The sequence below is a fragment of the Chelon labrosus genome, assembly GCF_963514085.1.
Source record: "Chelon labrosus genome assembly, chromosome: 19".
NCBI lineage: Eukaryota > Metazoa > Chordata > Actinopteri > Mugiliformes > Mugilidae > Chelon > Chelon labrosus.
In genome coordinates this window covers 17,659,663-17,721,482 of record NC_140352.1, presented here as the reverse complement: position 1 = coordinate 17,721,482, position 61,820 = coordinate 17,659,663, and the positions used below count along the sequence as shown (strand labels likewise).

Sequence of the window (61,820 nt, the reverse complement as noted above, 5' to 3'; positions counted from 1 at the left end):
GATTTAAACTATAGATATTTTAATTCACACTTTGCTGCAGTTACAGTGTAATGTTTATGTGCATGTTCCACCAGTTCCTTTGCATAAGCTAATTCAGTAAACCCAAAAGAAACTGCTCCACTACATTATTATTATTATTGCAACCTGTTTACATTACTTGAATTTTTTCCTGCAACACTTAAGAATTGAATTGAAGAAATAGTCTTTATTTGAATTCAGAAGACAAAATGTCTACTGGAAAAGGCAGTATTTTACATTTTTTAAGTATTATACTCCCGCTCCATGTCAGAGGGAAACACAACATTTATACTACATTTATTTGACAGCCAATTAGTTAGATTTAACACAGTAGTTACTATAACAATGCTTCCAACCTTATAAACCTTCTGACATCTTACGAACAAAAGCAAGTGTGGTAGTGTCATGTCTCAGTTGTCTTCCAGTTATAAACAGCTGCACCAAGTAGTGATGGTTAAATAGTCCAGAAAGTGAAAACAGAACTGAATTTTGGTGTTTCTTCTGTTCTCTTCCATTGATCATCCCACTTTATCTTCTCTCATTGCGTATGATACTGCATAGAAAGGAGTTCAAACTAGCTCCACCTGCAGCTATACAACAGTAAATACTGCTCACACACTGATGCTTCAGCATTAATAATACAATCGTGTCATATATGATAATACACTATATTGCCAAAAGTATTCGCTCATCTGCCTTTACATATATGAACTTAAGTGACATCCCATTCTTAATCCATAGGGTTTAATATGACGTCAGCCCATCCTTTGCAGCTATAACAGCTTCAACTCTTCTGGGAAGGCTTTCCACAAGGTTTAGAGGTGTGTTTATCGGAATTTTTGACCTTTCTTCCAGAAGCGCATGTGTGAGGTCAGACACTGATGTTGGACGACAAGGCCTGGCTCACAGTCTTCGCCCCAATTCATCCCAAAGGTGTTCTATCAGGTTGAGGTCAGGACTCTGTGCAGTCCAGTCAAGTTCTTCCACACCAAACTCGCTCATCCATGTCTTTATGGACCTTGCTTTGTGCACTGGTCATGTTGGAACAGGAAGGGGCCATCCCCAAACTGTTCCCACAAAGTTGGGAGCATAGAATTTTCCAAAATCTCTTGGTATGCTGAAGCGTTCAGAGTTCCTTTCACTAGAACTAAGGGGCCAAGCCCACCTCCTGAAAAACAACCCCACACCATATAATCCCCCCCTCCACCAAATTTCACACTTGGCACAATGCAGTCAGACAAGTAGCACTCTCCTGGCAACCGCCAAACCCAGATTCGTCCATCAGATTGCTAGATGGAGAAGCGTGATTCGTCATTCCGGAGAACACTTCTGTTCTCTTCCAGTGGCGGCATGCTTTACACCACTGCATCCGACGCTTTGCATTGCACTTGGTGATCGGCTTGGATACAGCTGCTCAGCCATGGAAACCATTCCATAAAGCTCTCTACACACTGTTCTTGAGCTAATCTGAAGGCCACATGAAGTTTAGAGGTCTGTAGCGATTGGTGGCCTCTGCGCATTATGTGCCTCAGGATCCGCTGACCCCGCTCTGTCATTTTATGTGGCCTGCCACTTAGTGGCTGAGTTGCTGTCGTTCACAATCGTTTCCACTTTGTTATAATACCACTGACAGTTGACTGCGGAATATTTAGTAGCGAGGAAATTTCACAACTGGACTTGTTGCACAGGTGGCATCCTATCACAGTAACACGCAGGAATTCACTGAGCTCCTGAGAGCGACCCATTCAGTCACAAAGGTTTGTAGAAGCAGTCTGCATGCCTAGGTGCTTGATTTTATACACTTGTGGACATGGAAGTGATTGGAACAATTCAATTATTTGGATGGGTGAGTGAATACTTTGGCAATATAGTGTATATAAGTCAAAGGGATCAAACAAGTACCTTTAATACTTTAACTGCATTCTGCTGCTAATACTTATGTGTATGCTTTTACTTAAGTTGGGTTTTGTATTGCAGGTCTACTTGTAATAAAGTAATTTTTTTATTTTTAAAAGGTTCTTGCTGGTGTTTTTTTATAAAATTACTTTTAGATCTGTAAATGTTGTAGGCCAAAAGGCCCCTGAGATCTGAGATCCATAAATTAGAACAATTCAGTCAGAAAAACTTTGGTGACTAACTGATTACAGTCCAGTCTCTCCACGATACTCTTAATGGATTCTCATGCAGTGACTTGAGTTTTGTTCCTTTAAATTATTTCTTTACACTTCAGAACTCCATTCCTGGTAGCAAAATTCGATAAAAATAAAACAAATTTATGTTGGAGGAATTGCAAAAAAATTGGAGATCACACACACATTTTCTGGGACTGCCCGAAATTGAAACCATACTGGGAGGGGATTCGTACAGAAATACTTTCCATTTTGAATGTTGATTTACCATTAGATCCGCTGTACTATGTTTTAGGAGCAATTCCAGAGGGAAGTATGGATAGGGAAAAGGTATACCTGCTGAACATCCTCCTGTTGGTGGCAAAGAAAATGATAACTTTGTCCTGGCTTAAACCACACCCACCTACCCTACATCAATGGAAAGATAGACTAATGACAGTGTACTTGATGGAAAGAATAACAGCAAAACTCCAGGTGAAAATGGACTTATTCTTAAACCGTTGGGCCCCTGTAATTGCTTATTTTAGACTATCAGTGTGAGATAGCCCAAAACTGACTTTATGGTGAAAATGGCTAAAACTAACACTTGTCATCTGAAGTATTTTCCCTTTTGATTTGTTTATTCATTTTATTTTATTCTTACTGGGTGATTCCTCTCTACCAGATGCCATGGATTATTATAAAAAAAAAAAAAAAAAAAAGTTTTTTTTTTTTTTTTTTTTAACATGCTTGCCGAATTGTAAATATTTCCCCTTTGATAAAGGGTACTGTGTACTGCTTTGTTTTGATGTTTGTTTGAATGGCCTTATGAGGCAGTTGTGTACAATTTGAACATGCATAAGTATAAATAAAAACACTTTGTTCAAAAAAAAAATTATTTCTTTACTGGGAGTTGGACTTCCAGTAATGTTGGTATCGTTAGTCGCAGCACCAACACTTTGGTTGGATTAACCCAGCAGAGGGCCCCAGGGTGAAAATCTACTCTGCCTTTACCTTTGCTGGTGATCAACATTATCTATTTATAGAATAAACATACTAAATAGTATAATGCCCAAAAATTTGTGAGTTGCTCATACAGTCCTTATTAAGGCCCCTAATGCTGTAATGTCAGAAAGAATTGTTAAAAACTGTAGCCATGTGGTGCAGAAACAAACAGGGTCAAGACAATCAATAGCACAAATACAAAAAGTGAAACCTTAACTAAATCTTGACTAGGCATCTTCTAAAATGCAAAACAATACAACTAGACCAGAAGCCCAAACATTTGAATAGCCTTAATACAGCATAAATTAAGAGGTGCTTCCAAGTACAGTATATAAAGTGTTCAGATCCAAAACAAATGTGCATTTAATAAAATTTACAATAAATCAGCAGACACACTGGGGCCTTTAAAGTCCTATAGCAGTTGTCCATGATCCATACTTAAAATAAGAATCATGTATATCAATTGTATTGTATTTATTGACATTATTATATGTCCCCTTCACCCAAAGAGTGAATGTGTCGAACTTCTTAAAGACATTGAGAAGGTGTTATCCTGCCTGTGTGTGTCGTTATGATATTATGAAACCATAACAGAATAGAGTCCAAGTAGTAACTAAAACCTGCTATCTCGGGCTCTAGTTATCAAATGACTTGTTCATACCAAGGTTAGCCAACCATACGTCCTCTGCACTGTTCGTTTTACTCACATATGTTATTGGTTGTTCAGCACTTAACAGATCCTGTTACAAATCGAAGTAAATCTAATTATATGCACAGTGTATTACCTCTGCATGCGTAGTATGTTTGTGCTTAAAGTGTTCATGCTTATGTTGACCTTTAGCGGTATGAACTGTGTCTGGCTGTTATATAGCAGTCCTGCATAGGTGATAATGTAAAATATGCTCAATCTTGTGACATGGTTTGTAAAATTCAATTGATGATATGGAAGCATAATCTGTATAGTGTATGTTTTGATTCACTGGAAGATCAAATAAAAGTAGAGGTGAACTTTTGGAAACACTTCATGTTTCAGTGGACCTGTGTGTCGAACCAATGTGACTCTATTGGTTGTCTTCTCAGTGTATAATCACTTGTAGCTGCAAATTGTTTTGTTTTCATTTGCAGATGGTGTTTCTACAGAAGTTTAAAATGTACAAACAAAAACCCTGTCTCCTGAAACAGCAGCCACTTAGTGGTTCCCTTACAAGCTTGGAAAGGGAGTGGCATTCAGATGCTGCGGCACCTTTACTGCTAGATTTTACTGAAATCCCTCACAGTGGTCCTTTAAGCTGCCGGCCTGTGTGTTCAAGCTTTGCTAATGCCATGGCTTTAGGGATAGCAGTGATAGTTTGTCAGTCAGCCCTGGCCCAGACTACTACTGTCGTTATTCTTTCTGACAAACCCCTGACTATTCATTCCCTTTCACCAGCTGGTTGACATTTGTAGTTCACATGCATTGACAGCATAGTATACAGCCTTCGGATCAATTTCTGTGATGCTGGTGATATGCTGCATCGTCACATCCAAATTTGAATTTGTCCATTGATTTGAGCTCAGCATTTAAGCTGAAATACCTGAAAAAATATGGCATTCCAAATCTCATGACATTGCCATTAGCAGATCTTAGCAAGATAACACCCTTGAATTCCCCAATTTTCTAAATTAAACGAATGGACATTCATTTCAGATTCATGTGTTGGTGCTTCATAGTAGCCAAGAGCTAAGGGTTTGAATGCAACTGGATAGGTGTATGAATCCAACTTAATATATGATATATTTAATATCTCTCTGCCTTCAGTTTGGCGTCTAGCGAGTGAAATCCTCATGATTTTTGCAGCAGTCTGATGATTTTAGCTTCATTAGCCATATCACTTTGTTCCAGAACCATATGTGTAGTTTCAGTGTCTTGTGGGGTTGTTGATGGTTGTCAAGGCTGAGGTCATACTGTTGATCACAGTAATATTAAACATGAAATTAGCCGAAAATTCGTGAACAAGGGTCACGCAATACCAACTGTGTGGGACACAACACGAAAACAAGGTCCAGAGACGTTCACCAGTGGTCAGACTTTGTCCGTTGGCCAACTGTTGGCCTGGTGTGTCACAGCTCTAAGTGTGGAATACAATCTGGACTACGTAGTTTCACAGAGTTTTGAAAAATCCCCCTTTATTAATATTACTCATGTTTAAGCTGTAGCCCATGACTTACGTAAGTATAGATGGAAGCCTGTTACATTTAAGTCCTTGTCCACTGAGTTCTTGCAGTGCTGACTCAGAACCAATCTTTCTGTATACCAGCTTCTGCGGCGTGCTGGTGTCACACAGCAATGAGGGGTTTGCCAGATCCAGGATACAAGAACAACTTTCAGAGTAGCAGCAAAATAGCAGTACGGTGGAGCCTATTGCAGAATGGCACAAATGGTACAAATTTGAAAGGCTTACAGTCTAAAAATGAAAGTGACCAATGGCAAGGACAAACATTGATTGCAAGGGGCTGATTGGAAGGGTGGAGGGTTGATGTTCCACATTGTAGCTTTAACACACAATATTAGATTGTTGTTAGTATTGGAGAACTCAGACCAGAACCAGATTCTTCTTTGTTTTAAAGTTGACACAAAAGTCAACAAGACCAAAATTAAAAGCCCCCAAAACATACAATTATTGTTTCAGTGCTAGTTAAATGCTACAGTATGTAAGAACTGCGCAAAACAAAGTCCAGATGATTGTGCTCTTACTTTTTATTCTAGTTATGAGGCCAAAGGTCGGTCCTGAGGATTGCTGGGGGAAAAGTCTTGGGGTCATTAAAATCCAAAGGGTTCTTGTTTTGGCGAGTGTAAACATACTGAGTAAAGTGTTTTTCTTATCTACAAGTGGAAATGTTGGCATTCTGTCGGAGTCATCTCCTGTGAAAAACATTTTCAAGTGAATATAAATGCTGCCATTACATTTAGGGAGTCTTAGGCATGGCAAGAATAGACAAATGCTGGGTAAATGCTGATGTCATAATGGTGCAAAAGTAAAGTTCACAGGGTCATCTTAATCACAGTGAAAAGAATCACAACCACTCTATACAAGATGCAATTTCATCTTTAGCTGCCAAATATCTTATTCCACCTGTGATTGCAGACACTTATTTCAGTCCTATGACAAGATTATTCTAAACTTACATAAATAACAGAACATTGCACATTTAATATTGATTGTAATGTCATTATTACATCAGATTGCTGTAACCACTGTTGAATGGCAGTAAATACTTGTATTTTAGACTTTTGTGGACTTGAATTATTCAAAGAAGCCACTACCTGCTTTAATAACAGCTTTGTGCACTCTTCACTCTCTCAACCAGCTTAATGGAGTTCTCACCTGGAGTTTTTCCATATGTGCTGAAGGAGTAGCCACATTTACTCATTTGCCTCTTTTCCCTCCTCTGCAGCCCAGCTTTTTACAAACCATTTCCTGTGGGTTTAGGTTGGGTGATTGTGGAGACCAGGTAAACTGATGTACCATACATCAGTCTGCTTCTTGGGCAAACAGCAATGCCACACCGTCCTGTTGTAAACAAATTATGGTTCCGCAAACCAAATGTGATGTGTGTATCCCTGCAGAATGTAGTGGTAGCTGTGCTGGTCAAGTGTCGCCTTCATTTTTGGATAAATCACCAATAGTGTCAATAGTGAAATCCCTCACACTGTCAGATCTCATCCTCTATGCTGAAACCACATGTGTACCATCCCATCACCTTCTCTGCATCTTCCAAAGTCACCTGAACCAAAATCTCAAATGTGGACACTTTAGAGTCAAGGTTTCAACAAGCTGAGTGTGCATTTCTTGGCCCAAGTAGTCCTCTTCCTATTTTTGCTCTTGTAGTTTTTTGGGATCAGCTCGACACTGAAGGCCTGAACTACTTTGTCTCCTCTTAACGATTGATGTAGACATGTTTCTGCTACTTAAACTCTGGGAAGCACTGATGTAGGTTGTAATTTGGGTTGGTGTTAGCTGGTGATTCCTGAACATATCCTTTGCTACAAATGGGAGGTCTTAGTCTTTCTTTCCTGGAGCGGTTCTCATGAGCCAGTTTCATCATGGCTTCTGATAGTTTTCCAAATGCATCTGAATAAACTAGTTTTTAGTAATATAGTATTTTTTTTTTTCAGTTATTTAACATAGGCTATGTAATGTGTTTTGCTTTTTTGTTCTTTATCACATGTTTGATCATATTGCTTTGAGGTCCTTAGTGTTGTTGTACTATGTAGAATACTGTAGAAATAAAGAAAGACCTTTGACCAAGCAGGCATGTCCAAAATTGACGCTGGTTTAAAGTATTTTTTATCTATTTTTTACAAATTAAATGTTCTCTTTTTTGTAATATAATGAATCTTAATGTTTATTTTTGTATTGCAAGCACTGACACTACTACTACTATTATTATCTACTTTAGTTATTAGTTATTAGTAAACCAGCCTCTTAATTGAGTGAATGACTGGTTACGTGATCGTTCCAAACCTCAACTCCCAGAATTCATTTTCCTTGCGGAGGAAGATGACGTCAAAAGCAGTCGACCATTTGCAGTGCTGCTCACAGAGTTAAGAAGATGAGAAGATGTAACTGAACAACAATTTATTTCCGCATACTTTTTAAGTTGTATGAGACACGCCATCAACTGCCCGGGTACACTTAAAATAATGACGACCCTAATTCCGCTAATAATAATTAGCCAAACGTGCTTTTAGCACTATTAGCAGTTAGCTTGCATGTACTGTAGCACGTGAGCTAACTTTAGTTTATGTTTTCATTTGCGATCTCATGAACCTGTTAGCTGAACCTGTTAGCTATAGCAGGCTATAACAGTAAGTCCAAAACTAAAATTAAAGTGTGCGTTATTTCTTGTGGTAGTCCCGCCATTGACGTCTACTTAGTGTTCACCTTTCTTGTTTTTCTGTGCTTTGTAGCAGAAGTTTGTTTTTTCCTGGAAATGAATGTGTTGTCTCTTGTACATGGCGTGTTTGTTAGTTTGTGTTTAATAAATAAATTAAATATCAAGATTTTCACCTTAAATATACAGTAAATACATATATATAGTTAAGTTAAACAGTATTTTCATATTTTATGTTTAATATTGAGAAAAAGTAGAGAAACAGTTACTTATAATGTTACTGTCAAGGCCAGGCAGATAGTCACTATTTATTTTAGTTCAAAATTACTGTTTAACTTATATAAATATCAAGTTCTGCCACAGCTGTTTTCAAATTTCTACTAACTAGACATTGGTTTTACGTAAACATAATGTTTGTATTTGTGATATAATTAGAGAACTGTCTGCTAGTTGTAACATGCTGTCATCTCTTTCCTTTGTAGAGATCACTGGAGACACTCAAATAGTTTATGCTTTAAGCTGTGTGGGATTTGTGGTTCACAACACAAAATGCCCTACCACTGTGTGGCATATGGATGTGGCAAAACCGCGGACGATGGCGTGACAATGTTTAAATTCCCCAAGGACCTCGAGGAGTTTCGCAAATGGGAGAAGCAGGTCCAGCGCACACGGACCCAATGGGTCGCCACACCCAACTCTCATCTTTGCAGCGAGCATTTTGGCAAGGAGTACTTTGAGGCCAGAACACCTGCAGGGGTTCTAAAGCTGAGGCCGGGAGCAGTTCCTACAGTGTTTGTTCGTCCACGGTGTTTCTCCTGTAACGGAGCGGGTTGTAGTAGCTGCCTGCCTGCGATCCAACGCCGGGGCATTCAGTCTGAACCAACAAAGCGTACTGTTAGTGTGAGTAGCCAGACATGGGCAGTGCTGCTGATGCTGCATGTTTTGAACATATTTCTTTGTTGTAAGCAGGTGTGATGTAAAATCTGAGTCTCTTACATGGTTTTTGTTCTCTCTTCAAAGGCAAAGCACAATGAAATGGATGCAATGCAGCTTGACACTGACACTGGAGGTAATGAAGAACATCTGACAAGAGAAAAGACGAAGCCAGGGCAAAAATGTACTGATGACCAACCAGGTGAGCCTCAAAGTGAGTCAACTTTGTCATAAGCAGAGCTGGCACTTCTTAATCATTCAAAATCTCAGTATGCTCTAAAGGCTTTAAAGGACACCTCTTCTTATTGCTTTAAATGTATATGTTTTTTTTTTTTACAGTGGTGTGTGAGAGGTGTGGGAAAATTGGAACTGTTGGTACATTTTTCTCAAAGACAAAACGTTTCTGCAGTACATCCTGCTCTCGCTCATATTCATCAAACTCGAAGAAGTCCTCCATACTGGCACGTCTGCGGGTGAGAAAAAGATCTTTTTATTTGTCCATTTAAACGGAGTCTGCTGTCAGACTCTGGATAGCACCAGTGCGTCAGTAATTTGTGTGTAATTTCACATGACTTAATTAAAAACGTTTTGGCAGTCTTACTCTTTGTGGGACAATAATTTGTCAGCTCAGGTTAAAACAGGTTAGGTTCAAAGACAAGAACCATCTTGGTGTGACCCACTTGACTGCGCATTTTCGATATAACTAGTTCTGTCTGGTGCATCTCCGCTGTTGCTTGCAGAGCGTTGATGGAGTCGCTAGCTTGAGCTCAGTGCAAAGAAAGCTTTGTGCCACAGACAGATCGCCACACGACAGGAGCTCTGCAAAAACTGCATGCAAGAACTCAACCAATTAAAGGGGAACTCCGGCGCAAAATGAACCTGGGGTTAATAACACATGTGTACCGAGTTCGACCGTTCTCTGGTATTTGTTTTCATGTATTTGTTTTGTTAGTCAAATGTGACCAGTTTTCTTGCAAACCGCTATTTAGCGTATAACGCTAGCCTTCGGGGCACACCGACACATAAAAAGAAATCGCTATTTCTATACCACTAACAAGGCTCACAATATCACCACACTTACACGGTAGCATAACTAGGGTCTCTACATGTAAACCGAAGCATTGAGAACTTTGCAAGTATACAGGCAGTTTATTAAAAAAGGAATACAGTACCGTTCGCGTCCGGCTCGCTTATCCAGGCGGGCGCCATCTTGGGGAAACTGAACTGTCTGTTGCCGGAAGAAAGCACTGAGAGCACTGAACGAAGAGAGTTCAGTTTCCCCAAGATGGCGCCCGCCTGGATAAGCGAGCCGGACGCGAACGGTACTGTATTCCTTTTTTAATAAACTGCCTGTATACTTGCAAAGTTCTCAATGCTTCGGTTTACATGTAGAGACCCTAGTTATGCTACCATGTAAGTGTGGTGATATTGTGAGCCTTGTTAGTGGTATAGAAATAGCGATTTCTTTTTATGTGTCGGTGTGCCCCGAAGGCTAGCGTTATACGCTAAATAGCGGTTTGCAAGAAAACTGGTCACATTTGACTAACAAAACAAATACATGAAAACAAATACCAGAGAACGGTCGAACTCGGTACACGTGTTATTAACCCCAGGTTCATTTTGCGCCGGAGTTCCCCTTTAAGAGGTGTACCAGAGGTGGAAATGAAGAATTATAGGGCGTTTAACATTTAGTTTTTGAATGCATGTATTTTACACAATTGTAATTACTTTTACACATCTGTGTACACATTTACAAATCTCTGCGGACATTTATGGGTTGTTTTATTTTTTACATTTACAGTGCACAAATCTGTGCGCATGCCTGCACGTTGAGATACGGTGTCACAAATCTCCTACCACATTTATATCTGAACATTTTCTTACAATAATCCCACTGAGTTTTCCCTGCACACAATCCCCATAGTTTGTAACAGCGAACACACGGTGGCAGTATCGGCACCAACATGTTTACCGGCTGCTGGGGAAAAAAAACGTAGAAGAAGAAGGACAACAAGACGGCGCGGGACTTGAACCCACACTTGCCGACCTGCAAACGTGTCCTGTGGCCCGTTTCTAATTCAGCTTATTCTGTTCATTACACGACACTAAATCCATAATGCGCGGAATTGCAAATATTTAGAAAATGGTTCTCACGTGCTGCGTGGACACCTGTTTCTGCACAAAACGTCCGAGCATAATCTTCCATCGGTTTCCACTGGGCGACCCGGAGAAACTGAGGCAATGGCTGTTCAGTCTCAACATGGATGTAAACACTCCGCTGCACATCCTCAGCAAGCTCTTCGTGTGCCAGAATCATTTCACGCCTGAAGACTACCGCGACGCGCTGGATCTCAAGAGCCGCCGGGGCCATCTCCTGAAGACCACCGCCGTCCCCACACCGTTCACACACACCTCAGAGACAGGTGACCCCAGCTCCAGTAGTCTGGATCAGCTGGTGAGTCAGTGCGGGCAGTGGGTCACCGCTGAGGTTATTCACATTAAATGTAGAATCATTAAATATTAAGATCCCGGTTGGTTAAAACGGTATATAATCCGAGTGTATAGGTAGTTACAGTCTTTAAATTGAAATCCTCATTTAGGATTAAGATCAATTTTACAGCTTCACTTATTGTATTTTATATTTTTACAGTAATAATTTGGTTTTACAAATGACAAATACTGTACCACTCCAGAAACAAGACAATTCTGTATTGTATATTTTAAAAGTAATTTTGCTTTAAAATGAGAAACTGAAATGTACTGCTTCTGGTATTTCTGAAGCAGTACATTTTAGTTTCTCATTTTAATTATGCAATTATAATTTTGTGTTTTATAAGAAATATTTTTTGCCTTTCAAATGCCAAAAACTATTGTTTTGCACCTCCACTGGTTGGCGTTTAACATTAGTTTTTATTCCTGTAACTTATAATTAAGTTTTTGTTATAATATGCAATTGTCTGTCAGCAGAAAGATATAAGAAGTTCCGAACACTTTCTGATCGACTTTCCACATCCCAGGCTCAATAAACATATTGCCACCACATTTTTATTGTGTTGACAAAAACTAAAACCTTGATTCATACTATGAAATGTTAGTATTTGCTGGTTTTCCCAGTTACGGCTGAGCGAATCCACCAGTGTCTACAAGTTCAGAAAGGTATACGAATTTCTCCACGCCGGTGACAGCTCATTCCTGAAAAAGGATCTGAATTTGTCAAAATCTCTTGGGCTCAAGGATGAACCTATTCAAATTTATGTGTCAAAGTCACTGTGTCTGCAAGTGTCATATCAGTTAACAGAAACTTCACTACGTACATTTGGGACAGAAACGCTTATCTAGACCGGTTGGTAGTTCTGAGTTGATAATTCTACTTTCTGTTTGTCTCTTCAGGGAAAGCCCCCCTCAAAAAACGCCACTGTGCTTCAAAAGGTGACCAAAGCCCCTCCGGCCCCAACAGGAGTTGAGGGTAAACACACTGACAAAACTCACATTCACACAGAAAGCTTGTCAAAACACTCGGCAAAATGTGTTATTTGCGATAAACAAGAGACTGTAAATGTCTATAATACAACAGAACACCGTGTTACAAAAGCTGGCACTTGCACGTTATCTTGCATACAGGAAAATAATGTGCTTATCATGGCCAGAGTCATAGTTCGTAACCGATAGAATCTACTGTACAGAGAGGCGCTAAATCTAACATGCATGAAAATAATTTGACTTACAGTTTGAACAGGCTCATAAAGTGTGCAGCCTCTCTGGTGGGGGCATGCATTGATTTATTTAGCCAGATAAAGATAAAGTTTACTTAGATTTGACGCTGCATACAATACAGATGCTGCACAAACTCCCACATTAGCTGCATGATTCTTTTGTTCTTTTCACTCTGCAGTATTTACTGGCTTTGACTGGGGCGCCTACTTGGAGAAGGAAACATCTCTGGCCGCGTCTGTCTCCTGCTTCAGACATGTGAGTCCTGTCCTCCGTGCGTAATTAGAGACTACTTTCTTTACATGCGCAGACAAATGTTCAACAATTATACACCCACGTAGGCTTTGAAACGGCGAATACACCCAAATTGAGTGTGAAGTAAATCACAGTGATCAGGAGAAAACAAAGTAAAGTAGAGAGAAATAAAATGTTAGTGTTGATCAGCACATACAGCAAATCACATTGACGATCTGTAAGGAAACTCCTGACCTCCCTCTCCACAGGCTCCACTGTGTGCCCACTGGGACGACATCAGTGTAGGGATTAAAGTGGAGGTCCTGAACACAAACGCCGTCCTTCCCAGTAAAGTCTACTGGATCGCTACTGTCATCCAGATTGCAGGTGTGGTACATCTGTCAGTGTGTCATTACACCCTCAAACCTTTAGATTTGCATTTATGATTTTTTTTTCCCCAGCCGGTCTTAGTCACCAGTGTCCGGTTCCTCAATCTCTCTGATCAGTTATTCATCGTAGAAAAACAGAAGTGAAGAGAGAACATTCAAATACACAAATACTTTCAGAACAGCGTGATCATCTAGAGCTAATTAACTGTAGGTGAGCTGTTATCTGCAAGTATGAAGTGTTATTTCTTTCCATGCAGCCACAGAACATGTGTGGCAGTTAGATGCTGTGGTTCAAGTGCAACTTTTTGGTTCAGACACAGGCAGCATGAGGAGATGTACTAGTTGACTTTTGCTGATCGTAGTTCTTTTATGTTGGTTTGGTGATCCAGTACCTCAAGGGTCAGGATTAGACAGTATCGCTGCCTGGCATTCTTGACAGCTCTTCATTTGTGTTATGTTCTCACATGGACAAAGACTTTGTTTTTGTTTTTATAAAACTCTGCCCTTTGTACTGGTTATGGTACTGAACATGTAAAACGTTTAATTCATTCATTCATTCATTCAAACTGTACAAAACACTGTTAAAATTAGTTTTTTAACTGAAAGATTTGTCTGATTTTTGGCAAAGCAGTAACGTAAACACTGACATATCTAACTTTGTCATCGCCTACCTTGTCTGCAGGATACAAAGCACTGTTGAGATATGAAGGCTTTGAGCACGACAGCAGCCATGATTTCTGGTGCAGCCTTGTTTCTGGAGAGCTGAACCCAGTTGGGTGGTGCGCCATGACCAGCAAGCTGCTGGTGCCGCCACAAGGTGAGCATTTGAATTTAAACTGGGACCATATTGCAGTGTAAACGCAGAGCTGCATGACCATTGTCACATTCATGAAAGGAAAGTTTTCAGTGGCTTCCATGTGGGGGAAATGAGTTCTTGCTGTCCTTGTTGGTTCAATGTCAACCATTTGACAAAATGTGTCTATAGATGTGAAGCAGAACATCTCAGACTGGAAAGAGTATCTGATGAAAAAGCTGGTGGGCGCCCACACTCTACCTGTTGACTTCTACTTAAATGTAAGTTTAACATGGCCTGAAGTTTTTATGTGGTTCGAAATGGTAATCCACCTGTCTTGTACATGTGCAGAGCATACTGGTTTAAATCAATAGTGTAATCCCACATAATGAATCGAAACCGGAATAATCTCTGCCACTTTGCCGCCTTCCCTCGACCCTCCTCCCAGCTGGCAGAAAGCAAGAAGACCAGTTTCAAAATGGGGATGCGTGTGGAAGTGGTGGACCCCAAGCACGTCAGCCGGACCCGCATAGCCATCGTAGATTCCGTCATCGGCGGCCGCCTGCGGCTGGTGTACGCCGACCAAAACGACGCACCTCCAAACACCATCGCTGATTTCTGGTGCCACATGTGGAGTCCCCTCCTGCACCCGATAGGCTGGTCCAGCAGAGTGGGCCATGACATTAAAGCACCTTGTAAGTTTACAAAAATGGTCTCAGTTGAAAACGAAGACAACACACCGATGCAGTGTGGATGCAGAACTGTGAAAATTTCTGTGGGATATAGACAGAAAAATTTGAAAAAAAATATATGGATACGGAGGGAAAGAAGAGTTGAAAGGTTTGCAGCCAGAGTGATAAACTGTAATGGAAAACAAAATATTTGATACCACCACACTAATCAGCAGCAAATAAAACTATTAGAAGGTGTGTCCCACAGGAATATGCACGGCACAAGGCTTAAATAGGGCAGCGCAGTAGCAGGGCAAAGTCACTGACTTTAGAATCAAAGTGAGCGCTGCTCCAGTCGGATGCAGGCAGGACCTGGCAGCAGAGGAGGAAGTACAGGAGACCAATCATAGACAAGGGACTACACAGGAGAATCTGCATAGTTAAAAAACACAGGTACACGAGGTGGTGTTGGCCAGGGCAACATGAATGATACACTCCCTGATGAATAAAGTGACTGCCTCTCGCAGCTTTGACACTGATTTGGTGAAATTATGCTAGAACTGCTTGATATCTTTTTTTATGCATAACTTCTAAAAAAAAAAAAAAATAATAATACTTTAGTCATTTTGTTCTTTAATGCATCATTGACTTGACTTATTTAAATGTGGAGTCAGCCATCCAAACGCACGCTGAAACCGCTAAATATCACAAACGATGAGCAAAACAAGATTGTAACCTTTGCTACTTGAAATTCATCATCTTTAGCTGGTGCTTAACTCAGTTTCTTATCCTATGTCAAAGTCGACTGTGTTTTAAATTTCTGTTCTGTTGTATAAATCAAAAATAACTTCTTTATTTTTTTTATAGGCAACTCTCTGGAAGCTTCCAGTGGTGTGAAGGGACACTCTGACGGTACATTCACACTCTTTAAAAAGGTACCACTTCAGTCTTAATTGAGTGTTTAATCTGATAGGAATACTCTCAAAGGAACAGCCAGTTTGCATTGTATTAACATTATCAGATCATTGTCAGGAGAGTTGGGCCAGAATCAAAATGCAAAGAGTGATGGTGAATGTTAAGCCCCTGGCTCGTGTGTTATCTACAGCCGAGGACCGTTTACATGGAGGGAAGTTTCTTTGAAGAAGGAATGAAGCTGGAGGCCATAGACCCTCTCAACCTTGGAAGTATCTGTGTCGCCACTGTGCACAAGGTGAGGCAGCTATTTATGGTTTTGTGCGTTATCTAATCTGGCCTCCTCAGTCAAGTAGGTGATGGCCTGCTGCTTTAAGTAGACATTTATTATCCTTACTGTTGTCTTAATATCGATGTTGTTGTTGAGTTTTATACATCAAAAATACCGCAGATACAGCCTAACACACAGGAGATTGGGTCTAGGCCAGTATGCCAGTCTGTACAGAGATACAATACCATGTTTTGCTAGCCTTCTGGAGATCAGTTCTTCTTAGTTGCTCAAAAACACAAGTTGCCAGTTGCAGCACAGAGCAATTTGCTGTGTAGGTAAGAACTGATCTCTTGTAGTGTAACGTTAGCCAGATCTAGCAAACTGACATCAAGACTGTAGCATCAAGTGGTGGCACTAGTGTTGCCAGTTTAAACACCAGCAATCTTATAAAGCATTTAAAGATGCAAAAGGAAAAAGGAAGAAGGGGGGAACAAAATGGTGACGCAATTGTTAGAAACCGCATTTAAACGACACAACGACGGACAAAGATGCCTAATTAAATGTTCTGGGTGACCAACCATGTCAATCACGGAAAGCTTAAGATTTTTAGCATTTAATGGCAAAAAAATACATCTCTGCCATGCTCTACTATATGAGACTGATGGAAAACATATTTATAATGTCCTATTAGCGGATTGGTACTCCGCATCAGCCAATACATACACAAAGTTTAGGCATCAGAATCTGTTCCTCTTCCCAGGTTTTGCTCGACGGTTACCTGATGGTGGGCATCGACGGCACCATGTCAAACAACGGCTCTGACTGGTTTTGTTATCATGCTTCGTCTCATGCCATTCTCCCAGTGGACTTCTGTAAAAAGAATAACATCCCTCTCGCTGTACCCCAAGGTGAATATCATCTCCACACAACTGTAGCATCATACTGTTAATAACAACACCTGTTAATAACATATCTGTCCGTTTACTGGCAGGCTATGATCCTCAGACCTTCACCTGGGAGAAATATCTGAAGGAAACCAAAGCGAAAGCTGCACCAGCAAGACTGTTCAATGCTGTAAGATAGGAAGTCAAAACCAAGTTTAGCACACAGACATTGAAAAACCAACTGCTAACGGCTTTATTACTTCATGCAGGACTACCCAGGTCACAGTTTCTCCCCCAACTTGAAGCTGGAAGCAGTGGACCTGATGGAGCCACGGCTGGTGTGTGTGGCCACAGTGAAGCGCTGCGTTGGCCGCCTGCTGCTTATCCATTTCGACGGCTGGGAGGATGAGTTTGACCAGTGGGTCGACCACCAGTCCCCAGACATCTACCCTGTCGGCTGGTGTGAGCTCATGGGCTACCAGCTCCAGCCGCCTCCAGGACTCGGTAAGCACCCGTAATAGAAATGCCCTTAGCACTACATCATGGAGAGCTAATGTCAATGTTGGTGAATTCACCTGTCTGTTTGAACCTAAAGATCTGATTATTGGTAAAGTAACTCCATGTAAACTGGCCATCTTATTAGGTACACCTATTCAACTGCTTCTTAATGCAAATATCTTGTCCGCCAATCACATGGCAGCTACGCAGTACATTTAGGCATGTGGACAAAATCAAAATCTGGTTAAGTTCAAACCGAGCATCAGAATGGGAAAGAAAGGTGATTTAAATGACTTTGAACGTGACTTTGTTGTTTAGAAACTGTTGATCTACTGAGAGCTTCAGTCACAAACACCTCTAGGGTCAGAGAACGGTATGGAAAAGAGAAAATATATGCCTGAGGTCAGAGGAGAATGACCAGACTGGTATAACCTGATAGAAAAGCAACATCAACATTAACCGTTTACAACTGAGGTATGCAGAATAGCATCTCTGAACACACAACACATAAAACTTTTAAAGCATGAGCTACAGCAGCTGAAGACTATCCTGACAGATAAGAACAGGAAGATAAGGCTGCAGTTTGCGATTTCTGCTGCAACATTCAGATGTTCGGGTCAAACATAAACGCGTGAAAGCATGGGTCTATCAACCTGTCTATCATCAGTTCATGCAGTTAGATGTGACAGTCTACCGGAGTATTGTTGCTGGCCGTGTCCATCCCTTCGTTTTTTTACTGTGTACCAATCATCTGATGGCTAGTTCCATCAGGGTAACGCTGTCACAAAGCAAAAATCATCTTAAACCTGTTTCTTGAACACAACATTGAGATTCACTGTACTCAAATGGCCTTCACAGTCACCAGATCTCAATCCAGTAGAGCACCTTTGGGATGTTGTGGAACGGGAGATTTGCATCATTGATGTGCAGCTGACAAGTCTGCAGCAACTGCGTGATGCCATAATGTCAATACGAACCAAACTCTTTAAGGAATGTGTCCAGCACCTTATTTAATCAATGCCATGAAGAATTAAGAAAAAAAGAAATAAAAGGCGATAACAAGGTGTACCTAACAAGGTAGCCAGTGAGTGTATACGAAACCGTTATCACAGATGGTAGCGACTGCTGGTCAATGGTGTGTAGAAGGTTTTGATCCTGTAATAGAGAGTCACGTATTATTCTGTTTCACAGTAACTTTGAATGAAAATCAGGGGCCTCGGAACAAGAAATGCAAGATTGTGTACGGGAAAAAGAGTAAGTTTTGATTCGGAAATGGAGTGTAATGTCACAAATGATGGTAATGGAAAATGACATCCTTGTATTGCCTTCCATAGAGAAGAGGTACACAAGGAAGAGGCTGTCTCAGGACCAAGTCAGAGATGATGCTGATGAGCACACTGAGGTCAGCGTCACTGATGGTGCTCAAGGCCTTCCTCCGGTAGTGCCACTTATCCAGCCCAAGACTGAGTCAGAGGAGCAGGAGAGTAAGTGGAGAGCTCTCAAACGCTGTTCACATTTCCTTGTCTGCATGTCAGTGTTGATATCTCATATAATTGTGTCTCTGTAGTCTTGTCAGTGCAGGTGAAAGTGGAGGAGATGGAGATGGAGACCCCGATTGAGCCTCCAGACAACCCTCATCAAGACTCTCAGAGTATAATCAAACAGGAGGAGGAAGGGCTGCAGATTAGGGCGGCAGAGAAGAGCAGCTTGGAAGATGTAACGCATGAAAAGAGACCGCAAAGTGAAACGGCGGAAATCGGAGGAGAAGAGCTCGGATCACTGGAAGAGAGCTCTACTGGTGATGGCAGCATGGAGGTGAGTGGAAATGAAAGGCCAGACCAAGAGGAGGGGAGTCAAGAAAATGACACCACCATGGATGAGAGCACAGAGAACCATGTTGAGAAAGACAGTAAAGGAGAAGCTGGAGGAACGGTGAAATGAGTATGTCTACTAGAACAACGAGCAAAGAGACTGAAAGGGCTGCGAGGTGGAGAAAGCCTCCAGGGGTATATTAGTTGGGAGAGCTAGTGTGATTGTTTAAATGTATATTCACCAAGAGTTTAATCCTCATTGTTTAGGCGACAACATGTGGCTCAGTTTAAAGTTGTGGAATTCTGTTTAATTCCTTAAACAGCTTTTTCATACAAAAAGGGTCCGCCTAGTATACTTTAAACTATCTGCTACGATGCATCAGGGTGCTGGTTAGCTTTCTGAGAGGCTGGTCTGCCGCTTGTCAAACTGACTGACATTTAGTGTGAAATAAAACTAATCTGCTGACAAAAAAGGAATATAACAAACCTCTGATACAGAGCTCAGAGCGACAGGTGTGAGATAAAGCACTGATGTTGGATTACTGCATATCTCTCGTGTGTAGGTGTTGTGAAAATGGCGGACTCCACCACTAATGAGACACTAACACGATGGCTAGCATTTAAAGAGGTAATTACAAAATGTTAATGCAGATGAATCACTGCTACATAGAGAACAGTAAAAATATTTTACATTAAAAATAAGATGATGGCATATTGTTCATCAGAAGCAACTTAAAAAGTTTGAAAACTACCTCACTTGTTCCACTACAACGTGGCATTTCTGCAGAAACTGCAATTGCCTTCCACTTGTTTCATTTTTTTCAATGTGACAGTCTGACTTCAAATCTGTAAATATGACTGTCATAATGAGCTGCTATGTGTAACAGTCTTCACTGTTTTATTTTCTTTTGTACATATGCATTCAATGATAAAAAATACCCTCATAAATTTACTGATTTGATGTGGTTTTCTATACAACTGGGGCTGCGTTTGTAAGCGATTGTTGCTCTTCAGATAAAATGGTGGCCTCGCTGCAGTTATGTTCATGACACTTTAATTCTAGCATTTTAAGATGCAAGAACATCACTTCTTAGGAGCCTACAACACACACTATAACCAGTAACTGTCTTATTGACCTTGTTCAACATTGTACTGATTATACAACAAGAAATATGGTAAGTAACTGGTTGATAAAAGGTGTGAATGAAAACTGTAAAATACTGCCCAGCCTCAGCAGCTCCAGCTGTACCTAGCTGGTACGTGTTTTTATGATCAAAGTTCAACGTCTGTTGCCGTTTTTTTTTTTGGGAAGCTCTGGTCTCAAAACGTCAGTACAGAAGCCAGATGCATCACCAAAGGCAGCAGATTTCAAGCCATGCTGCGTCTCTTTGTGGTTTTCTTTGCTGCTCCTTGTTTTGTGTTTGGACCCTTCCGGGGTTTGGGTTTGGGCATTTTGACCTGCCGAAAACCGTTGAGGTGCATCGGTTTGGGTTTGGTTGCCTTGGGTGCCTTGGCCGGCTTCGGGGTGACGGTAGGGGCTGCCGGCAGACTCTCTCCCCCAGGGCAGGCCCTGAACACGTGGACATCCTTAACTCTTCGACCCCTCAGTTCAGGGGGATTGGCACAGGTGGCTCGTACCTTGAGGTTAACTTTCTCAATCCACCTAGATGTAGAGGAAAGGTCTGATTATTTTATCAATATGCCCAGACACGAGTGAAAGGTTCAAAGTAGTAACTACATGTACACTGTCTTTCAAATTTCACACCTCAGCGGGGGTAATATGTTCACATTTTAACTCTTTAAGTCTGACTACACTCATTGTGCTGTAATTGCCTTACATGCGTAGTGGCAGTAGAGGGCAGTCACACATCAGAGGGTTGTCAGACAGGTTGATGACCTCCAGAGAGGTAAGTGGGTGGAAGTCAGGCAGCTCCTCCAGCTGGTTGCCCTCCAAGAACAGACTCCTCAACCCTGGACCGAGACCTGCCAGCGACTTCTGTGACATCTGGAGTGTGACATAGAACATAGAAGATGTTGAAAGTGGAAGATTTAGGTAATTAATAAAATGTTAGGAGTTGACATATCCCACTCACTTTCTCCAGCCCCATGTTATCCAGGTACAACTCGTTCAGTGACCTGTGCAGGGGTTGAAACGCATTTGGCCCCACCCAGCGTATTGAATTTCCAGACAGCCTCAGGTCTCTGAGGTTGGCTGCCTTGCTCAGCGCTTCAGTGGGCACCTCCTTCAGCTTGTTACCACTGAGGTGGAGCGTATCGAGGTCTTTGGCGTGGTCCAGAGCCCTGGGTGACACATTGTCGATGGCGTTCCCAGTGAGATAGAGGGCTCTGAGACCTCCAGCTCCTGTCAATATCCCAGGCTCCAGCTTGGTGATGGTGTTGTTCTCCAAGTGAAGTGCCAGCAGACTGGGCACCAGGTTGAAGGCCGCTTTGGGGAAGCTGGTGAAGCGGTTCTTCTCCAGGTGGAGGTAAGTCAGCTGAGGCAGACCTGTGGGTTCAGGGAGCAGAAACTGAAGGTCAGATCTCGTTTTAGCACCACCCTGAGAAAGAGGTTTGTCAAAAGCGCCTTTTCTACTAATTTAATTTTGCATGTCAACGACCTTTAAAGGCATCAGGGCTGAGGGAAGTGAGGTCATTCTCAGACAGGTACAGGTAGATGAGTCCCTTCATGCCACTGAAAGCCCCTCCTTCCACCTCCACGATCTTGCAGCGCTGCAGGTGCAGGGACACGACCTGGGCGACGCCAGGGAAGCTGTTGCTGGGGATGTAGTGAAAGTGGTTGCCACGAAGATCCAGGAGACGTGTGTCGGGGGAGAAACCTCGGGGCACTTTGGTGTGGCCGCGGTTCTCACATGAAGAGTGGCGTTCCACTGCCTGTAGACAAGGAGGTGATGGAAATGCAGTGGACAAAGAAGACCAAGATACGCACAATTAACATTTCCAGCCTCTTGTAAATGCACACCCATCCCTTCCCATCCTGTCACTGTGAAATGTTTAAAGGGATGCCAGTTTAATAGTTATTTGTATTTGCAAATCCTGTAACTCAAGATGTTAAACTATAAAGAGTAACTGTAACTGTTGAGGTTTTTCCATTAACTTAGTAGTTTACAAGTCTTGGAAACGTGAAAACCACTAAATACAAGAAATCTATCAAATATCTATTCAGCCCTCCTCATGTGAGACACTCACCTCACAGACACAGTTTGTGGGACATTTGACCTTATTCTCCGGCTCTTCCGTAGGCAGTGGCCTGAACCTGGTTGCCTCCTCGAACTCTGCCTTCAGCATGGCCTCCTGGCTCTGGCAGCGCATCTCTGCAGGATAAACCGCCTCCAGGTTTTCTCCTGAGAGATGGGCCGGTCCTCCACATGTCCCAATGAGCTTCACCTTGCCGCGGATCGCCCACTCTCTGTAGCGTAGTAAAAAGGAAAAAAAAAATGGGAAGATAAAGGGCAGAATTCAGTTCATAATCTACAGAGGTCTGCTGCACCTGAGAGGACGCAGGTAGCAGTTGCAGTAGATGGGGTTCCCGGCCAAGTTGAGGCGTGCAAGGTTGGGTGTGCCTTCAGAGAACGGTTGGATGACGCGCAGCTGGTTATGGCTGATGTCCAGGTGGACGAGAATGGGGGATTTTGATACAGCTGTGTTGGCCATGTCCTGTAGGGACATGTGGTCCAGGAAGAGATGGGTCAGCTTGGCCATGGACACCACGTCCTCTCCCAGGTACGTCATGGGGTTGTAGCTCAGATCGAGACGAGTCACCTCTGGCAGTCTGGAATTTTAAAGAGGGAATATAGAGATATTATTTTCTCATTAGTTTTAGTTCAGGCGTGGGTTTTTAGACAACACAGGGGTTCTTTGAAGCACCATGGCTAAGCACAGGTGTCACTGGCCTTACCTAGTCATGGTCTCAGTGGGGAAGAACTGCAACTCGTTGTGGTCCAGACTGAGCCGCGTGAGCGTGAACAGACCAGCGAAGGCCTCCGTGTCCAGGTAATTGAGGGAGTTGTGACTAAGACGAAGCCATTTGATGTTCTGCAAACCCTGGAAGGAGTAGAAGTTGGCTTTAGTTGATGTTCCAATGGCAGGAGGCTGCCGTGGTATTGTGTTTGGGTACCTGGAAGGCCATGTTGGGGATGTAGACGAGCTGGTTGTGCGTGATGGAGAGCAGGTTGAGGAAGCCCAGCTGAGAGAAAGCCCCAGGCTGGATCTCTTCCACGCGGTTCCGGTCAATCATGAGCTGCTTCAGCGAGGACAGACCATCGAATGACTCCTGGACTCACAAAAAAACGAAGGAAGGCAAACCGATTTAGTCATCTGCACTGACTAAAACTAAAAGCGATGGAACATATGAATGTCAGTTTGTGATCACCTGGTAGAGGATATCAATGTTGTTGTTAGCCAGGTTGAGGAAGACCAAGCGACCAAGGCCGCGGAAAGCCCCCTCCTTCACCCTGCGGATGTTACAGCGCTGCAGAGACAGGTGAGTCAGGTAGGGAGTGTGTTTGAAAGCCCCGGTGGGAAGTTCCTGGATGTCATTACCTCGAAGATCCAATTTCACTGTAATCTATAAAGAAATAAGATTTGATGAACAAGAGAAAGGCAAAATATATACTGTACTTCATGATACTGCGGAATTGTTGGCGTGAGTGAGAAACCTCGTCAACCGTGGGTGGAACTTGGGTCAGGTTCTTGTTGACGCAGGCCACAGTGAGCTGGATCTGGTCACACACACACTGCTGTGGACATTTTGCCGTGTGCACCGCAGGGATGCCGAGGAGCAGCAGGACCCAGAGGGTGTGAGGAAGGAGGTGGGAGGACATCTGGGAGAAAACATGATAGCATTTGCTTGATTCACGCTTCTACACGAGGGTTTGTATTCTTGGTCATTGGACAAGCACCAACAACACTCCATTTCCTATTGTATGCACGAATAAGACCTTCTCGCTCAAAGCATTTCCATTTCATTCTGCTTTGTACTTCTACTCCACCTTATGGAGGACTCCAAATACAACAATCAGACACTGCTTACACACTGATGCGACACTATTAACAATCTAATAGTGGCATGTATAATAATATAATAATAGTAATCATGCTTCTTCCATGTTGCAAATAGAGTGTGGAAAATGTCAGTGTACAGGAATCCAAATCCTCCGTTAGAAATATTCGGATATTATATTATATCAGCATATTTGTTGGTTAAATTATTCTGTGAGAGAAAGGTAGCACAATCTGACAAGAAAAGGCCTCCATGACTCTGTAAATTTGGGGATTAGTTCCATTTGGTCAGATTGGTCTGCCTTAGTCTTCGCTGGAATGCCTTAAAACCACATTCCCATGTCGGATCAGCAGTCTTGATCCATAGGAATGGACATGAAAAGCTTCGCGGCTCCACACTCTCGATGTTGTGTATGTGCGCAACGTATAGTGGTGCCATGCCCACACATTTGTGTTGATGCTGCTGCATCTTAATAACTACATAACATGAAAATGTGTATTTAACCCATACACTGCGCGCACTTCGCAAAGATGTCTGAGAATAGATGAGAAACACAGGCTTAGTTTGAACGAGTGAGAACCTTTCAAAGCAGCAGGAGAAACGAAGCAGACTACTGTATGAAAAGCACCGATATATAGTAGTATGCCACTTTTTTGTTATAGAAAGGGGCCAAGAAACTAGAGACGGAGGAATTTCCTCCGTCCGGACTGTTTGTCCGCGTCCCCCTGGGGATCAACGGTCCAGACCGCAGAGGAGCAGCCGCGCCGGCCGCGCACAAAGACGCGCAGTGTCTTTCTCTGCCGGTGTTGTGCCAAAATGCGTTTCCTCTGGGGGAAAAAAAAAAAGATGTGCGTCTTCTAGCCAGGGAGGATGAGAAGGGTGTTTTCAAACCCCTCTCAATACTTTCGCCAGAAATGACCAGAAAAATAGTAAAAACGATTTTAAACAAGTGTCAGATCTGTCTTGACCCGTGCGTCAGTTGATTTCGTTTTTAGAACAGAAAATGATATGCCACAAAACAAAGTGTGTATTTAAATAGTTACTCAACCTGGGCACTAAACTTTCAATTTATGTTTTCTCTGTGTTAAAGTGTTCATAAGTTACCATTAGAGACAGTTAAAGAAATATAGGAACGTGAAATCTTGAATTTGACGCGCAGACTCACCGTGCTTTCGTTGTGATTCCGTCCAGCTGAAGGTCGTTACTGGCCGCTGACTCTCACGGTCTGTGCCGCTCTTACCCCCGTTATCCCCCCCCCCCCCCCCCGATCCAAAACAAACTCCGTTTATCCCCATGATCCACTACTGCTCCCTCCTGACACACCTCCACCTCCCACCTCTCGAGTCTGCACACTGCTCCTCTGAGCCCGTTAAAGGAGAAGTTCACGCCAAAATGAAAACTTATTTTCACCTCACTGCTATAACACTGGTCTTACTACACCTGAGACAAATACATTTTAAATACCGTTTTCCACAACTCCTGGCATAAACACTCCTTGTCTCAGTTCAGTTAGGATCACAACTTTATTTTAACAATGTCAAATGTCAGAATAATAGTAGAGACAACGATTTCTTTCAGGTTTTTATTTCTTTCATCACACCCCCAGTGTGTCAAAAGTTAACATACAGGTGGTTAGTATTTGATAGCCATGTCCTTAAATTGTTTAACTTCAAACCTTTCAGGTAGCCTTCCACAAGCTTCTAACAAGTTGCAGAAATTTAAGCCCATTCCTCCTGATAGAGCTGCTGCCATCAAGGAATGTCATTTCTATGGGGTGGGGGTGCCTGGTCTGGTCTAGGTGGGTGCTACATGTCTAAGTAACATCCACATGAATGCCAGGTCCAAAAGTTTCCCAGCAGAACACTGAATTGTCACAAGATGGTCAATGTTATTTACTTCTCATTGTCATAATGTTATGCCTGATCTGTGTATATTATGTTCGGACAATTGTTGGAAAAATGAAGTGCGTCATGCATAAAGTAGATGTCCTAACCAACGTGCCAAAAAGAGTTTTAATCATTTTAGCCCAAGTGCATGTAATCTTCTGACTTCAGATGTACACTTCCAGACAGATTCAGGGTTGTTAGTTATATTTAAGACAGCGTTCAGTACAAAGTTACTAAGATCATCTAAATGCCACTGACATAGATTCCATTCTCATCCCATTTCCCTTGAATCCCCCATCACATTACTAACACACATTAAGAGCTATGAGGTAATACACAATAAATGAATATGTGCAACAACAAAAAAAAAGTCATACAACAGCACAAATAAAGAGACATGGGATAAAAGTGATTGTGGTCCCCTGAGCGCTGCAGTGTTACGGCTGTGTTCAGTGCAGGCTGATGCACACGCATGACGTGTATTCAGATTTATGGGCGAGGGCGAGTGCGTGCGCTCCTGCATGATCACAGATTGATGCACAGAGCGCTCTGTGATGATTTAAGATTATGCGCGACATTGTGAGGATCGTTACTGGCCGGTCAGTTCGTTTCTCCCCTCATCAGTAAAGTTCCCTCTTTGTTTTTAACCAACCTACGTTGATTTACAGATTGTTACAATCTCCGTCGACCTTTTTCTCTCAGAGCTCTTCATCAAACGATTACAGCAACAAATATCACAACATGTAAGACTTTGGTCTAAAACTAGGACCTAGAAATGCCTGTTAATCCAGATATGTCCACAGATATGTAAGAATTGTTTGACAGAGAGTTTTAAAACGATATAGGAGTTAATTCACATGTTACAAATGGTGCCAGATTGACATTGCCAACAGTTAGCTCCACTTTAGGCTACAATCAGTTTCATTGTTTTTACACATTAAACCCTAAACTATGTTAAGATCTATATATTTTTTTTATTATTTATACCTATTTTCTACAAAAATATAAGTCACAAAACAGCAGTAGAAAAATAAAAATGAAGACATTCTGGACAATCTTAGTCATGCCTTCATAAAATATACAAATCAAGAGTGGACATCAGTGGTTGTACTTGTCCTTTGTTCAAGTGTAAAGCATCCCTGTTGGTCTCGAGTCAGAAAGAATGAACTGAATATCAGTACAGTGTGTGTGTGTGTGTGTGTGTCTGTGTGTGTGTGTCTGTATCCCTGTGTTTATACTGGCATTGGTGGAGTGGATTAGATCAGTGCTGGTCGTTGCATCTCTTCTCCAGAGCAGAGCTCAGCCTGTCTCTGGCGCCGCTGCAGGACTTCAGAGCTTCACCGTTCCTGAAGATTCACACAGAAATGCACATGAGTTAATCCCCTTGTTTATACTGATTAAAAGTTCAAGTTTAAAGTTACGGGCCATCACGGGTCAGATCTCAATTAAAAATCCGAGGATGCACACACTTTTTCCATTTTGGTAATTGGTAATTTAAAGCAGAAAGCTCTTTGGATAAGAGGTTGTCTTACTTGGACAGGAAGATATGAAGCAGCGAGGCGTGGTGCTGGGGGAAATATTCCTGCTGGACTGCATGTTCCAAACACAACAACTGACCCGGGACCAGCGCCACCTTTTTCACTTTCCCCTCTCCCTGAAAACCAGAAAAGAAGAAGAAAAAAAAGTAAACTTAAACTGAGAATCAAATACAGATCAAATCAATTACACCAGGCCATGGGACACAAAACATTTGCTACTGGGCCATTCAGACATTACATATTTCGGATGTTATTGGATCTCAAGGTCACTCAAAAGCAGGGGTCGCGTTAACCGAATATTTTCCGTCATTGACCGTTTTTTTTTTTTTAAACTGTGACGGAAAAATCTGAAGGCCATCCGTCATTTTGACAGATTGCAATTCACACCCCTGACCACTTGGTGGCGAGTGACATATTAATTGGCTCTTGTCTCTAATCGCAGTTTGCGTTCCAAAAATCGCGGAACTTTTATCAGTGCACGATTTCCTGGTACGCCGATTACACTGATGCACACGTCAGAGCTTGTCTAACAATAGACATATATACAATATATATGTATATATGTATATATGTCTATGTGGCTAACGGCTACCAAAATGGAGGAATCGGATGAAAGCACGTTGCTGGGACTGATGAGTTTTTGTACAAACTGTGCAAAATGTAAGAGTTTGCATACCACCGAAGCACTTCAACCCTACGGTACCGTCTAAGAGCTGTTAGCGCTAGCAGTCCCGGTCCGAGTACGGACAAGACGTGTCAGCAGCCATGTTTTTTTTCCTACCATTTAAAGTCAATACTGTCAATACTGAAAAAGTACTTAAAGTTAATGAAATTTTAATGAAAATTAAATGCTATTGAATTGCATTATTATCATTTAAAAAATTAAAGTGACGGGTAAAACTAGATTAAGGCGTGATTTTTATGACCCTGTCAGTCAAAATGACAGACAACGAAAAAGTCTAGCGCAACCTCTGCTCAAAAGATATGAACACATGCACTTGGAGCTGCCAGCTTGTGATCAGATCACTCAGAACGTATGTAAATACCAAGTATGAACAGGGCCCACGTGTAACCTCAGCCAGTCAGTTATGTGCCGTGTGCTTAGACAGAGTACGGTCTTTCCAGCAGTTCTGTACCTTAAGGAGTCCCATCATGACCAGCAAAGTGGAGAGGAAGCAGTATGACTGGAGGGCAGAACCAGAGATGAGCTTCTTCAACACTGCATCTGTGGGACACAAAGCAATGACATCTATCTGTACAAGAAGAGTGAAATCTTTTAACAGCAGTTTCAAGGCTGAAACGAAGATGATACATGTTTGTTTCACAGTTACGAAGGATTTGGGGGTTATCAGTTACAATATTATTAAACTGTTTATTCACCAATAGTTTCTAGGACGGCTGTCTGGACCTCTTGATCCTCGCTGTACAAGGAGGCGATTTTCAAAAGGACCTCAGCAGCCTTGTGTGGCTCAGATGCATTGACCTGGACAGAAGAAAGAAGTGTCTCAGTGACAGGTTACACTGATTTTCTGCGAATAATCTACACCCAGTATATTTGTTGCTTTCAAATTTTCTATCGCAAACATTCAAAGGACACGTTATTTTAAAGTCCTCACCTGTTGCTGCAGGTTTGTCCTCATCTCTCCCAGCTGAAGAAGCTTCTCTGCTGAGGGACAGCTGAGGAAAGACACGACCTCTGCCTGAGGGAGGACGAAAAACACACAAGTAGAACCCATGAGATTTTGTGAAAAATAATTTAGTCGGCGATGAACGAGGAGACATGAGTTTGTGTTATCTTACCGGACTCTGAGGTTTGTTGGGACTGTCCTCTTTTATTCCGTTTTCCTTCACAGTTTCACAGTACTCTTCGTTCTCGTCATTGCAGCCGTCACTGGCATCGTCACCATCGTCTTCGTTTTCAATTTCGTCGTCGTCGTCGTCTTCCTCGTCATCGTCCTCAGGCTCTCCCTCATCATCACTGGAGTTCAATGAACAACATTTTTAATCTGCTATTCACATTTTCGAGCAGTTAAACACCATGAAAGACACTTAAACAAATTAACTACCTGAGCGATGCCAGCATGTCTCCTTTGTCCATGCTCTCCATAGCCTCTTTCAAAGCATCACACCCCTCCTCTCCTAGACAGTTCCCTATAACAGTCACACAAGAGTAATAACATATTGAGTGTTACGATGTGAAAATCTTGAATTTTTATTTTGAGGTTTTAACATTTAGACTGATTGTAACTGAACTTTCCAACATTCTGTGCAGCATACCATTCAGGTCCACTTTCTCCATGTGGGATTTGTCCATCACAGCCTGAGCCACCACCAGTGCTGCCGCCTCAGTGATCTCACCAAACGACAGATTCAGCTCCTGTGAACACGGACACAAAATGAGAGAGGACTGAGCGGCTGCTGGTGAGGCAGACACAAAGAGACACAAAGAGACACAAAGGCCTGGTGGTACACTGACCTTGAGGACAGGCAGTCCTTCTCTCAGGACTGCAGCGAGAGCGATGGCTCCCTCAGAGCGGACCAGACAGTCGCCGAAGTTGATTACCTGGACGTTCCTGAGATGCCTCAGAGCCTGAACGACCAACAGAAGTATGGCTTAAAAAAACACTCGATACAGAACGTCCCTGCTCACAGGACAATTCTGCAAATATTTAGACGTCACCTGTGCCATGGCGAGTGTCCCCCTCTTGGTGAAGGTGTTGTCGTTGAAGTTGAGGACTCGAAGCTCTGGGTTTTGTCGCATGGCTGAAGCCAACGCCATCACACCTGTGTAGTTTATTCCATTCTGGGGCATGTGGATTTCCTCCAGGCTGCCCATCAGCTTAACATGGAAAATCAGAGTTGCATCTTCAAATATTGTGTATTTTCAGAACAATCAAATGTTAATACATTTAGAAAAAATTTAAAATTTGAAGTGATACAAAACAAGAGAATGACTGTACACTGTATGACTCAGCAAATATACACAAACTATATTTCCTGACTGAGTAGTCAGTCCCAGACTCTCTTAAACTGGCTGGAAACTGAGATTTCACTTTTTTCTACCTGAAAGGCCTTAGCCAGGGCGCTAGCTCCTTCATTTTCCAGGCGGTTCCTCCCTGCGATGAACACTTTCAGTCTGAGTGGTGTACCGAGGGCTGATGACCGTTTGTGGCACTCAATCAGAGCTTCAGCCAGGATCTATATGAATCAAACAAGCACTGTCACTGTTTGCACTAAAAAGCAAATACCTATTAAAACATTTTTAATTATGGTTTGGTTGACTTTTTGAAGGAGCTATTTGTGAGCACACCTTTCCTCCACCGATCCCCATGCCACAGTTGTTGAGCCTTAGCTCCGTCAATGTGTGGCAGGAAGGGCTCTTCAGCAGCTGCTCGATTCCCTTGACGCCGTCTGGCCCGAAAGCGTTATCACTCAGGTCCAGCTCAGTCAGCCTGGCCCCAGCGCTCATCAATGCACTGCCAAGGCAACACTGGCAGATGCAAAGAGAGAGAATGTACATCAAAAATATGATCCTGAATACAAGGCAATTTAATGAATATCAAATTTTGTATTAGCACACAATCACAAAGGACAGTGACTGATATTCTCACCAGGGCAGTTGGGATTTCAGAGCGCAGCCTCCCGGTGAACATGTCACTCCAATAGCATCTCTGGGGGGAAAAAAAAAGACACAAAGGTTTGTAAAGCAAATTAATGTTGTCTAAGAAAAAGGTTTTATTTGAGCTGTTTTTAATGATACGAAGTCTACATGTTTGGTGTGGCTCATGACTGATGTACGACTGATGTATTGAGAATTAAATCATGAAATGAGGAGTACCTGCAGCAGGTCTTTGTTCTCCAGAGCTTTGGCGATAGCTTGGGCTGCCTCCACTCCCACAGTGTTTCCTTCGAGGCGCAGAGCTCTCAGACCCTGGTACTGCTCAATCTCACGGACCAGCTCCTCCACTGGAAGCACAGAAAGGTGTTAGGGGATAACAATCCACGGTACTCTCATGTCGACAGTACACAGTAGAGTGTGGAAGGAGAAGAGAAAGCTAAATCTCCCCTGACCTGAGTCTGCATTGTCAAGCTTCAGTCCCAGTCCTTTGTAGCTCAGCTCTCCATCCCCGACATGTGTCTTGGCGAGAGCATCAGCCAGCTGAGCAATGTCATCTGAGGCCATGTCGACTGTGGGGACGCATCCAAAAGTCAGATCACAGACAAGGGCGATCACATTTTATTAATTGGATAGTCCTTTAATAAGATAGCAAGTGAATAGTATATCCGATAACGGAAAACATCAGAAAAGAGCAAGAACTATCAACAACTATCAGGTTAGCCATTTAGCTTTACAGGTGCTAACTAATAGTAGTGCGCAACATTAGAAACGCTGACATCACTAGATGAAACTGACTGTTAGTCCGACTTTATGAGATGACTTCTCGCGTCTCTCTGTCATTGTATCAGTAAAACGGCTCTCATTTAAAGACAGACAACTTGTAACACTATTAGACCTCACCACAAATAGCACTTTTCCTGGAAAACGATAGTGAATATACGCCGCTTCTTCCTTCCGCGCAGCGCGCCGGTTGCTACACCACGTGACGTCATGCGGCCGCGGTCTTCTTCGTGGATTCTATTCACGCCCGTTACAAAAACAATTTGTGTACCAGCGCCCTCTGCTGTTATAACCTGAAATAAAAATGTCATGATTTTTTTTATTCCCGTAATAATATCATTAATATTTAATTAAATAACAATAAATTATATATTTGAACATTTAAATCACACCACTTTTTTACTTTATAATAGTTGAAAGGCTACTTAAAAATAAGTTTTGAAAACACCTCTTTAGAAATAAAACTTGTATACAAGTTTTATTTTTATTTTTTTATGTTCAAGTCACCGAAATTATAATTTCGGTGACTTGAACATGAAACTTTATTTTCACTACAGTCGGGGCAAAATTACTGAGAAGGGGAGGTTATAAAGTGAGAAATCCTGCATGAAGTCCAACTAAAGTGATGGTAGTATTTCTGTACTGGTTCCATAAATACTGAAGCATCAGTGGGGAAGCAGCATATTTATTTATTTTTTCCCCCAATCTTAAATTTCTGATGAAAATTTGGTAAAGGTTTTGGATGAGATATTAACAGGAAAATGAAACAGTATAAATTAGATACCATGTAAACATACAGTCCACCAGTTATTTCACTCTAAAGTAAATTCCCCCATAGGAAATGGATTTAGCAGAGAGGACAGAGTGTACAGGAGGAATTATATTTATTTATTCCCATTGTGGGATAAGCATTATGTTATTTTATCTTGACTGGATAAAGGAATTGTTTGCTGTTGTCAATACACAGCAGAACTGACAGTCAACCAATCAGTGTCACATGTTCATGTTCTGCTGCTTCAGTACACAAACTATAAAATCAGGAGAATTTGTGGTTTATATGATATTACTACATCTACAGCAACTAGGAATAGATGTTTATTTCTGTTGTATAATGTCATATGCCGGATCCCGGAAAATTAGGTTGCAGATACATTTTCTAAGAGTGCGTTAAATAAATTAGTTTCTTATCTTATCAGAGAATAATTACTTGGAGGCAAATCTTGAATAACAACATTTAAGGTTGAGCTTATTAGCAAATTCAAAAGTCTGTCAATGAGAGAAGCAATGAATGTTTAAATTAAAATTAAGTGTCTATCGGCCAAGTATACTTGTGTATACAAGGAATTTGGTCTCTGCATTTATCCCATCCGTGAATTAGTGAACACAAAGCACACAGTGAGGTGAAGCACACACTAACCCGGAGCAGTGAGCTGCCATGCTACAGCGGCGCTCGGGGAGCAGTGAGGGGTTAGGTGCCTTGCTCAAGGGCACTTCAGCCGCTTTCTACCGGTCGGGGGTTCGAACCGGCAACCCTCCGGTCACAAGCCCAAAGCGCTAACCAGTAGGCCACGGCTGCCCCCACTGTGGTGTTTTTATTAGATCAGTACGTGTAGGACATTTTTACACAGTGAAAAATGAATTAAATTGTTGATAAACTGTAACAGTCGGTGCAAAAAAACAAAGACTGAATGAAGGAGGTACTTGAAAACTGTGGAAACCCATTCAACACATTCCAGTGAAGTGTTTCAGTGGTCGTTTTGCCGCCATCTTGTGGCCGCACCTGGTCCTGTAAACTTGTTGCGATATTGCACTAGCCAAAACAGCTAGCAGGTAGCTAAGTTAGCCAGTCAATAGTATCCATCAGCAGTCGTAGCAGTAGCAAAGAAACTCGCGCTCCGTCCACTCACAAATGACAGGAACGCCAAACTTACAAATATGCGCCAGGATACTGACTGATATTTGGCTGCCTGGTTGTTCCTGTCGTTGTCGCCGACGCTCTGTGAAGCTATCTCTGATCTAAAAAGCGCTGTAACTTCAGTCTCGGTGAGTTGCCGTGCTAAGTCAGGGTTTGGCTACTAGCTAGGTTCCCACTGGTAAATTAAGACAGCTAACTCCCCATGGTTGCTATTTAAATCTGGGTAGAGTATTTATATATGTCAACCAAATAAGCTAAAGGTGACAGTGCTGCGAGAATGCATTTGAAATATATTAAATCATTCTCCGAAATCTATATCTGGTTTTCTTTCTCTCTTTAGTAAAGCAAGTTACGATGATTAGCATTTAGCCAGAATTAGCAAGGAGCGTTAGCCGGCTAATCTCAACCACTGGTAGGTAAACTCAGGTAGCGCTCCCTTCACTACACACCATTAGCAACTGACACAATGCAAGTTGTATGTTTTTTTTTTTTGTCGTCTCTGCTACTATAACGTGCAATATGAGTTGATAACATGTGCAAATGTTGCTTTTGGTTTTCGTTTAAATTTTGCACGGGACATTTAAATTCCCCTTTTAAAAATAGTCCCGCTATTTGTTCGCCATAAAACGCTATTTCTGTCCCCAGGTTAGCTAAAAATGTTAACCTGGCCAGCGTCCCCAGGTGCATCATCGCTTGTCCCCGCTGCTTATTCACGCGAGTCCGATGATTTCATAGCCTAGCTTTAGTTGCAGGCCTTAGTTTATCTCGGATGTAATAGTCGCCAAACGTGTTGATATATGAAGAACATAACGTTAATGTTCCTGGATGCTAATGCTAACTGGGGTTATCTGAGCTACTCTAACCGTTCAAGTCAAACTTGTTGTCATCCTCAGGCTATGGATTCTGAACGACAGAAGCGAAGAGAGGAGATTCAGAAGGCAATGAGCTTTATCCAGTAAGAGAAGAAATATTATCGACATTTAAAGCCTCTTTTAGAACTAAAAAGCAATACCATAGCCAAAGTACACACCACTTGTAACTGGAGAACTGTTTCTGTCCACAGGTCATCTTTGCCTTTCCCTGAGCCAGAGAGTTATGAGGTTTGCATTGATCTTTTTTATATTCCATTGTTTTGTCCACTACTTTTTATTAACTTTGTCCTCCTACACTGTTTACATACAGATTCCATCACGTCCATAACTACATTTTGCCTAGATGTTAAAACGAACTTGGATATTATTTTATCTTGTCCTCAACCTTTTTCACTTGCTGTCCTTGTCCTGTGCTGACCATCTCGTTTTGGCTTCCACTTCACGTTCCTTTTCAGGCATTTCTGACCCAGTTGGTGTGCAACTTGCTGGACGAGGGAAATTCTTGTTTCCGAGATGGAGATTGGCGCCAGGCAAGCCAGCAGTATGGAGAGGGGATCAGCGTCGCCCGCTACGCCCAGGCCGAAGCCCTCGTCATCCCCCACGAGCTGCTGGAGAGCCTCTATGTCAACAGAGCTGCTGCAAACTACCACATGGTGCGAGACAAGTGGGGGGAAAGTGGATCTGTTATGTGCAGATGTTTAAAATGAATAAATGAGCTAGCTCAGTAGTTTGGATGGTTCAACTCTTGTGCTAGTCTTTCTTTATTCAGTGTTAAAGGATAACAAATTTCTCTGTCTTGACATTTCTGCCTGTCTCATATGTTGCTATGTTTTTTTTCAGAGGGAGTATGAGCGTGGTGTTCAGGACTGTGACAGTGCACTGTGTGTGTCAGAGGGCAGTCGCAGGGCACTGTACCGCAAAGCGCTCTGTCTGAGGGATATGGGACGATTCAGAGAGGCTTACGAGTGTGGAACTAAATGTCTCCTCACTGCACCACACGTATGTAATCAGCAGTTAATGCAAATTAATTTTCATGATCTAGTATAAAATACGTGGATATAGTAAGTGCATAAACTAGAATAGCACAGTGAAGTGTCAGTGATTTTATTGCATTATTGATATAATTTATTTGATGACATCATGAACTGCAGTGTGTTTCTCATTATCATTTACTTGAAAATAAATCAAACTTCTCCTGAGTGGCTGCTGTTGTTTCTTTATAATTCATCTTCCAGGACAGGCAGGTGAATGACCTGGCCCAGGATTTAGCAAATAAACTCGGTCTGAAGGGTCGTAAAGCCTATGTCAGCCCACAGACAGAGTCCACGGCCACAGACGGGGAGAGTCATGGAGAGAGTTCTCAACCCACTGGAGAGGTAGGTGCTGCAGTCGCGTTAGGCACTTGTAATTTAATGTGGCTGAATGGCAGGCTAATATTGCTTCTTTATTTATTTTTATTTAGATGTCCTCCAATGGGCTGGAATCTCCAGGTATGTCAGACTGGCAATTATTGAACTTGTCTGCTTTCGCTCAGGCTCCCATTTGTTTCCTTGTTCTTCCAATTATTTCTTTATTCCTCTTCCTCAGCTGACCTTTCCAATGCACAGTGCATCCCTGCTCCTCTGGCCACGCCCATCCCTGTCAGTGATGACCCAGCGACCACTGTGGCAACCTCGTGCACGGACCTGTCGGAGAGCCCCAGCCAGGCCCTGCCTCCTATGCCGTACTCTGTCCCGGTGTCAGAGCACATGGATGAATGCAGCAGCAGTGTCATGAAGGAAGAGCTGGACAGTCTGCTGGAATGCATGCCCAAGAAAGTTAGTGAAGTGCGTGAAGGACACACACTTTGAAAAAGAAGTCTGTCTGCCACAGCATATAACTAGTGTACATTTCTTTGTAATTTGTCTTGGATCCCCATCTGCAGTCTTTATGACTTTATTATTTTAACTTAAATAAATGTCTTTTTCCTCCTCCAGAGTCCAGTTCAGGGTGCTATCCCCACCAACCTTCCCAACACGGCCGTTGGTCTCCGGCCTCCTTACTCACCCAGCCTTCCAGCCCCGTCACCCCAGCTTCCTCCAGCCTTCTTCAGCTCCTCCGTCAGTGACATACCCCCCCTGGAGCCTTACAGTCCTCTGCGGGACCAGGGCTCCACCCAGGCGCAGGACGCACTGGGAGGCTTTCCCACAGGAGCCACAGATGGAGATGGCAAGGCAGGAGTCGCCGCTGGCGGGCTTGACTCATTGTCAGAATACACTCTCCCTGGTGAGCACAGCAGTACACTTTTCACACTGGCTGATTCAAGTAGGGTATTTTAAACTTTAGTCACCAGAAATCTTGCGAAGTGACATTTGTAAATTGCACATGGCGAATTCTCTTCATTGTTGGAGCTACTTGTAATGCAGGAGACTGATGAATTTTCAAATAACTCGGGGCACCTTTAACTCACATTTTCTATGTACAGTGTGTGCTGAGGTTATTAATTGCAGACCTTATATACTGTGAAAGTTTGGTATAGGAATTTAAGTGTTTTATTCCACCTTGGAACATACGTGTAATGGAATCATGGGTATAGTATAGACAGGATTATCCCCAGTTACCAGCCGAAGTAATTTCGACAGAGTGGGGCAGCTGGCTTTAACCTGAGATGTGCGTCAGCAGCAGACAGTATGAGTCGGCACTATTGCAATAAGATGTCTGACATCGATGTCCTTGCGTCTGTGGTCTTCAGGGGGACGAGTGTGTCACAGCTTCATCCCTGGAATGCGTAACCACAGTGCTGCACATGCAGTGAGTAAACACACACACACACACACACACACACACACACACACACACACACACACACACAGAGGATATTTTATGTGCTGCTGTCTTTGCTGTCATCCATTTTTTTCTTTTTTTCACTGTATTGTCTTATTCATTTAGAGACATTGCTGACTGTGCTGTACATCTAAGGTAGAATTTATTTCTTATATCATATGTCTTTATTCCTTTCTTCTTCAGAATGGTCCAGCAGGAACCAACCTCTCTCTGCTCTCCAGGAATCCTCTGGCAGCCACACATGAGTTTCGGCAGGCCTGTCATGCCTGTTACAGCCGAATAGGTGGGATAAAATAACGTCTGAGTCACTCTGTCATACTTACCTTTGGCAATCTACTCCCTCTTACTTTTTCAAAATGTTTGCAGTAGAATTTTGCAGAATTGATGTCTCATTCAGTTTACCAGTTGTGTGCATCATTTTTTTTTTTTTTATAATTAACGTAATTGTCTCTTACCTCCTCTTGCTCACAGGTCCACGAGTGATGGACTACAAGTATCAGCCAGAGGCAGCACATCGCTGCAAGAGAGATGTGCTGCTGTGTCGCCTCAAAAACACAGATGATCCCACCTGGAAGAGGATTCGGCCACGGCCTGCACGAAACAACTTCCTGGGGGCATTTGTTCTCTGTAAAGGTATGCTTTGAATTAAAGGTGAAATTGGAGAATTTTCAGGTGGAAACTCAAATTGATGGATTGCCTGATGGATTCACAAATTGACAAATATTGTGTGCTGCAGAGGTGCAGGAACGCCAGGAGTGCCAGTACGGGGAGAACTGTACGTTTGCTTACTGCCAGGAGGAGATAGATGTTTGGACGCAGGAGAGGAAGGGTGCGCTGAGCCGAGAACTGCTGTTTGATCCTCTGGGCAGCACAGAGCGACGAGCGCTCAGCGTTACCAGACTGCTGCAACTCCACATGGGCATGTTCATGTTCCTCTGTGAGGTAAGGGCCATAGTCTGCCACATATTCCTCTCTCTACCTCTCTTATCATGTTCTCTTTAGACCTTTGCTCTTTGAAGTTGGTGGAAAACCTTTACTAATTTGCATTTTTCTTTCTTTCTTTTTCAATAGGAATGTTTTGACAGTAAGCCACGCATCATTAGCAAACGCAGCAAAGAAAACTTGGCAGTCTGCTCAAACCTCACAGCTCGTCACCCGTTCGACGATAACAAGTGAGCCTTGTGTCTTCATGTTGCTGAAATGTGAAGGCTTGAAAATCTGTTTGATTCCGTTTTTGAATTACATGATTAAAGTGATGTTTGGCTAATCAAGATGTATCGTTTACATACCGATACATCTGTACAGAAACCAGAAAATTGTGCTAATGCATAACTTAACCCTCACTCTAACCTGCAGGTGCCTGGTGCACGTGGTGAGGTCAGCCAATGTGCGCTACAGTAAAGTGCGTCCCCTGCACCCACTCTGCCAGTTTGATGTGTGTCGCCATGAGGTCCGCTATGGCTGCCAGCGTGAGGACAGCTGCTCCTTTGCTCACTCTGTCATAGAACTCAAATGCTGGGTTCTGCAGCAGGACACTGGTGGGTTAAAAAAAATAATACATTGTTCAACCTGGATTCAAATATTTCGCTGTACTGTAGTAAAATATAATCCAGTAATCGGCTTTATTTTACAGATTTACTTGCTTGCAGTGGTTAATAACAGAGATTAAACATATTAAAGTCTTGTCAAATGTATGAGTTATTTGTATGTTTTGGAATAGGTCATAAAAAAAAAAATTCAAATGAACACAACCTGCTTTTTAAAGTATTAAGGTAAATCAAAAGCTATTTGCTGAGCTGTGTGTGACATTTCCTTCAGGTATTACGCATGAAGAGATGGTGCAGGAGTCCAAGAGACACTGGCAAAGGCTAGAGCAGAATGCACAGAAGCAGCAGAAGGTGAGGACACTGGTACAGTCGATCTTTGACCTGGTGTCAGGGAGCTTCTTCTTCGTTAAAGGTTCACACTATTTGCTCAAAGAAGGCGTGATAGTGCAGTCATGAAGACACAACCTCCCACTTAGAAACGGGACTTGGCGTTTCTTGCGCTAATTATTGACATAGGCTAACAAGACTATTGCCCCAGTCCATAATGAAGATTGTTAACGTTGCTATGTCAATTTGTTTAACAGCATTTTGGCCCAAATGGGTAATGATGCATCAGTTAATTAAATAATAGAAATTTCTTTGTTTCTCTCTCTTACAGCCTCTCCATATACCCCATCCAAGCAGCAGCGTACCTGCTGGAGGGCTGGGGGGAATTGGGGGTGTAGGTGGAGATGGCTTAGGAGGGGGTGGTGTGAGTCCAGTGGGAGGGTTAGGAGCAGGGGCATGTAGAGGCCGCCCCCTCAACCTGAAAATGAAGTTTGTGTGTGGTCAGTGCTGGAGAGAAGGTCAAGTCAATGAGCCTGACAAGAACCTCAAGTACTGCACTGCCAAGGCTCGACACAGGTGAGGACCGAGTTGAAATGACATGACTTCACAAATCTATTTTTTTTTTGTATATGTTTGTTTGAATTCATATTTGTTCTCCGTCTCTTCAGCTGGACAAAGGAGCGCCGAGTCTTGCTGGTGAAATCATTTGAGAAGAAGAAGTGGGTTGTTGTTCGTCCTCTTCCCTTCTCACGCACCTATCCACAGCAATATGATGTGAGTTCCTGCATTTATTTTTCTTCTCCGATCCTTTAACCTCTCTCTCAAGCACAGATTTTATTGTTTTATTGTCGGATTACTAAATTCTAATGATAAGAAAGAGTTTTCTCACTGGCAGCTACACTAGTCCTTAATTTGTGAAGTCCCGCAGTTAAACAACCTTTTTTTCCTCAGTTGTTTTTAAGAAAAGCTGAGCTGCCTCAGCTCACACATTGGCCACAAAAGCATCAATAGGTCTATGTGCTGCACAATATGTGATTCATTGTTTTGATCCAACACTGTCACAAACTATCTTCTCGCCACAAATGACATTAGGGCCAAGTCTAGTCCTGTCCTTGAATAAACCAAAGTTGAGATTGCGAATAAGCCTTACTTATTTTTGATAATGATTAGTTTTCTGCACTACACAATTTTTTTCAACTTATTTAATTCATAAAATAATGATACTAGAGACACATCAATGAAGAGCCAGCATGAGCTTGTAAGCTAGTTGCTAGCTGACCTGACAAAACTCACTCAGAGCTGGGTCACATAGGTGTGGACTAGTTTTTAGTGAAAACCAAAACGATATTATACAAGTTTGATTGTCGTTATGATTTTATGTGCTTATCTAATTTTCGCAAACTGTCTGTGGTTTGACCCCAATAGTGGAGCCCCCAGGATGGTAATTATGGGTGTAACACAACAGAATCAAGTTACTTGATCATAATACAGAGGTGTCAGCTTGTCTTTCAGCTGCAAAGTCTTTAGTAAAGTAGTGGGGATCACGCTGTAATCCTGTCCCCTGTGTCTCACCTAGATGTGTGTGCATGTGATGAAGCAGAAGAAGTGCCACTATATTGGGAACTGCTCCTTCGCCCACAGTCTTGAGGAGAGGGATGTCTGGACATACATGAAGAACAACAGCTGTAAGCTCCTGGTTCTGTGGTTGAGTGTTACACAACAGTGGTGTATAATTTTATTTTTATTTATTTTTTTCATGTGTCATCCCATGGATTGACAACCATTTGTTTCTCTGTATATAAATATCTCTATATCAGTTTTTAATCGGGTCCTCTGGTCCATTCTCTCTCATTTCCCATCACTGCAATGACGAGAGAGCGACCCATAATTACATTGATTTTACTCCACTTGCACTGATTGTTCTGCATTAACCGTCTGTAAGGTCACTGAGGTTGTCTCTGTTTTCTGTCTTCTTTCTTACGTCACTGTTCCTTAGTGAGAGACATGCAACAGATGTACGAACTGTGGCTGCAGCTCACCAATCAGAGCAGACGCACAGATAACTCTGCAGTGACTCCACCCCCAGAGGACAAGCAGGTCACCATAACAGCAGATTACACAGACGCCATGGTAAGTGGTTAATAACAAACATCAGAGGTTCTTTCTGTGGCCTTAAAGTCTACAGCTGTGTTTACAGATGAATCTCAAGCTAATTTGAAATGTGGCAAATAAGAAAATGTGAATTGGGTGCAGTTGCTATCAACTGGCTTGGAGTGACTTAATTAGACTGCTTAGTGTCATCAGAAGATGGCAGTACAGGTTATTTACAGTAGTCAGAAGAAGTAAAAAGAAATGTGAAGTTGATATGTAGTACCTGACTGATGTGTATTACTTCAGGGAGGCCGGCGGTTGTCAGATGGAGAAGATCTCTGAGTGTTGGTGTGTTGACTAGAGGCAGCTGATCGCTGCAGATCTGCAGACAGCGAGACAGGCCTGTCACACCAGCTACAACTGAGCAGGCTGTCATCTTGACGGTCTGACTTCCTCTAGCATCTGGAGTGAGTGCAGTGAGAAAGCAGACTGACACAAAAATGGTTGGCCCCCACACCCATATATAAATATAAACACAAACATTTACACGCAAATCACAGGCACCAATAAACAGAGAGAGAAAAAGTCGTCGGTAAAGTACAGGACTTCGGCTGTAGAAGTTTGTTGTAGATCATGCTGCGGTCACAAAAGACACCTTAAGGTTCCCCTTCGGCAGATTATACCACAAAAATTCCACAGACAACTAGTTTTGCTTTGACTAAAATAATCTACTTGTGTTTTGACTGAGCATTTGTGTCCACCAACCTTTTTTTTTTTTCTCCCTTTCACTGCCTTGTAGCACTGAAACAATTCTTGGGTGAGCGCGCTGGTCGCAGCTCTTAATATTTGCTTGGCAATAGTTCGAGTCCCAATTAAAGCTCTGCACTCTTACACTAAAAGTTTAAATTGTAACTTTGGAGTGCCAAATATGCCAACCTCTCAGTGCAGTGCTGTTTATGGCAGTCATAGATGATGAAATGGAGGCATTGGAAAAAGAGGGTCTTGGTGGACACACCTCGCTACGGTCCTTGACAACCAAATCTTACTCTCCTTCCTTTATGGGAACATAGTGAGAGGGTCAAAATAACTTTGTGGACATTGATTTTGAGCATGTTTTTTTTTTTTTTTTTTTCCTAAGGGGAGTTTATACTTCCTTATTATATTGTCTGCCATATTGGTAGAACGCTATGAATGTAACGCCTGCACGGGCCTTCAAAATGAGAAAATTAGTCATTTAAAACGTTGCTCTGGTGGAATGTTTGTAAGTATACTTACATGCCCCAAAAAAACTGTGTAACATTACAACCCCCCCCCCCCATTGATGGAAAAACAAAAAGGCCGCTTGATAACTGTTAAGTAATCAGACCAACCGCTCCTGCGTGAGATGTGCACGGACATGCACACACTGTTGCTTCCCACGGTGAATCAACACATGCTTGAACTTAAGCTCCACTCAGGTTAGCAGAGGAGGGGGAAAATATGATTGCTTTGGTAAAAAAAAAAAAATAAAAAGATCACATACCTGTGGCTAAATTACACAAGGCTTGGAGCAATTGTTGCCAAAGCAATCAAGGGAGTATTGACTATAGAATATTTAAAACTGTACTGGTTTAATAGAGCTGACAAAGATGTGAAGTTGGTGTAAGGGAGCTAGAAGGAAGTGGCTCTAGTACAGATACAGAGGCCTGGCAAGAGCTGCTCTCGGCAATAAATCAGTTCAGACTGCATTGAAAAATAATGACCTCACTTTGACTGAAGCGCATTAAAAATACTTAAGTTGTGGAGAAAAAACAAGAGAAGAGCTTTGAAATAATTTAAGAAGAAAAAAAAGATGTCCAGCTGAACAATAATTTAAACAGAAAAGATGGATATAGTTGATTAAGAATATATTTTTGTAGTTAATGAGTATTTAAGATCATTTGAATTTAAGGATAGTTTGCTCTGTCTTCAGTCGGAGCGTGGTCATTATTGCAGTAAAAATAACCCAGTCATACTCCCACAGCCTTCAGATGAAAAACTCACATGGACCCTTATGTTTTACTATTGTTAGCTCACAGTTGCCCCAAAGATCAACCTTGTAGCTTGAGAATGGAGAAACGTTTCGCACCGCATATTGTGCCTATAAAACAACAGCTCAACATGAACACACATGCGCACACACACACATGCAGGATATCTGTTGCCATCCTATTCTAGCCTTTAATGTGTAACGGAGACACGATGGAGGTATGTCTATATTCAGATACACACATATTATACATATTTACAAATAATGGTATACTACTACTAATAATAATTGATAACTTAGCGGTTAAGCTTAATAAATATATAACCTGAAAACCTGTATTGATTACATAGAAGAACTTCTTGTTATTGAGGTATTGCTATATGACATGTATCGCTGAACTAGATGACTATAGTGAATTATTATTATTTTTTTTATTTTTTTTTTGAAGATTCTTTTTATTTTGAAAAGTTTCCTTCTGTGTGGGTCGTTCCAGACGGGGCCATCGGAAAGGGATTGCAGCAGAGGTTGATTCAATTGATCCAATTACTGAATGGTTAAATCATGCAAATCATTCAACTTGAGTTTTTTTTTTTTTTCTCTTTTCTTTGTTCACGTTGGCAGCAGCGAGACTGGATGTACAGAATGATGAATTTATGTTTTAGATAATCGAATAAATAAAAGCAGCTTTGACTCGTAGCTTAAAATTCAAACAGCACTGGTAAATAGAAGAGACATTTTATGTTTAAAAAAAAAAAAAGGAAACTCTGTCTTTTTGCAGGCCCTCCATTTTGGTCCATGGTCAAACACAAGGTGTCTTAATTATGAAAAAAAAAAAAAAATGAATACCGAAGCAGAATTTAGACAAGCCAAAGCGTATAATGCTCGGCACTTGGCAGCAGTTTGGCCATTTCTGTTAATAAGCCCTTGTCTGGAACAACCCAGGTATTAGCTTTTTTGAGGGATCGTATTACTCCTAGTATTATGATGAATATGATGACTATAATGATTGCTGTCTATTGACTATTTCTATTTCTCTTCTATATGCTATTGATATATGTATGTTAATTGCATTGTATAACTCTCTCTTTATATATGTATCCATGTATGAGTATAATAATTAACCGTAAATATGCGTCTGTGTATGCGACGGTGCACAGCTCTGTCTGGGAGGCAGTGAGCAGAAAACGTCCGTGTTTACTGTACGTTTTTAAAATCCCACAGGGTCGGTTGATGTTGTCAGTAGTACCAGACTGCTGTATATTAATGCTGTCTGAGCTCCATTTGTAAGGGATAAAAAGAAAAAAAGATAGTTAATGATTGAAGCATATATACTGTAAACTGCTTGTTCCTTCACAGTGTCTCAGTTTGATCCTAGCGTCGGAGCTCGCTGCTCACTGCCTGTGCTCTGAGTTTATGTTTGAATTGATTCACCAGGCAAGGACAGATCTGGAAACAAAAGCATACATAGAGGCCTATATACTCCCGTATAGCGCCTTATTCTATATACTACACCTATAAGATGATACATACCCCTATTGTATAATCCTGCTTACTATATACAGTATATGATACCTGATACCTATTATAATACTTAGACACCCTTATAAGGTAATTTAGATAAGAGATGGTGGGCTGTCTTTTTTTTTTTTTTTGTATGGCTGTGCAAAAGCGTGCTGTGGTCAGAAATGTGTTCCTATCTGGTTTTTAGGGAGTTGAAAGTTGTTAGGAGGAGGATGCCCACTCTAATGCTCATTCGGATGTTCAGGATATTTACAAAGCAGCTGGAAAATTGGAAAATAGACATGGGCCACCAAGCAAAGGCTGGCAAAAAGGAACCGTGGCTGGAAAAGCTGTAGCTGGTAAACCAATCAAAGGTTGGAATTTAGTTTGAAAGATAAGATTTTTGGCTGGAGGATGCATTAATGTGAGGACAAAGGTTGTACAGTCTCATATATCTGCCTTTAAATAACTGTTAAAGCAAAAAAAAAGCAAGAAAAAGAGCATTAGAGGTGAGGCAGTGTAGGAGAAAGACCAGATTTATTGATGTATCATGACACAAACTTGTCACGGAGGCTTGTTGCTGCTACACTTTCCCTGATCTACTAACTTGGATATAATGATATATTGTATACTTCTACTTTACATGGTGCCATTGATGTCATTATGACTGAAGAGTTTTGAAGGTAGAGGACTTTGAACGTGGTGATTGATAAATGTCCTCAGATGTGGAAGAGATTTGGCATCAAGTTGCATTTTTGCTCGACTTAATGCCCTGCGCCCTGCGGAGCAAGATCAATGCAATGAAAGAAGTAGATACTGATACGCTGGATGCATCTCGGCTAAATTTAATATCTTGTTCAACCTCGATTGATAGTGAGTAGCCAGAATTACACAACTGTTATCCTTGAAAGGAGGTCATTATACATCGTATCCCTTCACCTGTGACCTTTAAAGTGCTCCAAGAAGGTCAGACGACAGTGTATGAAACCTCCAACACATGCAACCCCCCATCCCCCACCCCCACCCTATCAACCTTTATGCCTTCATTACAAAACAAAGTGTTGGCACACATACATGCCATTTTTGGTCATCGTCACAGTGCTATTTTTTCCCCTCATATGCAGAAGGTCCTTGCTGATTTCTATAAATACATTTTTTTTGTTCGGCTGTAGACATCAAATATTTGCAATGGATAAATCAACCATGGCAAAATGTAACAATTTGTGTTAATTTATTCATTAAAGTGGTCATTCATTTAAGATTTTCTGCTTTGGCCTGATTTATGTAAATGTCTCTTGACTTTGAGGTTATTGTCTGTTATGACAAAAGTTCTGTTTGTCTCAATCTAAGAGTTTGTGAATCAGTTCTGCTGCAGCTTAATAAAGTTAGGAGTTTCGGTTGGAGAAGAATTCACGTGATACCCAACCCGCCCTGCGTTCTCTCTTTCCCTTCCTGCCCCCGATACAGTTTGTGTCATTTGATCCGCAGCACCCGATGCACACGCCTACACAGCCTCAAAAGACCTTAATGAATCGGTTTTTCAGTGAGTTAAAAAAGTATTGGATATATCAGTTGTTTTCATAATGTTCAATGAAGAAACCAGGGTTGTAAGAAGCGGGGGGAAAAAACAAGGCCTCTTTTTTGTACTGTATTTTTACATTTTGGTTGTTTTACGTTGAGTTCTTTCCTCTCGACATTGTTTTCTCTTTTCTCCTCCCTGGTTGAAAATTCAAGATCACACATGGACCAAATCTCTTGAAAGCATTTAATAAACTGTTTTAGAAAAAAAAAAGAACAACCTGTGTTTTACATTCATCGAAGTGCACAGTCCACATTGCAATGGTAGGTATGGTAATGGAATGACTGACATGAAGGGACGGGATTTATTACAAACCTGTCTGTCTGTAGCAGCGGGTGGTTAGTGAATTTTTTCACACGTGTCTTCATTGATCTTATAAAACAGCCTCGCACGTGTACACTCCAGAGACACAGAGTCTGCTCAACAGTCCTTCATAGTTTAACTGTGTAGCCTCAGAGGTGAATCTAAGGGTTTTGTGGATATAGTTGTCCCAGTGGTCATAATTTTACATATGCAAAAGTAGCAACACCACAACTTAAAAAGACTCGGTTAAAAATAAAAACCTAAATTCCAAATTTACTTAATTCAATATGCAAGAATTGTCAAAAAAATTTACTTAATGAATATACATACTAAAATAGGCGCTCAGTCTATTTTTTATACATTATAAGATAGTACTTCTGATGCATTAATGTGGGAATGACATTTGTCACGTGGCTTTGTAAGGATTCCTTATATATTTTTTTTATCATCCATTGTGCCATGTCAGAGTTTAAAGTTCAAATCTGCTGTAAAGAAAGAACAGGTAATAAAATGCATTTATTAAACATTAACCTCTGAAGTGTAAGTGGAGTCCAATTAGAATATGGCGTGAAAATAATATATTCCAGTAGAGTACATACACTACACAAACACTGAAGTACATTTACTTACCACCTCTGGCCACGAGTTCATGGTTTAACTAGATTCAGCTGTTCCAAGCCATGTCTGCCGCGGGATACACACGTGTGTTGTCTGTGTACACATGCATTATATAGGGTGTCCTTAACATAAACATTTGTCACGAGTCAGTGGTTGATATTTTAAGTAGTTATTCACTCCTCCAGTTGGGAATTTAAAGGTAAGCTAGTTTAAGGTTACCATCTTGTAGTCTACATATTAACACCTCTCTTTTCCCCTTCATAAAAATATTTGTATTTCAGTAATTTTACTCAAATTTACTTTAAAAAATAAATAAATAAATAAAAACTCACCAGGTAGTCATTATATTTCGCTTTGTAAAGGCAGCCGTGTTAGCATGTGTAATTTACCTTATATTATTAGCCGGCTAATTATGCAACTGCGACATTTGGTGTTTACACTTTTTTTCCCCCAAACTTAGGTAATTCAGCCGCGGCTGGCGATTGGCCGTCAGTGCCGTGACGAAGCGAACATTGACCAATCGGCGCTCTCTCTGTTGATTGCCCGGTGAAAGCACGCTGCCGATTGGCTGACAGGAGCCAATGGTAGGCGGGCTAAGTTAAGTAACTTGTTGTCTTGCGTCCATACATTTTGAGCCGTCAAAGTTTCAATACTGCCAGCGGCCCGTGGGAGTTTGGCTCGAGTGAGCACAGCCCGGCCATTTAGGTTTCTGAGGTGTCATTTTATATTCCTCTTACTGTGCCCTCTGCGGAAGCATTTGCTGACCTTCCTGAAGTTTAAAGAAGAAGAAGAAGGAGGAACATGACTACAGAGATCCCAGAGATTTTCAAGGCTCTCCTTGAGCACCCATTCACCCTCCCGAACTTTGATGATAATGGTAAGCGAGTTCCAAATTTAGAGAAGTTTTAATTCAAGTGACATGCAGCACAGTTTATTTCTATGAACTGAATGTCTCTGAAGTAGGAAAAACAGCTTTAAACAAATTCGGAAATGTCTGCACACAACTGCGTGTTTGTTGCATAATCCCTGTCAGCTGAGCTGCTAGAAAACTGCTGGACTGCAGGGATCTGCTCCCCTACAATCCAAAGGTTGAAACTTAACCTTTAGTGATTTAGAGCCTTAAACCTCCAACAGTCAGAGCCGTGACAAAGTATTGAGTTGCAGTGCCTGGTGTATTCAGAGTTTTTCTAGTACATTTCAAAATAAACGTTCCTTTATTGCTAAAGTGTCCTTTAATGTTAAAGGACACTTTCTTAGAAGTGTCCTTTAACATTATCTTAGCAACTCTGTAAGAAACACACACTTAATATGTTATAGTCGAAGCAAAACATGTGCCTGTGTTGAATTGGTCATCTAATGAAGGTTGTTTGATGCTTTAGCCCTGAGTGAATGTGATCTAACCCAGTCTGTGAGGATCTGTGTTGTGTGTCACCTGCTGCCATCTGTGTGTTGAGTGGACATATGTGCCCGTGTGTGTGTGTGGAGAGTTGGACTTTGAAGGTTTATGATTAGATCATTAATTCACTTGATTGCTCTGTTTTCTTTTTGAGTCAATCTGGACCATGTTTTGATAAATCAGATAGCAGTAACACCATTATAGGTGAGGTGTGCTGCTGCTGACCCCATTTAATCAGATTTCATGGTAACCTCTCTGGATCATCACACACACACAGAAGATCTCTATGACACTTTCAAAGTGAAACTAATCACTCATTATAATGCCCTGCCTCCCCTATTTTACTAAGATAATGAATTAATTAGGTTGAGATTATATTCCAGTATTTTGGTTTTAAAATATTTCAGTTTATTCTAGTAGTTTTGGCAAAGTAATGGTGTCACGCAAACATGCAGTGCATTTTTTTTATTTTATTTTATTATTTTTTTTTAGTTTGAACTGCTCCTTTATTGATTATCTTATTACACAGTCACTTGAAGATAATTACTAACCATGAACACAGTCCATTTGTGGCACCAGAGACACACACACGCAGTGACCAGGACTTCATAATTATCTGGATGTGCGTACTGACCCACTAACCTCTATTTGCCAAGAACTTTCTCAGTTCCTACTGAACCCCCACTTGCTCCCAGTGTGTGTCATTGATGTATGAATGTGTGTGTGCTTGTGTGAACGAATGGGTCGATGCGTCTGTGACTGTAAAGCGCTTTGAGTAGCCTACCAATAGGTAGAAAAGCTACATAAAAACAAATTAAAGCTTTATTTTTTTCAGATTCTGATGTTAATAGTATGTGGGAAAGTAGAAAGTGACATTATGCGCTGAGTCTTTTATTTAATTCCTCTGTCGAGAACGTGATATGAAGGTTCAATAAAATGACCTGTTCACACCTTGCATTAAGATCCGATCTGGACGATCCGATCAAAAAAAAAAAAGACAGGTGTGAACACTAGAACGCACTGAGACCGCATTAGAGAGATCCGATATCTGACCACATTTGGAGGTGGTCTGCGTCGCATGTGTCCGCATTCCTTTGGTAATCCGAACGGAATGCATTAAAGACCACCTATCCTCAACAGGAGGTGCTCCTGAGTCAGTGGTGGGGTTTTGCCTCATTCATTCAGAAAAACAAAAACAAATGACCGCTCGCCTGGGAAGGAAAAAGCACCGGAAATGATGTTTGTTCATTACTAATGAGAGCCTTTTAAAATATTATGTCCCTGTAGCTGTTAACTAACTATAAATAAATAAATCAAAGTTAGAATTTACAAATAAAAATATTTAATATGAGTACACGAGTGTGATTCTGTGTTAATTATTGATGTGGTCATATTGAATAAGTTACGTATTTCCATCTATTTTCCTTTATTAGCGGAGAATACGGTGCGTATGGAAACGTCCAGGGTTGGAGTCAATAATAACGCGTGTGCCACAGCCATGACGCACACACATAAAACAGCGCCGTTCTCTTGTTCTGGAGCAGCAGTAGAGATCCATTAGAAACAACCTCTGTTCTAATGCGCCCCAGATGATGTCGGGGTTGTTTGCATGCAGAGCGCGAAACTGAGATCGGATCTGGAGAGGCATGCCAGGTCGGAACACAGTATAGCCTATGCACTTGGGCTCGGATGGCTCAGACAGCTCAGATCGGATCTTAATGCAAAGTCTGAACAGGCCCAAAGTGGTTTCTACAGGCCTTGTACAGGGCCTTCTGATGTAATAAACTAATATCTTGGCCTTGTGATGTAGGCTGCAGGATTGATTAAGTCACACAGGAATAAGCATAGCAAATCTAGTTTCCATTTTTGGTTTGGTAAAAACTCCCAAAAAAAGAAAAACTGTCCAAAATCTTTAAAAACTTCTAATTTCAATTTGACTTGTAGTTTAGGGGATTAAAGGGACATATTAATAAGTAACTTGGGCGGAAAAGATGTTGTGAAGTGTGAGCCCAGGAAACATCGCCACCAACTTCAGCAGCTGACCTTGAAGCCTCTCTCCTCATAATGTTGTGCCAAAAACATTCCCTGAGGCACATCAAAGCAACATAGGAAGAACCCCCTCCCACTACCACCACAGTCCTAGTTTGTCTCAGCTGCATACACAATGCCTTTTGGGATTTATTACACCAGTGCTGGTGCAGAAACATGCTATGACTAATCCATGCTGGTGCCAGAAGATGCACACATCGGAGTAAACACTGACTTGGAGACATACATTTCATCTAAAAACTGGAAGGATATTATAATCAATTGTGGTGACGTTTTGGTAAGCGTACACTTACTTCCTTTTTTTGATGTAATGGAAGTTTTCTCGCTATCTGGCTCTGATGTCAGTCAACCACCAGGGAAAAAGTTGATCCCACGACACACTCTTCGCCAACTGCTCCTGTTTATGTACTGAAGCAGAAAGAAATATAAAAAGAAAAGACGGAAATAAATATGCTGTGAGATATAAATATGCTGTGGGAAATAAATATGGGTCAGTTACAAAATGTAATGTGTACATAAACATGTTGATAAACCATACACAAATAAATGTTAAATAGAGGCAATTAATAGGGTTGGGAAGTAGAAGAAATAGAGAAATTAATACAAACTGATACAGAACCAAATGAAAACACAAATATCAATTTTATAAATAAACGAATCCCTCTATCTGTTATATTATTTCTACTTTTGGAGCTATGTGTTTAGTTAAGAATTTGGCATACATAATAAGAAAGCAAACAGTTGACTGAAGCGTGGGGGAGATGTGGCACCAACATCAGCCATCACAAACACTAGGAGGCTGTTTTGTGTTTATGTGACTGCCGTGACTGCTCTCTGTCCTGCTATGGCAGCTCTGCACGGGACAAACAGATCTTTTGCCCTTGGGACGTCTGCTCAGCTGCAGCGAGGCTTCCTAAAGTAACTTAAACCTCACGGTGCCACTTCTGTACGGCTAGAAAACTTGTGTCGCCGTAGCGCCACGCTTCCTTCACGTACCCGCATGTGAGCGACGTAAAACCCAGCTCCGCTTCATTGGTCGACGACGGAAGATATGTAAGCGCAGTGGGGGCACGTGTTTTCGCATGTGAGCGGAGCGGCGTTAGCGCTGCGGTGTAAAGAGACGGGCACACCGTGTGCTGTGTGTACTTTCTGAGCAGTGTTTTCGCTAGTTGAATATTAAATTAAATTGAAGACATCGTCACAGCACTGTAGGTAGATATAGAATATAAGATGAACGTGTACGTTTTAAAATCGGTGTATCAGTGTTTGTTGATATAAATAACGACGTCAGTTTAAAGTGAACATACGTACAAGGACAAACCCGCTGACACTGCAGGAACAGTTTGTCAGCTCGGGTATCGTTCCTGTAGGTGCAGTGTCCAGTTACAGCTCGTGACAGATAATTGTATATAACAAGCCCCTGGCACGCTTTTGTTTCAATGTATTGACTGTACCGTGTATATCTTAGTCAACCAATGAGAGCACAGCTGGCCGTGACAAGCCCCGCCCCCTTGATATGTGGCAGTAATATTCATGTTTTGGGGCACAGCCCGCCTATCATGTAGAGGCAGGGCGGATATTTTTGACGAGGAGGTGCGGTTTCTTCTGAACACCAAAAGCTCCCGACTACCCAATTTACAGAGGAAGTGGGTCAACGAAGCGAGAAGTGTTGGATGTTTTCAGAGTTTGCGTTTTTATCGTGTTTTTCGTCGTTTAAAAAAACAATCCTTGAACCCACAGCTGGATAGATAACGTTGTCGAGAAAACAGGACTCCTGCTGAGTTAGCTTATTATTTGTTTTTATCTCAGCTACTTCGCGGAGCTAATAACAACAAGGAGGTAAAAATGTCGGGGGAGCAAATTCTCATCACTCTGGAGACGGGCGACGGGGCACCGAGCTCGTTTCCGGTGGTTTTGAAGAAAGTAATGGAAATGCCTCCGCCGAATATACTGGACGGCGACGACGGTAAGAGCAGCAAACTGATGGAGAGGAAGAGGCGACGGTGTTGGTGGAAAAGAAAAAAAAAAAAAACCAAAAAAACGAGTTCAGCCGATAAAAAGGCGGAAACTCACGAGCATATAGTCTTTCGTAAACAACAGAGGGTATGTGCTGAGCGAGACAACATGTCTGCAAGGAAACCAACTTGAGTGAACCACGCAGCACACTGACGCTATATGTTGGACATAATGTACCCAAGCCTCTATCCTGTTGTGACCCTGCTCATCATCCAGACTTTTCTAGACACACCCCTGGTTTAAAAGGCGGCTTATGTTGGCTGGGCGCACAGTTTTACTTCTTATATTTTCATTTTCGAAAGTAGTTATGGGAAATATGAGAAACGGTGTTTAAAATAATGCATGCTGAAATGCTGCATATGTTAAACTCGAGCGTCAGCTGTGTTGTGGCACTTGTGTTTCAAAATTCAAGATTTCTTTATTGTCAATTTCCTAAAACGTTCAGGGCATACAGAAAAATCGAAAAAACTCACATAAGAATAAAAAAACCTAACTTCAACTTTCAACTTGTGGTTGAATCTTAGCCAGTAATGGCCTTTTAAAACTGTGTATTGCTGTCATTGTTTAAATTGTTAATAAAATATGCACTGTGCATGTTGTTTATTTGTCTTATAAGTGTTCAGCTGAGCATTTAGTCTGTTGCTGTTCCCGTAGGCTCGACGCACAGATGCTGTAACATATGTGCATATGCTCGCGGAAAGTAATTTATCTGTGCCTTTCACATTCCAGACACCGACAAAGAAAAGCTGTGTCTGGGAGATAATGTTGACCTCGGCGGAGGAGGTAGCGATATGGGTCCCTCTGCCGCCCTGACACCCGCCATCTGGGACAAGACCATCCCCTACGATGGCGAGAACTTTCACCTGGAGTACATGGACCTGGAGGAGTTCCTCATGGAGAACGGCATCCCCACCTCACTCGACGAGGACGACTTAAAGGGAAGCCCAGAAGAGGACGCCACGGACGTAGAGCAAGTAAAGGCAACTCCCACCGCAAAGACCAAGGCTATCAAGCAAGCGAGTGTTTCCCCAGTGACCCTGCTGCCCATTCAGGAGTTGGACAAGTGTGAGGAAGTGGTGATCATCACCAAGAATGACTCTGATATCACCTGTGATGTTATTGCAGGTGAGTGCAAATATCGGAGGTTTGAAAGTTTCGGCTTTCAGTGAATTCTCCTGAGTATTCATTTTACAAAGCGGAGAACCAGATGTTCCTGTTTCAGAAGGGTGTCGACACATAGGCGACTTATAATTTACTGCCTCATAAAGGCCTGCATTTAGAAACAACTGGTCCCCGTCCAAAAGGAAAATTCCTATCCTTATTATTATCACTTGTGTTTTGTTTCATCTCGAAGAGGAAATTAAGTTAGAGATACTGATCTGAGCGAAGACGAGAATCCCTACTTGCAGATTCCTCATTAGAAATTTTTTACGTTGGATATTTATTTGGCTCTAACACAGGTGGCAGGCAAACATGATATTATGCGATGCGCGTGTGATCCAGAATGTCACTCAATCCTGAAACAAACCACGGGTGCTAATGATTGGAGGGAGAGCAGAAATATAAGATAGTGCAGCTACATACTGGAGATACTGGAGTTTACAGCAGGATTTTCACCAGCCTGCACATATGGCCGTGCCTATACGTTCCTATACATTGGAGTTCAAGAAAAGTAATAACAGAAGAAGCTTTTGTGAGCTGGAAAACAGAATTATTTATTCACAAAATACACCCAAATCGGCAAAGGAATTTGCTTTTAATTTCAGTCTTTTGTGTGGTTTGTCCGTCTGTTCAGAGGTGACCACTGAAAAGGACAGAGCGACCCCTGAGCCCATCAGCCCAGATGATATTGAGGTTGACATTGAGTACGAGCCGGATCCCACAGACCTGGTCCTGTCCAGTGTGCCTGGAGGCGAACTGTTTGACCCACGCAAACACAAGTTCAGCGAAGACGAGCTGAAGCCGCAGCCTATGATTAAAAAGGCCAAGAAGGTGTTTGTGCCTGATGAACAGAAGGTATGCTGGGAGAGGACGAGGGGAACCACAAAACCCTGCTTTGAGTTCAGCAGTAGGCTTCATAGTGTGTGAGGATTGTGTGTTGTATAGGAATCCAGAAAAAAAGAAATGGAAATACTGTGGGTTGTAAAATCACATTTGATAAGGTTTGCAGATTAAAATGTGAATCATTGTGGAGCAAAAGTAATCTTCACCTCTTGCTGTATATGTTACAGTGTCATTTGCATTTCTAGTTTTGAGAAAAATGTCATATGACCATGTTGAGAGTGATAAATGGGCTTAACCCACAGTTAATGCTGTCTAAGCGAGTGAGCAATAAACCTAAGAGACAGATTCTTCTACATGTCTTAGAAATGTAGTGTCACCATAAAAGCAAATTTTCTCACAGAAATGGAAAGGAATAATTTTCATGTCTTGTCATTTCATAAGTAAATGGCCCATAGCAGCAGTGGTGGAAGGGCAGTAGACAGAAGTTCGAGTGTCTTGGCTGGCTGCGTAGAAATAAGATCATTGATAAAGAATGAGTTCTGGCCACTCACAGTGACTCAGCAGTATGATCATTTTCAGACTGATGGTTTTCTTCCTTCGCCCCCCACCGGAGAACAGTGGTTTTGTTTACTTGCACAAAGGAGCTTGGCAGTGAGCCACATTATAAACTGAGCTGGGGTCAGATTTGGGCTAATCTGCACTAATGTGGCTGTTTAACCTGAGGAAGCAAGCATGGTCTGGTGTTTCTCCGACTCGGTCCAATCTGTTTCTTTTCTGTGCATTTTTCCAGGATGACAAATACTGGCAGAGGAGGAAGAAGAACAACGTGGCCGCCAAGCGCTCACGCGACGCCCGCAGGTTAAAGGAGAACCAGATCACGGTCCGAGCAGCTTTCCTGGAGCGCGAGAACACAGCGCTGCGGACGGAGGTGGCCGAGCTACGGAAGGAGTGCGGACGCTACAAGAACGTCGCGGGTCGCTATGAATCCAAATTTGGACCACTGTAAGGGACCGAATACGTTAAAGAGTGAATGGACACCCACATGCAGACACCCCAGTTTCAGTCATTTGTCTTTCCAAGTCGGATACGTCTTGAACGATAACCTTGTTGACAGATACCAAATCTATTGTTTGCTTGTTGCATGGAGTTAGACAGAGGAGGGGAGGAAGGAATGTGATTCGGGTAACACACTGGGTTGCAATAGGAGCACGAGTATAATGTGATTGTATTGATTTCCTGGCTTGTCCTGAAAAAACATTTATGGACATACTGTTACACAGTGGTATCTCTTCCAACATCTATATGGTCAATATATGTAAACATAAGCCATACTAAACCTTCATGTTCAGTACACTAAGAGGTTTTCTAAGTAATCACACGAAGCCAGCCTCCAGAGTCGCTGATTTACCTGTAATCTTGTGAATACTGTTTGAGCCTGTTAACACTGGCCTCACTCCCTCCTTCTCCTCGCTCTGTCATTCATCCTTGTTCTCTTCTCTTTCAAGTGCGGTGCCAGATGACCAGTAGACAACAATTGATTTATTCATTTATTTTTTCCGATGAATAAATAAATCAAAACATTGCGGTTGGTACGTGTGCGTGTGGAAGACGGCGGCAAAGAGCAGAAGAACGTGTGTGAGGGCATTGGCTGATGCTTGCCATGGAGATATGACGGCATGTTAAGATATCTATATCTGGTTTTTATTTTTATTTTTTTATCAACTGTATTTAGCATCTGTGTGAGTGAGAAGAGTGTGAGAGGATTTTCAAGTGCTTCTTCAGTGCACCTCGTTTATGCAGTGGGCTGTTATCAAGTTTTTACACCTGTGGCCGAAAGTTAGTAGGATAATTTGTTATGTTTATTTTGGACTTTTGGAAGTCTGAGTTTTAAAGGAGATGGTGGGATATTTAGGTAGCAGATGCAATAGTTTAGTTTTATTAGCGTTTGCAGGTTGCTTCCAGACGTTTTCAGATTTTAATAAATTCTGACAACCGCTTGTCCAGTTTAGTTTTCAAATTTGTATCATGTGGCAGATTGTATGAAGACAAGCAGGGCTTTGCGTTTGCCCTCTAAAAAACTTTTTGACTGTGACATTTCCATAAACTTCTTCAGGGGATTAAAGTGACGTGGCGAAAAGTGTGGCCATGTTACCAGCGACACAGAGCTCTGTGTAAACGCTCTGTTTTAGTGTATGCCTTTCTGTTGCTTGTTTTGTTTTTGTCAGCAAGTTGGACGCACTGCTTTGCTCTCTGCAGGACGTCACAGTTGACCGGTCCATTAAATGTGTAGAATGTACTGATGCATGTACTGTAAATAGTTATAAGCTAAAAAAAATCATATAAAAAAAACCTCAGAATTATAGGACAAACAGATACTGTGCTAGTCAGGTATTTGAATTATGTTGATTCACGTTAGGAACGAAACAATGAAATTGTGAAGTCCTTAAATAGTCCCTAAAATGCCCAATCTACCCAGTTTGCTAAGTCCAAATGGCCCGGAGGAGCACTTAATTGCATTTAATTGGGTGCAAAATTAGTACACGCCCCTAAGTGCAGAATGAGTCATCAACATTTTAAAATCATTTTCCTGGAGATGACCAACTCCAATATACCATAAGTACAACTACAACATTACCTTTTTGTCAATGGTGGGACAGATACTGGTGGGTAGGTGACATGAAGTTCAAAACATATTCTGCAAAAACACGGGAAGTTGTGTCTTCAAGCATTTTTGTTACAATAACAACAATATCTGCAGATTTCTTTTTTTTTTTTAAAGAAACCTGGCAGTAATACAGACTGTATTGGGGCATCTTTTTCAAAGATGAGGAATCTTTCAGTCTTCTAAGTGTCTTCTATTTCTAAAGCGATTCGATTCAGCGTAGAGTCTGTCAGTTTACAGGGGACATTGTGCAACATTACACCTGAAAATAAAAGTTCTTTACTGTCTGGTTCTGTATTGACAATAAGGGAAAGCTTTTATATCACTCCTTTTCTGCTGTGCTTCCATTCATCGATATTTTTTACCAAAATAAATAAAATTTTATTATTTGTTAATAGTAATCGGCATGTACAGTCTTGTGAAAACCAAAATGTTGTGGAAATATTCCAGGTCTGTTTAGCTCTACAGAGATTATTTCACACCAAGCCTCATTCAATTTATTCCCAGAGTCCATAACACAGAGTAATTTTTAATTCACATATTTTTTGGAATAATTTTTAGTGATAAAGACAATTCTGACTTGTTTTAATAATTTTTTATTTCTATTGTAATAGAGGATCCATCCTCTTCCTCTCTGGAACAGGTCAATTTGTTAATTTGGAGCGGTTATTTTCAACCTTCCTGGTTAAGGCTTTTGTATTTCTTTGTAAAAAAACAAGAACATGTTGGCTTTTTGAGTGTGGCTATCTTTTGTGTCTTGTGTGTGTGTGTACATATATATATGTACACACTATGTACAATTAAAGCTTTGTTGACAGAAGTACATGAGTGTTGAGTCTGAATGAGATGTGTCTTTAGATTATGACATTTGGACTGCGAAACTTCGTCTCAAGTCCAAAATGGAATCCAGTGAAAAATAAACTGGTGAGATTTCTTTAACACGTGCGGCACTTCTTCTAAACAACATTATATTGTGTTGTTTCAAGTAATAGATGTCAGAAATAGTGTACAAATGGGCAATGACACATCAGAAAACCAAGCAAGAGTATCTTGATTCCTTCTGCTTGTATGTAACGCATAACAAACACAGGATTTTCTTCAGGTTAATTCATATTTCTACTGATCTCCAGCTGAGTCCAGCTAAGTCAAAGTATAGAAATACTGGACAATAGCCTAAGTGGAAAGACGGTGTTCATTTTTTCATGTGGTCTGTCCAAATTCAATGTCATCTTGGCCCACAACATAACTTCATTTAGCTATCTAATATGAAAACACATGAGACTTTTTAGTGTGGGATGTCACTAATAGCCACAGTTTCAGTTTAGGAGAAAGGCCAGCGTGAGTGCAAAGTGTCAAACAGTGCCAGCTGGTGGAGAAAGTTTTAAGGAAAGCTAAGGAAAACAGTTTAAGAGTGACATTGTTCATGATCCTAAACTGCCATTTAGTCATCAGGACACATGCCTGAGTTGTAACCTTAGAGTTTCGTGCGCATAAGTTTCACCATTGTTCATGATAGAAAATAGATTTAGAAAAATGGAAAATACATATCCATTGCAACTGGGTAAACTCACTCACTACAAGCAATAGCTCCACACATTGTTTATACAACTGTTGCTACAGATGGGAAAAAAAAAAAAGTAACTGAAACTCAATATATTCTCAATTTAATGCTGCTGGAAAATACAAATGAACATTTACTGGTGGTGACACTTGATCTGTGTCTTTATCCGTCTCAATCAATATAAATTGTGAACATTTTAATAATCAGAGCAGTTACACAGAACAAGAGACGGAAATATAAAAGCGATCTTTATTATCAAGTCAAACAATGTTTCGCGGAAGTTTTTAAGAAAATCTGAAAAACTAAAATAAGCAGCCGGCCGCAGGGTCTTCACCTCTTCTTGAAGCCGTACTTCTTCCTTTCATAGAACAGGTCTGTTTTGGAGCTGCCCAAGTTTACGATCTTAGGACATCCATCTCGCTGTAGAGCGAACAAAAAGAGGAAGAGATTTTTATCTGAAACAAGCTACAGTTACAGTTCATTTTATGTTTGTTTTCTCAAGGCTTGCCACCTCATAGTACATAATGCAAGACAAAAATCTCACAAACATAGCCTCTGTTGAGTTGCTTTAGAGCCCAGACAAACGCCATGTTTCCACTTATATTTCCTTTTAGGCTTTAGTCCCAGGAACTTTTATTTTTTTTCAACAAGGAACTTGTAGGCACCTTCAGCACATTGGTTGTCTAAGACCTATTACATTTCCCCACAGTGGGATAAATTAAAGGATGATATTATTTTATCTTATCTAATGAGTTCCCTGATGTCTGAAAGGAAAATGGCTGTGGGCGAGGAGATAAATGGTGGTAATGGCTTATAAAGTGAGGAACAGATAACAACAGTAACATGGTGGAAATTAAATTAGAGCTGTTGTTGAAGAAATGAACAGTAGAAGCACAGCAGATATAAAATGCCTATAAATAAAGTGACAAATCAAATTTTATGAGCGTTAGCAAATACTTACTGTGAGATAAAATGCTTCAAGTACTAAGCCAATCAGAAATGTTCTGAGCTGCAAGCCCCTGTAGTTTTGAAATCTACTACACCCGAAGGGACTTTTTGGAGGCTGAGATAATTTCCACAAAAATGAATATAGACCACGGTGCCTGCAGTGGAAACACAACGAGTACCCCTACAGGTTCCTAAGCCCCTCGAAAAAGCTCCTGAGGTGGAAACACGACCAGAGGCAAAGACAGACAGCAAACTCACATCTTTTTCCTGGATGGTGCACTCTTTACAGTAGTAGGCGTCAGATACACCTGGCCCTCCGCAGATGACACAGCGTCCCTGGTAGGATCCATAGTTACACTCGTCACAAATGCGCACCAGCGTGCACGGCCTCACATAGGAATCACAGATGACACACTTTCCATCACCTGGGATGAGGAGAGACAAGATGAAGGAGTGAGAATAATGTAGGAGGCAGAACACACTATGCAACATGTGGCTACATCTACAGATATATAGTAAGTAAACAATAATAATTTACCTATTTTATCGAGATTGAATGTCAAAAAACAACAAAGGTGAAATTAATATTTTCACTTTATTAGCTATGATAATACATAAAAACAGCATTAATGAAATATAAGTGAGAATGTACAAAAACTCACCTATAACAATTTATGTACACACTGTTTATTGGCTATTTTAAACAAAGACGGAAACACTTACATTTCTCGCAAAGTCTCCCGATAGCTGTGGGACGAAAACAAAGCAGAGTCAGTCAGTGGGAAGCTAAAACACGTAGTTTGCCGAATTAGCGCCAAAACCCGCAGTTTTCTCCCGTTTACATTGTAATAAAGTATTGATAATGAAGTGCTGCCGAGTCAAATTGCAATATAAACCGCCAGTGCCAACAGCATTTTCCAGGCTAACACCACGGCTAACGTATGTTTCAATGAAGTAGCATGCTGTAACTGTTAGCATGGTAGCTAAAGTTATCTCGAGGCAAACAACAAAAGACTTCCGGTTTCAGTAAGAAAACCAGTGTAGAATAACAAAGAGTGAAACGGGTTAACACGTACCAACACCGGCCTGTTTTCGGCAAAAGATCAAATCTGGATGATGTTTAGCCATTGTCGGCTAACGCAATGTATACGCTGCAGCTTTGGTTCAACTTTAACCTTTAACCCGTGAATTCAGCGTGAAGAGCTGCGTTATCGCCACCTAGAGGCTGGAGTGAGAAACAGCACCTTACTGTGGGAGATAGATAGATAGATAGATAGATAGATAGATAGATAGATACTTTATTGATCCCGAAGGAAATTCAAGCATCCAGTAGCAGTAACATACACTGAACATACAATACAAAAACTATATAAAAAATAGAAAGTAACTAGAAATAAAAAAAAAAATGTTTTATACAACTATAAACTATGTTAAAAATATAAAGTGACCTGTTAAAAATATAAAGTGACCAGTAGTGCAGCCAGGATAGGACCATTTTCCCCTATATGACTGATCATTTTTCTGTCGCTTTGTGAGATGTCTTTGTCTTATTCAGAAATTCATCAGAAATACTATCACGTTGCCCAGAGCCCATGTAGAATGTGTTTGTCTTTTCCAACCAAAACTCACAATTAATAAAAATCAA

At 41.6% G+C, this 61,820-nt stretch overlaps 6 protein-coding genes across 12 annotated transcripts; 3 read left to right on the top strand and 3 right to left on the bottom strand.

The window, feature by feature from the left end:
* Nucleotides 1-7,698: 7,698 nt before the first annotated feature.
* On the top strand, nucleotides 7,699-20,461 carry l3mbtl2 (L3MBTL histone methyl-lysine binding protein 2). 3 transcript variants are annotated; one of them, XM_084568140.1, is made up of 18 exons: nucleotides 7,699-7,801; nucleotides 8,489-8,906; nucleotides 9,027-9,141; nucleotides 9,279-9,412; nucleotides 12,330-12,405; nucleotides 12,832-12,908; nucleotides 13,154-13,271; nucleotides 13,956-14,090; nucleotides 14,259-14,347; nucleotides 14,515-14,761; nucleotides 15,605-15,672; nucleotides 15,843-15,947; nucleotides 16,681-16,828; nucleotides 16,912-16,994; nucleotides 17,074-17,308; nucleotides 18,494-18,556; nucleotides 18,637-18,786; nucleotides 18,870-20,461. In XM_084568140.1, exons 2-18 carry the CDS (start codon nucleotides 8,556-8,558, stop codon nucleotides 19,241-19,243), a joined length of 2,568 nt encoding a protein of 855 aa, XP_084424266.1. In that variant the 5' UTR covers nucleotides 7,699-7,801; nucleotides 8,489-8,555; the 3' UTR covers nucleotides 19,244-20,461. The 3 variants fall into 3 exon arrangements, with proteins under 3 accessions (XP_084424266.1, XP_084424265.1, XP_084424267.1); XM_084568139.1 differs by having other exon boundaries at nucleotides 7,708-7,980; XM_084568141.1 differs by lacking the exons at nucleotides 7,699-7,801; nucleotides 8,489-8,906; nucleotides 9,027-9,141; nucleotides 9,279-9,412 and adding an exon at nucleotides 9,687-11,394.
* Nucleotides 20,462-20,481: 20 nt separating this feature from the next.
* Nucleotides 20,482-23,954, bottom strand: chadlb (chondroadherin-like b; the record flags this gene model as incomplete). The annotated part of the gene is made up of 10 exons (XM_084568142.1): nucleotides 20,482-20,776; nucleotides 20,952-21,118; nucleotides 21,207-21,619; nucleotides 21,732-22,005; nucleotides 22,321-22,540; nucleotides 22,622-22,903; nucleotides 23,030-23,175; nucleotides 23,249-23,404; nucleotides 23,504-23,698; nucleotides 23,790-23,954. The coding sequence occupies 10 exons, from the start codon at nucleotides 23,952-23,954 to the stop codon at nucleotides 20,482-20,484; spliced, it is 2,313 nt and encodes a 770-aa protein (XP_084424268.1).
* Nucleotides 23,955-25,700: 1,746 nt separating this feature from the next.
* rangap1b (Ran GTPase activating protein 1b) lies at nucleotides 25,701-32,333 on the bottom strand. The gene is made up of 16 exons (XM_084568054.1): nucleotides 32,077-32,333; nucleotides 31,629-31,745; nucleotides 31,396-31,523; nucleotides 31,169-31,228; nucleotides 30,868-31,047; nucleotides 30,621-30,755; nucleotides 30,238-30,396; nucleotides 30,034-30,147; nucleotides 29,835-29,934; nucleotides 29,624-29,708; nucleotides 29,358-29,535; nucleotides 29,174-29,257; nucleotides 28,938-29,040; nucleotides 28,694-28,782; nucleotides 27,552-27,673; nucleotides 25,701-27,365 (listed from the first exon to the last, which is right to left on the bottom strand). The coding sequence occupies exons 2-16, from the start codon at nucleotides 31,738-31,740 to the stop codon at nucleotides 27,281-27,283; spliced, it is 1,734 nt and encodes a 577-aa protein (XP_084424180.1). The 5' UTR covers nucleotides 31,741-31,745; nucleotides 32,077-32,333; the 3' UTR covers nucleotides 25,701-27,280.
* Nucleotides 32,334-33,825: 1,492 nt separating this feature from the next.
* zc3h7bb (zinc finger CCCH-type containing 7Bb) lies at nucleotides 33,826-47,142 on the top strand. Of its 4 annotated transcripts, XM_084567819.1 has the most exons (22): nucleotides 33,826-33,999; nucleotides 34,212-34,283; nucleotides 34,765-34,826; nucleotides 34,935-34,971; nucleotides 35,199-35,396; nucleotides 35,584-35,742; nucleotides 35,979-36,119; nucleotides 36,206-36,233; nucleotides 36,331-36,569; nucleotides 36,720-37,008; nucleotides 37,475-37,533; nucleotides 37,750-37,849; nucleotides 38,038-38,199; nucleotides 38,303-38,508; nucleotides 38,638-38,738; nucleotides 38,923-39,104; nucleotides 39,385-39,464; nucleotides 39,772-40,016; nucleotides 40,109-40,214; nucleotides 41,017-41,125; nucleotides 41,437-41,570; nucleotides 41,838-47,142. In XM_084567819.1, exons 3-22 carry the CDS (start codon nucleotides 34,768-34,770, stop codon nucleotides 41,871-41,873), a joined length of 2,670 nt encoding a protein of 889 aa, XP_084423945.1. In that variant the 5' UTR covers nucleotides 33,826-33,999; nucleotides 34,212-34,283; nucleotides 34,765-34,767; the 3' UTR covers nucleotides 41,874-47,142. The 4 variants fall into 4 exon arrangements, with proteins under 4 accessions (XP_084423945.1, XP_084423944.1, XP_084423943.1 ...); XM_084567818.1 differs by lacking the exon at nucleotides 34,212-34,283; XM_084567817.1 differs by lacking the exons at nucleotides 33,826-33,999; nucleotides 34,212-34,283 and having other exon boundaries at nucleotides 34,610-34,826; nucleotides 36,331-36,560.
* Nucleotides 47,143-48,186: 1,044 nt separating this feature from the next.
* On the top strand, nucleotides 48,187-58,486 carry tefa (TEF transcription factor, PAR bZIP family member a). 2 transcript variants are annotated; one of them, XM_084567669.1, is made up of 5 exons: nucleotides 48,187-48,416; nucleotides 53,730-54,125; nucleotides 54,796-55,016; nucleotides 55,795-56,006; nucleotides 56,510-58,486. In XM_084567669.1, exons 1-5 carry the CDS (start codon nucleotides 48,341-48,343, stop codon nucleotides 56,529-56,531), a joined length of 927 nt encoding a protein of 308 aa, XP_084423795.1. In that variant the 5' UTR covers nucleotides 48,187-48,340; the 3' UTR covers nucleotides 56,532-58,486. The 2 variants fall into 2 exon arrangements, with proteins under 2 accessions (XP_084423795.1, XP_084423794.1); XM_084567668.1 differs by lacking the exon at nucleotides 48,187-48,416 and adding an exon at nucleotides 52,596-52,950.
* An 828-nt stretch (nucleotides 58,487-59,314) lies between these two features.
* Nucleotides 59,315-61,411, bottom strand: phf5a (PHD finger protein 5A). Its single transcript, XM_084568261.1, has 4 exons — nucleotides 61,252-61,411; nucleotides 60,899-60,922; nucleotides 60,434-60,600; nucleotides 59,315-59,647 (listed from the first exon to the last, which is right to left on the bottom strand). Exons 1-4 carry the CDS (start codon nucleotides 61,301-61,303, stop codon nucleotides 59,558-59,560), a joined length of 333 nt encoding a protein of 110 aa, XP_084424387.1. The 5' UTR covers nucleotides 61,304-61,411; the 3' UTR covers nucleotides 59,315-59,557.
* Nucleotides 61,412-61,820: the final 409 nt, after the last annotated feature.

Coding starts and splice junctions, on each gene's coding strand:
- zc3h7bb (XM_084567816.1), top strand. CDS start 34,669: ATGAAGAACATAACGTTAATGTTCCTGGATGCTAATGCTAACTGGGGT. Junction 35,397..35,583: donor CTGCTGCAAACTACCACATG/GTGCGAGACAAG, acceptor GTTTTTTTTCAG/AGGGAGTATGAGCGTGGTGT. Junction 40,215..41,016: donor CCTATCCACAGCAATATGAT/GTGAGTTCCTGC, acceptor TGTCTCACCTAG/ATGTGTGTGCATGTGATGAA.
- tefa (XM_084567668.1), top strand. CDS start 52,830: ATGTCGGGGGAGCAAATTCTCATCACTCTGGAGACGGGCGACGGGGCA. Junction 54,126..54,795: donor CACCTGTGATGTTATTGCAG/GTGAGTGCAAAT, acceptor CCGTCTGTTCAG/AGGTGACCACTGAAAAGGAC. Junction 55,017..55,794: donor TTGTGCCTGATGAACAGAAG/GTATGCTGGGAG, acceptor GCATTTTTCCAG/GATGACAAATACTGGCAGAG.
- rangap1b (XM_084568054.1), bottom strand. CDS start 31,740: ATGGCCTCAGATGACATTGCTCAGCTGGCTGATGCTCTCGCCAAGACA. Junction 31,229..31,395: donor AGAACAAAGACCTGCTGCAG/GTACTCCTCATT, acceptor TTTTCCCCCCAG/AGATGCTATTGGAGTGACAT. Junction 29,258..29,357: donor CCAACAAACCTCAGAGTCCG/GTAAGATAACAC, acceptor GTCCTCCCTCAG/GCAGAGGTCGTGTCTTTCCT.
- phf5a (XM_084568261.1), bottom strand. CDS start 61,303: ATGGCTAAACATCATCCAGATTTGATCTTTTGCCGAAAACAGGCCGGT. Junction 60,601..60,898: donor CGGGAGACTTTGCGAGAAAT/GTAAGTGTTTCC, acceptor TCCTCATCCCAG/GTGATGGAAAGTGTGTCATC. Junction 59,648..60,433: donor GCACCATCCAGGAAAAAGAT/GTGAGTTTGCTG, acceptor TTCGCTCTACAG/CGAGATGGATGTCCTAAGAT.
- l3mbtl2 (XM_084568140.1), top strand. CDS start 8,556: ATGCCCTACCACTGTGTGGCATATGGATGTGGCAAAACCGCGGACGAT. Junction 14,348..14,514: donor CTGTTGACTTCTACTTAAAT/GTAAGTTTAACA, acceptor CCCTCCTCCCAG/CTGGCAGAAAGCAAGAAGAC. Junction 15,673..15,842: donor CATTCACACTCTTTAAAAAG/GTACCACTTCAG, acceptor TGTTATCTACAG/CCGAGGACCGTTTACATGGA.